We start from the raw sequence: 72,089 nt of genomic DNA, 5'->3' as shown, positions 1-72,089 counted from the left end.
CCCTCGGGCGTCTTGTCGCAGCCGAAGCAACAGGTCGCCCACCTGGAGGTCTCGGGACCGAACCCCTCAGGCTTGGTAGCGTCGCAGGGACTGCTGGTACCGCGCCGAGTGCAGTAAGGCCATGTCCCGAGCCTCTTCCAGCTGGTCCAGTGAGTCTTCTCGATTAGCTCGATTGCTTTGGTCGGCGTAGGCCCTCGTCCTCGGGGAACCGTATTCTAAGTCTGTGGGCAAGATGGCCTCGGCCCCATATACTAGAAAGAACGGTGTGAAGCCCGTGGCTCGGCTCGGTGTTGTCCTTAGACTCCAGACCACCGAAGGGAGCTCCTTCATCCATCGCTTGCCAAACTTGTTGAGGACGTCGTAGATCCGCGGCTTGAGCCCTTGCAGGATCATGCCGTTGGCACGCTCTACTTGCCCATTCGTCATGGGGTGAGCCACGGCGGCCCAGTCCACCCGGATGTGGTGATCCTCGCAGAAGTCCAGGAACTTTCTGCCGGTGAACTGGGTGCCGTTGTCGGTGATGATGGTGTTCGGGACCCCAAAGCGATGGATGATGTTGGTGAAGAACGCCACCGCCTGTTCGGACCTGATGCTGTTTAGGGGTCGGACCTCGATCCACTTGGAGAATTTGTCGATGGCGACCAACAGGTGCGTGTAGCCCCCGGGTGCCTTCTGCAAGGGGCCGACGAGGTCCAGACCCCACACAGCAAACGGCCAGGTGATGGGTATGGTCTGCAGAGCCTGAGCGGGCAGGTGGGTCTGCCTTGCATAGAATTGACACCCTTGGCAGGTGCAGACAATTCTAGTGGTGTCGGCCACCGCGGTCGGCCAGTAGAAGCCTTGTCGAAAGGCGTTTCCAACAAGGGCTCGAGGTGCTGCGTGATGGCTGCAAGCCCCCGAGTGTATCTCTTGTAAGAGCTCCTGACCTTCGGCGATGGAAATGCATCGCTGGAGGATGCCTGAGGGGCTGCGGTGGTAGAGCTCCTTCCCATCTCCCAGCAAGATGAACGACTTGGCGCGCCGCGCCAACCGCCGAGCTTCGGCTCGATCGAGGGGTAGCTCTCCTCGGTGGAGATATTGCAGGTACGGGGTCTGCCAGTTTCGATTAGGCGTGACCCCGCTCCACTCCTCCTCGACGCGCAGTGCCTCACCCTCGGGGGCCGAGGGTGCCTCGGGCTGAGCCGAGGGTGCCTCGGACTGAGCCGAGGGTGCCTCGGGCTGGGCCGAGGCCTTCTCGGGCTCGGGCGTGTCGTCGGTCTTGACGGAGGGTTGATGCAGGTCTCGGGAGAAGACGTCCGGGGGAACCGTTGTTCGCCCCGAGGCTATTTTAGCCAGCTCGTCCGCAGTCTCGTTGTAGCGTCGGGCGATGTGGTTGAGCTCGAGCCCGTAGAACTTGTCTTCGAGGCGCAGAACCTCATCGCAGTAGGCTTCCATCTTCGGGTCGCGGCAGTGGGAGTTCTTCATGACTTGGTCGATGACGAGCTGCGAGTCACCGCGAGCGTCGAGGCGTCGGACCCCTAGCTCGATGGCGATGCGCAACCCGTTGACCAGAGCCTCGTACTCGGCCACATTGTTGGACGCCGGGAAATGGAGGCGTAGCACGTAGCGTAGGTGCTTCCCGAGGGGCGAGATGAAGAGCAGGCCCGCGCCTGCTCCTGTCTTCATCAGCGACCCGTCGAAAAACATGGTCCAGAGTTCTGGTTGGATCAGAGCTATTGGGAGCTGGGTGTCGACCCATTCAGCCACAAAGTCCGCCAAGACCTGGGACTTGGTGGCCTTCCGAGGGGCGAACGAGATCGTCTCGCCCATGATTTCCACCGCCCACTTTGCAATTCTACCCGAGGCCTCTCGGCACTGGATGATCTCCCCCAGGGGGAAGGATGACACCACAGTTACCGGATGAGACTCGAAGTAGTGTCGCAACTTCCGCCGCGTCAGGATCACCGCGTACAACAGCTTCTGAATTTGTGGGTAGCAGATCTTGGTCTCGGACAATACTTCACTGATGAAGTAGACTGGTCTCTGGACGGGCAATGCATGCCCCTCTTCTCGTCTCTCAACCACGATCGTGGCGCTAACCACCTGAGTGGTAGCGGCGACGTAGATCAAGAGGGCTTCTCCGGCAGCGGGGGGCACCAAGATGGGCGCGTTCGTGAGGAGCGCCTTCAGGTTCCCGAGGGCTTCCTTGGCCTCAGGGGTCCAAGTGAAGCACTCGACCTTTCTTAAGAGGCGGTACAGAGGCAGGCCTCTTTCGCCGAGGCGCGAGATGAAACGGCTCAGAGCCGCAAGGCATCCCGTGACCCTCTGTACGCCTTTCAAGTCCTTGATGGGCCCCATGCTGGTGATGGCCGCGATCTTCTCCAGGTTGGCCTCGATGCCCCGCTCGGAGACGATGAACCCCAAGAGCATGCCTCGGGGGACCCCGAAGACACACTGCTCGGGATTGAGCTTTACGCCTTTCGCCTTGAGACATCGGAATGTCGCTCCAAGGTCGGAAAGGAGGTCGGAGGCTTTCCTCGTCTTGACTACGATGTCATCGACGTAGGCCTCGACCGTTCGGCCAATGTGTTCGCCGAACACGTGGTTCATGCACCTTTGGTATGTCGCACCCGCATTCCTCAAACCGAACGGCATGGTAACATAGCAGTACATGCCGAAAGGTGTGATGAAAGAAGTCGCGAGCTGGTCGGACTCTTTCATCCTGATTTGGTGATACCCTGAGTAGGCATCGAGGAAAGACAGGGTTTCGCACCCAGCAGTGGAATCCATGATTTGATCGATGCGAGGCAGAGGATAGGGAACTTTCGGACATGCTTTGTTTAGACCAGTGTAGTCTACACACATCCGCCATTTCCCTCCTTTCTTTCTCACAAGCACAAGGTTGGCAAGCCATTCGGGATGGAATACCTCTTTGACGAACCATGCCGCCATTAGCTTGTGGATCTCCTTGCCTATGGCTCTGTGCTTTTCTTCGTCGAATCGGCGCAGAGGCTGCTTCACGGGTCGGGCTCCAGCTCGGATATCCAGCGAGTGCTCGGCGACATCCCTCGGTATGCCGGGCATGTCCGAGGGACTCCACGCGAAGACGTCGGCGTTTGCGCGGAGAAAGTCGACGAGCACTGCTTCCTATTTGGGATCGAGCTCAGAGTCGATCTGGATCTGCTTGGAGGCGTCGTTGCTCGGGTCGAGAGGGACGGATTTAACCGTCTCCTCTGGCTCGAAGTTGCCGGCGTGGTGCTTCACGTCTGGCGCCTCCTTAGAGAGGCTCTCCAGGTCGGCGATGAGGGCCTCGAATTCGGCGAGGGCCTCGGCGTACTCCACGCACTCCACGTCGCATTCGTACGCGTGTCGGTACGTGGGGCCGACGGTGATGACCCCGTTGGGGCCCGACATCTTGAGCTTGAGGTAGGTGTAGTTGGCGACGGCCATGAACTTGGCGTAGCATGGCCTCCCCAGCACTGCGTGGTAGGTTCCTTGAAACCCGACCACTTCGAACGTGAGGGTCTCCCTTCGGAAGTTGGAGGGTGTCCCGAAGCAGACGGGTAGATCGAGTTGTCCGAGGGGTTGGACGCGCTTCCTGGGGATGATCCCGTGAAAAGGCGCAGCGCCTGCCCGGACCGAGGACAGATCGATCCGCAGGAGCCCGAGGGTCTCGGCGTAGATGATGTTGAGGCTGCTGCCTCCGTCCATGAGGACCTTGGTGAGCCTGACGTTGCCGATGACGGGGTCGACAACGAGCGGGTATTTCCCCGGGCTCGGCACGCGGTCGGGGTGGTCGTCTTGGTCGAAGGTGATGGGCTTGTCGGACCAGTCTAGGTAGACTGGTGTCGCCACCTTTACCGAGCAGACCTCCCGACGCTCTTGCTTGAGGTGCCGAGCTGAGGCGTTCGCCACTCGCCCACCGTAGATCATGTAGCAGTCGTGGACCTCGGGGAACTCTCCTGCCTTGTGATTTTCCTTCTTATCGTCGTCGCGAGCCCTGCCACCCTCCGCGGGTGGCCCGGCCTTGTGAAAGTGGCGCCGAAGCATGGCGCACTCCTCAAGGGTGTGCTTGACGGGCCCCTGATGATAGGGGCACGACTCTTTGAGCATCTTGTCGAAGAGATTGGCACCTCCGGGAGGTTTCCGAGGGTTCTTGTACTCGGCGGCGGCGACAAGGTCCGCGTCGGCGGCGTCGCGTTTCGCTTGCGACTTCTTCTTGCCTTTCTTCTTGGTGCCGCGCTGAGTTGACGCCTTGGGTACATCTTCCGGTAGGCGGCCCTGGGGCTGCTTGTCCTTCCGGAAGATGGCCTCAACCGCCTCCTGGCCAGAGGCAAACTTGGTGGCGATGTCCATCAGCTCGCTCGCCCTGGTGGGGGTCTTGCGACCCAGCTTGCTCACCAGGTCGCGGCAGGTGGTGCCGGCGAGGAACGCGCCGACGACATCCGAATCGGTGACGTTGGGCAGCTCGGTGCGCTGCTTCGAGAATCGCCGGATGTAGTCCCGGAGAGACTCCCCTGGCTGCTGGCGGCAGCTTCGGAGATCCCAGGAGTTCCCTGGGCGCACGTACATGCCCTGGAAATTGTCGGCGAAGGCTTGGACCAGGTCGTCCTAGTTGGAGATCTGCCCCGGAGGCAGGTGCTCCAGCCAGGCTCGAGCGGTGTCGGAGAGGAACAGGGGGAGGTTGCGGATGATGAGGTTGTCATCGTCCGTTCCACCCAGGTGGCAGGCCAGCCGGTAGTCCGCGAGTCACAGTTCCGGTCTCGTCTCCCCCGAGTACTTTGTGATAGTAGTCGGGGTTCGGAACCGGGTCGGGAACGGCGCCCGTCGTATGGCGCGGCTGAAAGCCTGCGGACCGGGTGGTTCGGGCGAGGGACTCCGATCCTCCCCGCTGTCGTAGCGTCCCCCACGCTTGGGGTGGTAGCCTCAGCGCACCCTCTCGTTGAGGTGGGTTCGACGGTTGCAGTGAGGGTGTTCGTTGCCGAGGCGAACCAGGGCCGCAGGCGCTGTGTTGCGCGTGCGCCCGGTGTGGACCGAGGCTTCCCGCATGAATCGGGAAGTCGTGGCGCGATGTTCCGAGGGGTACCCCTGCCTTCGGGAGGCAGAGCTTTTGGCCCGTCGGACCGCGGCATCCTCCAGGAGATTCTTGAGCTCTCCCTAGATACGCCGCCCTTTGGTGGTTGATGGCTCCGGCATCGCGCAGAGAAGTATTGCCGCTGCAACCAGGTTCTGGCCGACCCCACTGGAAACCGGTGGCGGCCTTACCCTGACATCGTCGGTGATGCGGTGCTGGATGCCCTGGGGTAGATGACACACTTCTCCGGCCGGAGGTTGGCCCGCCCATTCCTGCCCAGTGTCCCGGCGGAACGGCTTAAGTGTTCCTGCTCCCTCGTCGAGCCTGGCCTGCATCTCGCGGATTTGCTCGAGCTGTGGGTCCTGACCCCCCGCCGGGACGGGGACCACAGCTAGCTCCCGAAGGATGTCAACGCGAGGCACAGGCCTAGGGGGATCACCGTTCTCCGGTATACCAAGATGGTTGCCTTCGTCGGGACCCCCTAGATCGACGTGGAAACATTCACGACTTGGGCCGCAGTCCTCGTCGCCGAGGCTGCGGCTACCGTCGGAACAGTCGGAAAGGCAGTAGTCGCATGCGGTCATAAAGTCCCGCATGGCACTGGGGTTACCAAGTCCGGAGAAATCCCAACTAAAGTCGGGCTCGTCATCTTCCTTGGAACCCGAGGGCCCGTAGGTCGAGACGGCCGTCAGCCGGTCCCAGGGTGACCACATACGACACCCCAGAGGGTTTGGACTCGCCTCTATGAGAGCGTCCACCAAAGCAAAGTCGCTTGGTGGGTCGAGGCTGAATCCAAAAGGCACGAGATGGGAATCGGTCGGTACCTCTTGGTCGACGGGCGGTGACGAAGTCACGTCAGGGGTAGACTGCACCGTCGTCTCAGGTACGAGGGTGACGCCCAGCAAGTCCTTTGCGAGCGTGATGGCGTCGTCCGTTTGCTTGGGGTTGGCGTGTTGCGGGGAGACGGCGCTCGTCTTCATCTCAGACGCGAGGTCGATGCCCGACGTGCCCCCCATTGGGGCGCCAACGCCGTTGACTCGCTCGACAGCCGACGAGGTGCCGCCTCCTGCTTGGCCTTGGTTGCCTCGCCTCCTCCTCCGTCGACGGGGGAGGGGACGGGACAAGCCCGAATGTTGTTATTCCACCACGTGGGGAAGACGTCGTCGATTCCGCTGCCGGCGGGCGGGTTGTCGGCCGCCATTGTCGCTGTCGCGCGGCGGGGGAAGGAGTATCATGTCGTAGCTGCCGTCGAGGGACATGAACTCAAGACTCCTGAAACGGAGCATCGTCCCGGGTTGGAAAGGTTGCTGGAGACTGCCCATCTAGAGCTTGACGGGAAGCTATTCGTCAACACGCAGCAGGCCCCTACCTGGCGCGCCAACTGTCGGCGTTTCGAACCCAGGGGGTCCCTGGACCGACGAGTAAATTGTCGCCGCGTGCCCCAGCCCAGATGGGTCGGCGCGAGACGGAGCGCGAAGGGGGGAAGAAGCAAGAGGGAGACAGGCGTAAAAGGGGAAACCCGCGGCCTTCGTGTTTGTCCCGCGCCCAGGTCGGGTGCGCTTGCAGTAGGGGGTTACAAGCGTCCACACGGGAGGGAGCGAGCGGCTTACGCGAGCGCGGTCCCGTCCTTCCCCGCGCGGCCAACCCTCTGTAAGAGGGCCCTGGACCTTCCTTTTATAGGCGTAAGGAGAGGGTCCAGGTGTACAATGGGAGGTGTAGTAGTGTGCTAACGTGTCTAGCGGAGAAGAGCTAGTGCCCTAAGTACATGCCATCGTGGCAGCCGGAGAGGTTTTGGCACCCGGTTCGTGTGGTGTCGTGGCCGTCGGAGGAGCGCTGGAGCCTGGCGGAAGGACAGCTGTCGGGGCTGTCGCGTCCTTGCTGACGTCCCCTTGCTTCCGTAAGGGGGCTGAGAGCCGCCGTCGTCATAGAGCATGTGGGGCGCCATCATTACTTGTTTACCGGGGCGAGCCAGATGGGACGCCGGTCTTGTTCCCCATAGCCTGAGTTAGCTTGGGATAGGGTAATGATGGCGCCTCCTGTGACGTGGTCGGTCCGAGCCCTGGGTTGGGCAAGGTGGAGGCTCCTCCGAGGTCGAGGTCGAGTCTGTCTTCCAAGGCCGAGGTCGAGTCCGAGCCCCTGGGTCGGGCGAGGCGGAGACTGTCGGCTGAGGCCAGGGCTGAGTCCAAGCCCTGGGGTCGGGCGAAGCGGAGTTCGTCGTCTTCCGGGGCTGAGCCCGAGTCTGAGCCCTGGGGTCGGGCGATGCGGAGTTCATCGTCTTCCGGGGCTGAGCCCGAGTCCGAGCCCTGGGGTCGGGCGAAGCGGAGTTCGTCGTCTTCCGGGGCTGAGCCCGAGTCCGAGCCCTGGGGTCGGGCGAAGCGGAGTTCGTCGTCTTCCGGGGCTGAGCCCGAGTCCGAGCCCTGGGGTCGGGCGATGCGGAGTTCGTCGTCTTCCGGGGCTGAGCCCGAGTCCGAGCCCTGGGTCGGGCGAGGCGGAGTTCGTCGTCTTCCGGGGTTGAGCCCGAGTCCGAGCCCTGGGTCGGGCGAGGCGGAGCTTCCTATGGCGCTCGAGGCCGGACTTGGCTGCTGTCAGCCGCACTCTGCCGAGTGGCGCAGCAGTCGGAGCGGCGCAGGCAGCGCTGTCCTTTTGTCAGGCCGGTCAGAGGAGCGGCGAAGTGACTGCGGTCACTTCGGCTCTGTTGACTGAAGGGCGCGCGTCAGGATAAAGGTGTCAGGCCACCTTTGCATTAAATGCTCCTGCGATTCGGTCGATCGGCACGGCGATCGTGCCAAGGTTGCTTCTTGGCGAAGACTGGGCCTCGGGCGAGCCGAAGGTGTGTCCGTTGCTTGAGGGGGCCCTCGGGTGAGACGTGAATCCTCCGGGGTCGGCTGCCCTTGCCCGAGGCTGGGCTCGGGCGAGGCGAGATCGTGTCCCTTGAGTGGACTGAGCCTTGACTTAATCGCACCCATCAGGCCTTTGCAGCTTTGTGCTGATGGGGGTTACCAGCTGAGATTAGGAGTCTTGGGGGTACCCCTAATTATGGTCCCCGACACTTTCTTTGATTACAAGTGCTTGAAGAACAATAATGGGGAAGAAGAAAGCGATCTAAGAACAAGAGCTCAAAGAACACGAGCAAAACTCTCTCTTTAGTCACTAGGCGTTTGGAGTGTATTTGGGACTTGGAGAGGCTTTGATTCTTTTGAATTGTGTCTTGTATTGATTGCACTAGCTCTTGTATATTGAATGAGATGTCTGAAAAACTTGGATACTTGGAGTGGTGGTGGTTGGGGGTATTTATAGCCCCAACCACCAATTCAACCGTTGGGAAGGCTGTCTGTCGATGGGCGCATCGGACAGTCCGGTGCGCCACCAGACACTGTCCGGTGCGCCAGCCACATAACCCAACCGTTAGGGTTCTGACGGTTTCGATTGTTGGAGCTCTGACATCTTGGGGCACCGGACAGTCCAGTGCCGCACCGGACAGGCACTGTTCACTGTCCGGTGCGCCTTCTGTGGCTGCTCTGACTCTGCGCGAACTGTCTGTGCACTGTAGCGCTTTTGCAGGTGTCCGTTGGAGTCGACCGTTGCGCTAGAGCCGTTGCTCCGGTGGCACACCGGACAGTCCGGTGAATTATAGCGGAGCGGCTCTCCAGAAACCCGAAGGTGGCAAGTTTGAAGTCGTACGGCCCTGGGCACCGGACACTGTCCGGTGGCACACCGGAAAGTCCAGTGCGCCAGACCAGGGTTCTCTTCGGTTTCTTTTGCTCCTTTCTTTTGAACCCTAACTTGGACCCTTTTATTGGTTTATGTTGAACCTTTAGCACCTGTAGAATATATAATCTAGAGCAAACTAGTTAGTCCAACTATTTGTGTTGGGCATTCAACCACCAAAATCATTTAGGAAAAGGTTTAAGTCATATTTCCCTTTCAATCTCCCCATTTTTGGTGATTGATGCCAACACAAACCAAAGAAAATATATAAGTGCAGAATTGAACTAGTTTGCATAGGGTAAGTGCAAAGGTTGCTTGGAATTAAACTAATTTATACTTACACTAGATATGCATGGATTGTTTTCTTTCTTTTAACATTTTGGACCACATTTGCATCACTTGTTTTGTTTTTGCAAATCTTTTTGGAAAATCTTTTCAAAGTCTTTTTGCAAATAGTTAAAGGTATAGGAATAAGATTTCGAGAAGCATTTTCAAGATTTGAAATTTTCTCCCCCTGTTTCAAATGCTTTTCCTTTGACTTAAACAAAACTCCCCCTGGATGAAATTCTCCTCTTAGTGTTCAAGAGGGTTTTACCAATTGGAAGAAGATAAATATTTTTAGATACCAATTTTGAAAAAAATTATAATCAATTGGAAAACATATCAATTTTGAAATATGTCTATTAAGAGTTTTCATCATAAGATACCAGTTGAGAAGACAAATATAAATCGTTATTTTCAAAAATTGGTGGTGTTGTCCTTTTGCTTTGGGCTAATACTCTCTCCCCCTTTAGCATTAATCGCCAAAAAACGGAGACCTTGTAAGCCCTTTTACTTTCTCCCCCATTGGTACATGTAACTATGAGTGAAGATTATACCAATGTGGTGTGGAGTGACGGCGAAGGGTAAATGATACCGGTAGAGTGGAGTGGAAGCCTTGTCTTCGCCGAAAACTCCATTTCCCTTTCAATCTATGACTTAGTATAGAAATGCACTTGAAAACACATTTGTCGTAGTCATGAAAGAGATATGATCAAGGGTATATAAATGAGCTATGTATGCAAAGTTTCAATCAAAGTTCTGAGAATTAAGAATGTTTAGCTCATTCCTAAGTTTGGTAAAGGTTTTCTCATCTAATGGCTTGGTGAAGATATCGGCTAATTGTTCTTTGGTGCTAACATAAGCTATCTCGATATCCCCCCTTTGTTGGTGATCCCTCAAAAAGTGATACCGAATGGCTATGTGCTTAGTGCGACTGTGTTCAACGGGGTTATCTGCCATGCGGATTGCACTCTCATTGTCACATAGGAGAGGGACTTTGCTCAATTTGTAGCCATAGTCCCTGAGGGTTTGCCTCATCCAAAGCAATTGGGCGCAACAATGGCCTGCGGCAATATACTAGGCTTCGGCGGTAGAAAGAGCTACTGAGTTTTGTTTCTTTGAAGCCCAAGACACCAGGGATCTTCTCAGAAACTGACAAGTCCCTGATGGGCTCTTCCTATCAAATTTACACCCTGCCCAATCAGCATCTGAATAACCTATTAAATCAAAAGTGGATCCCTTGGGGTACCAAAGTCCAAACTTAGGTGTATAGACTAAATATCTCATGATTCTTTTCACGGCCCTAAGGTGAACTTCCTTAGGATCGGCTTGGAACCTTGCACACATGCATACGGAAAGCATAATATCCGGTCGAGATGCACATAAATAAAGTAAAGATCCTATCATCGACCGGTATACCTTTTGATGTACGGATTTACCTCCCGTGTCGAGGTCGAGATGCTCATTTGTTCCCATGGGTGTCTTGATGGGTTTGGCATCCTTCATTCCAAACTTGTTAAGTATGTCTTGAATGTACTTCGTTTGGCTGATGAAGGTGCCCTCTTGGAGTTGCTTGACTTGAAATCCTAGGAAATACTTCAACTCCCCCATCATAAACATCTCGAATTTTTGAATCATGATCCTACTAAACTCTTCACAAGTAGATTTGTTAGTAGACCCAAATATGATATCATCAACATAAATTTGGCATACAAACAAATTATTTGCAATGGTTTTAGTAAAGAGTGTAGGATCGGCTTTTCCGACTTTGAAGCCATTAGTGATAAGGAAATCTCTTAGGCATTCATACCATGCTCTTGGGGCTTGCTTGAGCCCATAAATCGTCTTAGAGAGTTTGTAAACATGGTTAGGGTACTTACTATTGAAAGGAAAATAGGCTTACATATTTCCCTAAATAATTTTGGTGGTTGAATTGCCCAACACAAATAATTGGACTAACTAGTTTGCTATAGATTATGAGTTCTTCACGTGCCAAGGTTCAACACAAACCAATAAAAAGTCCAAGAAAGGGTTCAAATAAAAAGGAGCAAAGACAACCAAAGTCTGCCTTGGTCTGGCGCACCGGACTGTCCGGTGTGCCACCGGACAGTGTCCGGTGCACCAGGGTGGATCAACTCCAACTTGCTAGCTTCGGGTTTTCGGGGAGCCTCTTCGCTATAATTCACCGGACTGTCCGGTGTAGCACCGGACTGTCCGGTGTGCCAAGCGGAGTAATGGCTACAACGCCAACGGTCGACTGCAAAAGTGAATAGTGAACAGTGCGGACTGCGCGCGTAGAGCCAGAGCAGGCGCCAGAAGGCGCACCGGACAGTGTATAGTGCTTGTCCGGTGCACCACTGGACTGTCCGGTGGCCTCACATGTCAGAGCTCCAACGGTCGAACCATAACGGTTGGGTGACGTGGCTGGCGCACCGGACAGTGTCTGGTGGCGTACCGAACTGTCTGGTGCACCCTTCGACAGCAGCCTTCCCCAACGGCCACTTTGGGGGTTGGGGCTATAAATACCCCCCAACCACCACACTTCAAGGAATCCAAGGTTTCAGCCAACACATTCAATACAAGAGCTAGCGCATTCAATACAAGACACAAATAGAGTGAATCAAAATCTCTCCACGGCCCAATTCCACTCAAAGCAATAGTGACTAGAAGAGAGAGCTTTGCCGTGTTCTTTTGAGCTCTTGTGCTTGGATCGCTTTTCTTCTTCCCCATTTCTTGTTCCTAAGATCTTTGTAATCAAAGCAAGAGACACCAATTGTGTGGTGGTCCTTGTGGGGACTAAGTGTCCCAATTGATTGAGAAGAGAAGCTCACTCGGTCTAGGTGACCGTTTGAGAGAGGGAAAGGGTTGAAAGAGACCCGATCTTTGTGACCACCTCAACGGGGAGTAGGTTTGCAAGAACCGAACCTCGATAAAACAAATTATCGTGTCATCCGCTCTTATTTGCTTGTGATTTGTTTTCGCCCTCTCTTTCAGACTCGATTATATTTCTAACGCTAACCCCGACTTGTAGTTGTGCTTAAAGTTTATAAATTTCAGATTTGCCTATTCACCCCCCTCTAGGCGACTTTCAATTGGTATCGGAGCCCGGTACTTCATTAGAGCCTAACCGCTCGAAGTTATGTCGGGAACTCACGGCAAGAAGGAGATGGTGACCGGCGACAAGCCCGCCACAAGCCACGGGAAAGCTCCATCGGGAGAGTCCAGCAACAAGAAGAGGGAGGAATCACCTTCCCGCGTCAAGTCGCACTGGAGTGGCGACAAGAAGAAGAAAATGAAGAAAGTGGTCTACTACGAGACTGATTCTTCGTCGCCTTCCACCTATGGCTCCGACACGCCGACTGTCACTTCTAAGCGCCATGAGCGCAAGAAGTTTAGTAAGATCCCCTTACGCTATCCTCGCATTTCCAAACGCACTCCCTTACTTTCCGTCCCACTAGGCAAACCACCAATTTTTGGCGGTGAAGATTATTGTATGTGGAGTGATAAAATGAGGCACCATCTAACCTCACTCCACGCTAGAATTTGGGACATTGTTGAATTTGGTGCGCAGGAACCATCCGTAGGGGATGAAGGCTATGACTCGGACAAGGTAGCCCAAATCCGACACTTCAACTCCCAAGCCACTACTATACTCCTCGCCTCTCTAAGTCGAGAGGAGTATAATAAGGTGCAAGGGTTGAAGAGTAACAAAGAAATTTGGGACATGCTCAAGACCGCGCATGAAGGAGATGAGGTGACCAAGATCACCAAGCGGGAAACGATCGAGGGGGAGCTCGGTCGCTTCATGCTTCATCAAGGGGAGGAGCCACAAGCGATGTACAACCGGCTCAAGACCTTGGTGAACCAAGTGCGCAACCTCGGGAGCACCAAATGGGATGACCATGAAATGGTCAAGGTTATTCTTAGATCACTCATTTTTCTTAATCCTACTCAAGTTCAATTAATTTGTGGTGATCCTAGATATAAACTAATGTCTCCCGAGGAAGTGATAGGAAAGTTTGTGAGCTTTGAATTAATGATCAAAGGCTCCAAACAAATCATTGAGTGAGGCGCCACCTCCACACCCGATGTGCAACCCGTTGCCTTCAAAGCTACGGAGGAGAAGAAAGAAGAGTATACATCAAGTAGGCTCCCCATCGACGCCTCCAAGCTCGACAATGAGGAGATGGCTTTAATCATCAAAAGCTTTTGCCAAATTCTCAAGCAAAGGAGGGGGAAGGACTACAAGCCCCGCTCCAAGAAAGTTTGCTACAAGTGTGGTAAGCCCGGTCATTTTATTGCTAAATGTCCATTATCTAGTGATAGTGACAGGGGCGACGACAAGAAGGGAAAGAGGAGGGAAAAGAAGAAATACTACAAGAAGAAGGGCGGTGATGCCCATGTTTGCCGGGAGTGGGACTCCGATGAGAGCTCCACCAACTCCTCCTCCGACGAGGACGCCGCAAACATCGTCGTCAACAAAGGACTCCTTTTCCCCAACATCGGCCACAAGTGTCTCATGGCAAGAGACAACAAAAAGAAGGTAAAATCTAGAGCCTCCACTAAATATGCAACATCTAGTGATGAGGAGAACTCTAGTGATGATGAGGATAATTTGCTTGCCCTTTTTGCCAACCTAAACATGCAACAAAAAGAAAAATTAAATGAATTGATAGGAGCCATTCATGAGAAGGATGAACTCTTGGATAGCCAAGAGGACTTCCTAATTAAAGAAAATAAGAAGCATGTTAAGGTTAAAAATGCTTATGCTCAAGAAGTAAAAAAATGTGAAAAACTAACTAGTGAGCTTAGCACTTGCCATGACACTATTTCCAATCTTAGATGTGAAAATGCTAAATTAATTGCTAAGGTTGAGAAATTAGATGTTTGTGATGATTCGATTGTCAGTCTTAGAAATGATAATGCTAGTTTGATTACTAATATTGACAAGTTGAATGCATCACTCTCTAGCCTTAAAATTGAGAATGAAAAATTAATTGCTAGGGCTAAAGATTTAGATGTTTGCAATATTTTTATTTCCAATCTTAAGAATGAGAATGCTATTTTACATGCTAAGATTGATGAATTAAATGTTTGCAAACCCTCTACATCTACCATTGAACATGTTACTATTTGCACTAGATGTAGAGATATTAATGTTGATGCTATTCATGATCACCTAGCTTTAATTAAACAACAAAATGATCACATAGCTCAACTTAGTGCTAAGATTAATGAGCATGACTTAGAAAATGAAAAATTTAAATTTGCTAGAAGCATGCTTTATAGTGGGAGACGTCCTGGCATTAAGGATGTCATTGGTTTCCAAAAGGGAGACAATGTCAAGCTTAATGCCCCTAAGAAATTGTCCAACTCTGTTAAGGGCAAAGCTCCCATGGCTCAGGATAACGAGTGTTATATTTTATATCTTGCTGGTTATCCCGAGCACAAGATTAGGAGAATTCACTCTAGGAAGTCTCACTCTGGCTCTCATCATGCTTTTATGTATAAGAGTGAGGCATCTAGTTCTAGGCAATCCACTCATGTTAAATTGCCTAAAAAGAAATCTCCTATAGCATCAAATAAACCTAATATTTCATTTAAGACTTTTGATGCTTCTTATGTGCTCACTAACAAATCAAGCAAAGTAGTTGCCAAATATGTTGGGGGCAAACACAAGGGGTCAAAGACTTATGTTTGGGTACCCAAGGTGCTTGTTTCTAATGTCAAAGGACCTAAGACCATTTGGGTACCTAAGAACAAGGCCTAAACTTGTTTTGTAGGTTTATGCATCCGGGGGCTCAAGTTGAATCATCGATAGCGGGTGCACAAACCACATGACTGGGGAGAAGAGGATGTTCTCCTCCTATGAGAAAAACCATGATCCCCAAAGAGCTATCACATTCGAGGATGGAAATCAAGGTTTGGTCAAAGGACTTGGTAAAATTGCAATATCACCTGATCATTCTATTTCCAATGTTTTTCGTGTAGATTCTTTAGATTACAACTTGCTTTCGGTTTCTCAATTATGCAAAATGGGCTACAATTGTCTTTTTATGGATATAGGTGTTATTGTCTTTAGAAGAAGTGATGATTCAGTAGCATTTAAGGGAGTGTTAGAGGGTCAACTATACCTGGTTGATTTTAATAGAGCTGAACTCGACACTTGCTTAATTGCTAAGACTAACATGGGTTGGCTCTGGCATCGCCGACTAGCCCACGTTGGGATGAAGAATATTCATAAGCTTCTAAAGGGATAACACATTTTGGGACTAACAAATGTTCATTTTGAGAAAGACAGGATTTTTAGCGCATGTCAAGCAGGGAAGCAAGTTGGTGTTCATCATCCACACAAGAACATCATGACGACTGGCAGGCCGCTAGAGCTACTCCACATGGACTTATTCGGCCCGATAGCTTACATAAGCATCGACGGGAGTAAGTACTGTCTAGTTATTGTGGATGATTATTCTCGCTTCACATGGGTGTTCTTTTTGCAGGAAAAATCACAAACCCAAGAGACCTTAAAGGGATTCTTGAGATGGGCTCAAAATAAGTTCGGCTTAAGGATCAAAAAGATTAGAAGTGACAATGGGACGGAGTTCAAGAACTCTCAAATTGAAGGCTTTCTTGAGAACGAGGGCATCAAGCATGAGTTCTCTTCTCCCTACACACCTCAACAAAATGGTGTAGTGGAGAGGAAGAATAGAACTCTACTTGACATGGCGAGGACCATGCTTGATGAGTACAAGACTTCGGACCGGTTTTGGGCGGAAGCAATCAACACCGCTTGCTACGCCATCAACCGTCTCTACCTTCACCGAATCCTCAAGAAGATATCATATGAACTCCTAACCGGTAAAAAGCCCAATGTTTCATATTTTAGAGTCTTTGGTAGCAAATGCTTTATTCTTGTTAAAAGAGGTAGAAAATCTAAATTTGCTCCAAAGGCTGTAGAAGGTTTTTTACTTGGTTATGACTCAAACACAAGGGCATATAGAGTCTTTAACAAGTCCACTGGACTAGTTGAAGTTTCTTGTGACATTGTGTTTGATGAAACTAACGGCTCTCAAGTAGAGCAAGTTGACCTTGATGAGCTAGATGATGAAGAGGCTTCATGCGTCGCTCTAAGGAACATGTCCATTGGGGATGTGTGTTCTAAGGAATCCGAAGAGCCTCCACATGCACAAGATCAACCATCTTCCTCCGTGCAAGCATCTGCACCAAATCAAGCTCAAGATGATGGAAATGAAGATCAAGAGGAGCCACCTCAAGAGGAGGACAATGATCAAGGGGGAGATGCTAATGATCAAGACAAGGAAGATGATGAGGGTCCAAGGCCACCACACCAAAGAGTCCACCAAGCAATACAACGAGATCACCCCGTGAACTCCATCCTCGGCGATATTCATAAGGGGGTAACCACTCGATCTCGTGTTGCTCATTTTTGTGAACATTACTCCTTTGTGTCTTCTATTTAGCCATAAAGGGTGGAAGACGCATTAAGGGATTCGGACTGGATGTTGGCAATGCAAGAGGAACTCAACAACTTCACGAGGAATGAGGTATGGCATTTAGTTCCACGTCCTAATCAAAATGTTGTAGGAACCAAGTGGGTCTTCCGCAACAAACAAGATGAGCATGGTGTGGTGACAAGGAACAAAGCCCGACTTGTGGCCAAGGGATATTCACAAGTCGAAGGTTTGGATTTCGGTGAAACTATGCACCCGTAGCTAGGCTTGAGTCAATTCGTATATTACTTGCCTATGCTACTTACCATGGCTTCAAGCTTTATCAAATGGACGTGAAGAGTGCCTTCCTTAATGGACCAATCAAGGAGGAGGCCTATGTTGAGCAACCTCCCGGCTTTGAAGATAGTGAGTACCCTAACCATGTTTATAAACTCTCTAAGGTGCTTTATGGGCTCAAGAAAGCCCCAAGAGCATGGTATGAATGCCTAAGAGATTTTCTTATCGCTAATGGCTTCAAAGTCGGAAAAGCCGATCCTACTCTCTTTACTAAGACAATTGCAAATGATTTGTTTGTATGCCAAATTTATGTTGATGATATTATATTTGGGTCTACTAACAAATCTACTTGTGAAGAGTTTAGTAGGATCATGATTCAAAAATTCGAGATGTCTATGATGGGGGAGTTGAAGTATTTCTTAGGATTTCAAGTGAAGCAACTCCAAGAGGGCACCTTCATCAGCCAAATGAAGTACACTCAAGACATACTCACCCAGTTTGGGATGAAGGATGCCAAGCCCATCAAGACACCCATGGGAACCAATGGGCATCTCGACCTCGACGCGGGAGGTAAATCCGTAGATCAAAAGGTATACCGGTCGATGATAGGATCTTTACTCTATTTATGTGCATCTCGACCGGATATTATGCTTTCCGTATGCATGTGTGCAAGATTCCAAGCCGATCCTAAGGAAGTTCACCTTAGGGCTATGAAACGAATCTTGAGATATTTAGTTTATACTCCTAAGTTTGGTCTTTGGTACCCCAAGGGATCCACCTTTGATTTAATAGGTTATTCAGATGCTGATTGGGCAGAGTGTAAGATTGATAAAAAGAGAACATCAGGGACTTGTCAGTTCTTGGGAAGATCCCTGGTGTCTTGGGCTTCAAAGAAACAAAACTCGGTAGCTCTTTCAATCGCCGAAGCCGAGTACATTGCCGCGGGCCATTGTTGCGCACAAATGCTTTGGACGAGGCAAACCCTTAGGGACTATGGTTACAAATTAACCAAAGTTCCTCTCCTATGTGATAATGAGAGTGCAATCGGTATGGCGGATAATCCTGTTGAGCACAGCCGCACTAAGCACATAGCCATTGGTATCACTTTTTGAGGGATCACCAACAAAGGGGGGATATCGAGATTGCATATGTTAGCACCAAAGAACAATTAGCCGATATCTTTATCAAGCCATTAGATGAGAAAACTTTTACCAAACTTAGGCATGAGCTAAACATTCTTGATTCTAGGAATTTTGATTGATGTTTTGCACACATAGCTCATTTATGTACCTATGATCATATCTCATTCACTTGCTATGACTAATGTGTTTTTCAAGTGTATTTTATGCTAAGTCATAGATTGAAAGGGAAAAGGAGTCTTTGGTGAAGACAAGGCTTCCACTCCACTCCATCGTACTATTTATCCTTTGTCGTCACTCCGCATCGCTCTTCAACTTTGGTATAATCCTTCACTCATGTATTATTTGCCAAAGGGGAAGAAAACTTGAAAAGGGCTTATATTTCACTCACAAATATCCGTTTTTGGCGATTCATGCCAAAGGGGGAGAAAGTATTAGCCCAAAGCAAAAGGATCGCACCACCACCAATTTCAAAAATGTAGTCTTTCATTTTGTATTAAAAGAAGTTTTTCAATTGGTACAATTGGTATCTTATTTTTTATATAATTTCAAATTGGTATTACCCCTTTCAAAATTAATATCTAAAACCCTCTTGAACACTAAGAGGATAATCTCATTGAGGGGAGTTTTGTTTAGTCAAAGGAAAAGCATTTGAAACAGGGGGAGAAAATTTCAAATCTTGAAAATGCTTCTCAAAATCTTATTCATATACCTTTGACTATTTGCAAAAGACTTTGAAAAAGAATTTCCAAAACATTTGCAAAAACAAAACAAGTGGTGCAAGCGTGGTCTAAAATGTTAAAATAAATAAAGCAATCCATGCATATCCTATGAATGTATAAATTGGTTTAATTCCAAGTAACATTTGCACCTACCTTATGCAAACTAGTTCAATTCTGCACTTATATATTTTCTTTGGTTTGTGTTGGCATCAATCACCAAAAAGGGGGAGATTGAAAGGGAAATAGGCTTACACATTTCCCTAAATAATTTTGGTGGTTGAATTGCCCAACACAAATAATTGGACTAACTAGTTTGCTCTAGATTATAAGTTCTACAGGTGCCAAAGGTTCAACACAAACCAATAAAAAGTCCTAGAAAGGGTTCAAATAAAAAGGAGCAAAGACAACCAAAGGTTGCCCTGGTCTTGCGCACCGGACTGTCCGGTGTGCCACCGGACAGTGTCCGATGCACCACCGGACTGTGTCCGGTGCACCAGGGTGGATCAACTCCAACTTGCTAGCTTCGGGTTTTCGGGGAGCCTCTCTGCTATAATTCACCGGACTGTCCGGTGTAGCACCGGACTGTCTGGTGTGCCAAGCGGAGTAACGGCTACAGCGCCAACGGTCGACTGCAAAAGTGAACAGTGCGGACTGTGCGCGCAGAGTCAGAGCAGGCGCCAGAAGGCGCACCGAACAGTGTACAGTGCCTGTCCGGTGCACCACCGGACTGTCCGGTGCACCACCGGACTGTCCGGTGGCCCCACATGTCAGAGCTCCAACGGTCGAACCCCAACGGTTGGGTGACGTGGCTGTCCGGTGCGCCCTTCGACAGCAGCCTTCCCCAACGGCCACTTTGGTGGTTAGGGCTATAAATACCCCCCAACCACCACACTTCAAGGAATCCAAGTTTTCAGCCAACACATTCAATACAAGAGCTAGTGCATTCAATACAAGACACAAATAGAGTGAATCAAAATCTCTCCACGTCCCAATTCCACTCAAAGCAATAGTGACTAGAAGAGAGAGTTTTGCCGTGTTCTTTTGAGCTCTTGTGCTTGGATCGCTTTTCTTCTTCCCCATTTCTTGTTCCTAAGATCTTTGTAATCAAAGCAAGAGACATCAATTGTGTGGTGGTCCTTGTGGGGACTAAGTGTCCCAATTGATTGAGAAGAGAAGCTCACTCGGTCTAGGTGACTGTTTGAGAGAGGGAAAGGGTTGAAAGAGACCCGGTCTTTGTGACCACCTTAACGAGGAGTAGGTTTGCAAGAACCGAACCTCGGTAAAACAAATCACTGTGTCATCTGCTCTTATTTGCTTGTGATTTGTTTTCGCCCTTTCTTTCGGACTCGATTATATTTCTAACGCTAACCCCGGCTTGTAGTTGTGCTTAAAGTTTATAAATTCCAGATTTGCCTATTCACCCCCCCTCTAGGCGACTTTCAACTATCTTCAAAGCCGGGAGGTTGCTCAACATAGACCTCTTCCTTGATTGGTCCATTGAGGAAGGCACTTTTCACGTCCATTTGATAGAGCTTAAAGCCATGGTAAGTAGCATAGGCAAGTAATATACGAATTGATTCAAGCCTAGCTATGGGTGCATAGGTTTCACCGAAATCCAAACCTTCTACTTGTGAGTATCCCTTAGCCACAAGTCGGACTCTGTTCCTTGTCACCACTCCATGCTCATCTTGCTGTTGCGCACTTGGTTCCTACAACATTTTGGTTACGACGTGGAACTAAATGCCATACCTCATTCCTCATGAAGTTGTTGAGCTCCTCTTGCATTGCCAACACCCAATCTGAATCTCTTAATGCATCTTCCACCCTGTATGGCTCAATAGAATACACAAAAGAGTAATGTTCACAAAAATGTGCGACTCGAGATCGAGTTGTTACCCCCTTATGAATATCACCGAGGATGGAGTTCACGGGGTGATCTCTTTGAATCGCTTGATGGACTCTTGGGTGTGGCGGTCTTTGACCCTATACTTCTTGCTCATCTTCCTTGTCTTTATCACTGTCATGTCCCCCTTGATCATTGTCCTCCTCTTTAGGTGGCACATCTTCTTGATGTTCATCTTCATTATCTTGAGCTTGATCCTCATCTTGGGTTGGTGGAGATGCTTGCATAGAAGATGATGGTTGATCTTGTGCTTGTGTAGACTCTTTGGATTCCTTAGGACACACATCCCCAATGGACATGTTCCTTAGTGCGACGCATGGAGCCTCTTCATCATCTAGCTCATCAAGATCAACTTGCTCTATTTGATAGCCATTAGTCTCATCAAACACAATGTCACAAGAAACCTCAACTAATCTAGTGGATTTGTTGAAGACTCTATATGCCCTTGTGTTTGAGTCATAACCAAGTAAAAAGCCTTCTACAACCTTAGGAGCAAATTTAGATTTTCTACCTCTTTTAATAAGAATAAAGCATTTGCTGCCAAAGACTCTAAAATATGAAACATTGGGTTTTTTACCGGTGAGGAGTTCATAAGATGTCTTCTTGAGGATTCGGTGAAGGTAGAGTCGGTTGATGGAGTAGCATACGGTGTTAATCGCCTCAGCCCAAAACCGGTCCGAAGTCTTGTACTCATCAAGCATGGTCCTTGCCATGTCCAGTAGAGTTCTATTCTTCCTCTCCACTACACCATTTTGTTGGGGTGTGTAGGGAGAAGAGAACTCATGCTTGATGCCCTCATCCTCAAGAAAACCTTCAATTTGAGAGTTCTTGAACTCCGTCCCGTTGTCGTTTCTTATTTTCTTGATTCTCAATCCAAACTCATTTTGAGCCCGTCTCAAGAATCCCTTTAAAGTCTCTTGGGTTTGAGATTTTTCCTGTAAAAAGAATACCCAAGTGAAGCGAGAATAATCATCCACAATTACAAGACAATACTACTCCCGTCGATGCTTATGTAAGCAATCGGGCCGAATAAATCCATGTGGAGTAACTCAAGCGGCCTGTCGGTCGTCATGATGTTCTTGTGTGTATGATGGGAGCTAACTTGCTTTCCTGCTTGACATGCGCTACAAACACTGTCTTTGTCAAAATGAACATTGTTTAGTCCCAAAATGTGCTCTATCTTTAGAAGCTTGTGAAGATTCTTCATCCCAACATGGGCTAGTCGGCGATGCCAGAGCCAACCCATATTAGTCTTAGCAATTAAGAGGTATCGAGTTCAGCTCTATTAAAATCAACTAAGTATAGCTGACCCTCTAATACTCCCTTAAATGCTACTGAATCATCACTTCTTCTAAAGACAGTAACACCTATATTCGTAAAAAGATAGTTGTAGCCCATTTTGCATAATTGAGAAACTGAAAGAAAATTATAGTCTAAAGAATCTACAAGAAAAACATTGGAAATAGAATGGTCAGGTGATATAGCAATTTTACCGTCCTTTTACCAAACCTTGATTTCCATCCCTGAATGTGATAGCTCTTTGGGGATCTTCGTTTTTCTCGTAGGAGGAGAACATCCTTTTCTCCCCTGTCATGTGGTTTGTGCACCCGCTATCAATTATCCAACTTGAGCCCCCGGATGCATAAACCTACAAAACAAGTTTAGGCCTTGTTCTTAGGTACCCAAACGGTCTTGGGTCCTTTCACATTAGAAACAAGCACCTTGGGTACCCAAACACAAGTCTTGGAACTCTTGTGTTTGCCCCTAACATATTTGGCAACTACTTTACCTTATTTGTTAGTGAGCACATAAGAAGCATCAAAAGTCTTAAATGAAACATTAGACTCGTTTGATGCAATAGGAAATTTATTTTTCAGCATTTTAACATGGGTAGAATGCCTAGAGCTAGATGCCTCATTCTTGTACATAAAAGCATGATGGAAAACAGAATGAGACTTCCTAGCATGAATTCTCCTAATCTTGTGCTCAGGATAACCAGCAGAATATAAAATGTAACCCTCGTTATCCTAAGCCATGGGAGCCTTTCCCTTAACAAAGTTAGATAATCTTTTAGGGGCATTAAGCTTCACATTGCTTCCCTGTTGGAAACCAATGTCATCCTTAATGCCAGGGCGTCTCCCATTATAGAGCATGCTTCTAGCAAATTTAAATTTTTCATTCTCTATCTCATGCTCATTAATTTTAGTAGTAAGTTGAGCTATGTGATCATTTTGTTGTTTAATTAAAGCTAGGTGATCATGAATAGCATGAACATTAATGTCCCTACATCTAGTACAAATAGTGACATGATCAACAGTAGATGTAGAGGGTTTGCAAGCATTTAAGTCATCAATCTTAGCATGTAAGATAACATTCTCATTTCTAAGATTGGAAATAGAAACATTGCAAACGTTTAAATCCTTAGCCTTAGAATTTAACTTTTCATTCTCAGTCTTAAGGCTAGCAATTGATTCATTCAATTTATCAATCTTAGCAATTAAACTAGCATTATCATTTTTAAGATTGGCAATTGAATCATCACATTCATTTGACTTCTCAACCTTAGCAATCAATTTGGCATTTTCAATTCTAAGGTTGGAGATAGTGTCATGACAAATGCTAAGCTCACTAGTCAATTTTTCACATTTCTCTATTTCTTGAGCATAAGCATTTTTCACCTTAACATGTTTCTTGTTTTCCTTAATAAGGAATTCCTCTTGGCTATCCAAGAGTTCGTCCTTCTCATGAATAGCACTTATCAATTCATTTAATTTTTCTTTTTGTTGCATGTTAAGGTTAGCAAAAAGACTAAACAAGTTATCCTCATCATCATTAGAACTATCCTCATCACTAGATGTAGTATACTTGTGGGTGGTTCTAGTTTGTACCTTCTTTTTCTTGTCGTCCTTTGCCATGAGACACTTGTGGCCGACGTTGGGGAAGGGAAGACCCTTGTTGACAGTGATGTTGGCAGAGTCCTCGTCGAAGGAGGAGTCGATGGAGCTCTCATCGGAGTCCCATTCTCGGCATACATGGGCATCACTGCCCTTCTTCTTGTAGTATCTTTTCTTTTCCTATCTCTTTCACTTCTTGTCGTCGCCCCTGTCACTATCACTAGATAATGGACATTTAGCAATAAAATGAACGGACTTACCACACTTGTAGCACACTTTCTTGGAGCGGGGTTTATAATCTGTCCCCCTCCTTTGCTTGAGGATTTGGCGGAAGCTCTTGATGATGAGCGCCATTTCCTCGTTGTCGAGTTTGGAGGCGTCGATGGGGAGCCTACTTGATGTAGACTCTTCTTTCTTTTCTTCCGTCGCTTTGAATGCGACGGGTTGTACCTCGGGCGTGGAGGTGCCGCCTTGCTCGACGATTTGTTTGGAGTCTTTGATCATTAACTCAAAGCTCACAAACTTTCTTATCACTTCCTCGGGAGACATTAGCTTATATCTAGGATCACCACGTATTAATTGAACTTGAGTAGGATTACGAAATATGAGTGATCTAAGAATAACCTTGACCATTTCATGGTCATCCTATTTGGTGCTCCCGAGGTTGCGCACTTGATTGACCAACCGATCTTGAGCCGGTTGTACATGGCTTGTGGCTCCTCTCCTTGGTTGAGGATGAATCGACCGAGCTCCCCCTCGATCGTCTCTCGCTTGGTGATCTTGGTCACCTCATCCCCTTCATGCGCGGTCTTAAGCACGTCCCACATCTCCTTGGCGCTCTTCAACCCTTGCACCTTATTATACTCCTCTCGACATAGAGAGGCGAGGAGTATAGTAGTGGCTTGAGAGTTGAAGTGCCGGATTTGGACGACCTCGTCCGAGTCGTAGCCCACATCCCCACGGATGGTACCACTACAGGAAAACACTTAATTCCCGTCGGTCAGGAACCGACGGGAATAAGCATTAAACCGACGGGAATAAGTAATTCCCGTCGGTTTAGGGATTATTCCCATCGGTTGTCAGCCGCCAGGCGTCCCTTGTCGGGGATAAGGTTATTCCCGTCGGCCGCTGACGAGAATAATTAATCCCCATCGGCCAATAACGAGCCGACGGGAATTACGGCTAATTCCCGTCGGCCACCACAACCGACGGGAGTTATTAATTAATCCCCGTCGGCCAGGTCAGTCGACGGGAATTAACTATTAACTCTAGTCGGCCAGGTCAACTGACAAGAATTAACTATTAACTCCCGTTGGCCAGGTCAGCCGACAGGAATTAACTGGGCCGACGGGAGTTAATAGTTAATTCCCGTCGGCTATGGTCAAACCGACGGGAATTAACTAGGCCGACGGGAGTTAACCTATAATTTTGCAACAGCAACACCAAATTAGATATTTCTCCACAATTGCACACATAACATACACAAAACATACACATCACAAACATATGACAAAATATATCACATGAACATATAAATCACAAACGCATTGACATCACACATCACAAACGCATTGATATAATTCACACATCACAAACATTACAGAGACGAGAGTGTTTACACAAACATAACGTCCACGAGTTAAAATACATAACGAGCATGAGTTCAAGTGTTTAGAGATAACCACCACTTGGGTGGTTAGAGCTTTGACCGCTGCCGCCACCACCACCAGGAGGAGGGAACGCGAAGAGTGAGTCAAAATCCAGTCCCTGCTACGGGATCAGACCCACTACCACCCGCTTCGGGCGTAACCTATGCAAGTTAGCAAATATCAACACATTAAATGCAAATATCAAAAAGTATACAAGTGTAAAAATTAATCGACAGTTATCAAACGTACCCTATCTCCAGGTGCAGGTATATGTGTCGGAGGGGTGTTGAACTGTGGTGGCGGAGTTGGTGTGTTTGCAAACTGGCTCCATTGTGGTGGCGGTGGAAAATTTGTTGTCATGCCCTGTTGCTGCATTAATTGTTAAACATATGTGTTAATATTGAAGATGTTGTATTGAAATATAATAATTTAGAGTTCGGATTATGTATACTCACTTGATACATCGTTTGGTTATGTGCATTGCATGCCTCCATAAATTCTCATTGTTGTCTCAACTCCTCACACATCCTCATAATCTCCAACTCCTGCTCGTTCGGTCGACGAGAGCATGAGCTACGGGAAGACGAACCCGTCCTCTGAGATCTCACCGACGACGAGTCAATGAATCCGTCGAAGAGTGCATATCTATAAGTGATTCAAAAAAATGTGATTACTGCATAATCAATTTAGTGTCAACCATATAATTTCATAAGTTAGAGCTTACCGTCCATGCGCTTTGCCACCACCACTTGCGTACACCACCGAGGGATCCACCGGTTCATGGCGCCAGTCGAAGTCAGGGCCATGGCGACGAACCATCTCCTCCCCATATGCCGCCTATACATCATTCACAACCTTACAAATGCAGGAATTTCTATACTTTGAACGTTTGTACTTTTTGGCCAAAACTCACCAGCCGATCCGTGGTTGTCTGGCTGCAGAGCTGGTCAGGGTTGTTCGAGTCTGGTCCTATGTGGCCCTCCTGGTAGACCTCAATGTCACTAGGCTTTTGGCCACTCGTAGCTTCCTGTATAAACAAAAAATATTCATAAGCAATCGTATTATTTGCTGATCGACATAGATAGATCAAACTTATCATTCTTTTAGCTTTTCGTATCATGTCGTCACCGCCAAACTTGTGGTTAGGATTGGTTCCTCGACATTGTCTGTGATGCGTTGACGCTTTCTGGAAGCCTTCGGAAGCCCAATATCGACACCAAGCATAGTACGCTTCAGGCACGGGCGCCATCCATGGAACCATCACCTGCACACATAATGTTACATATTATATCAATCACAACAATCAATATAAAGGGTAAAACAAATTGAATACTAACCTCACGATATTGATCCTCAGTCAAATATATCTTTGAGGACCCTTCCTTTTTATTCAAGGGGTCTGCTTCTTCCGGATGCTTTTGAAAATACAGGTTTGTAGCCTGAATTCTCGCATAGTATATGGCATCCTTCACTAGCTTCTTTGCATTGTTTTGGAAGACACGTTCAGCGTGCCCCATGTAATCCTCTCCGTCAGGCAACCGATATCGAAGCTACAACATAAAGAATACAAATACAATGGTATAAGTCATAGATTTACAATATTAAGAAACATAACAAAAATAATAAAGAATTCATACCCAAAAGTCATTACGCACAAGTCCCTGTCTGTCGGTGTGGTTTCGTTCCTTTTTAAACTTGTACTCGTCCCAGGTACTGACGAGCACCTCATCCTTGGTATCACCGTTTGACACCTTCACTATACCAGGGTAGTGAAGGTGGCAAAGAGAACCCAACGTAAGGTTAACCTGAGTGTGGTGTCCCTTGCCGTCAAAGGACAGGTCCTCCCAATTCCTGCATTACACAAAAACATTAACAATACACATAATAGTTATATGAGATAAGTTAATATATTACACTCACCGATCTCCATGTGGCATGATTAAAGTCCTATCAGCCTCTCGCTCTATCGCGTGACGAGGCTTTACTGAGTGGCTATTTCTTGAGCGACGTGTGCGTGTCGCTGAAGAGCCTCCCGAGCCATCATCCATCGGGTTGTCAGCCGGTTCGCCCTGTTGGCCCCACTAGTCCCATGCATGTTGCTGCTCTCTCTAGTGGTCCCACTGGTCCCATGGCTAGTGATGCTGTGCGGCCTGGTCCCATGTCACGTGCTCCACCTCATTGTGCTCCACCTCCTCATTGTGCTGCTCAGCCTCATTGTGCTCCTCCTCCTCAATGTGCTGCTCCTCAGTGTGCTGGTCATCCTGGTACATACAACTCAAGATTTATTTTTAATATGTAAACAAATTTATTTGTACAAGATATGTTACCTCATCTCCATGTACCGCGCTCAACAGCTCTCGACGTCTGCTGCTGCTCGAAGAACTGCCCTGAAAAAGGCTCAGGCCCTTGAACGGCCCCTTCACTGACTTCTTTGATTTTGGCGGCATCCTGCATGAAAAATAAGAAATTATTCATTAGTGCATCAAAAATGACATAATACTTAAAAATATAAACAAATGAAATAACAAAACAACTTTACTTGTTAAATATCATCAAAATCAGGATCTATTTGTTCTCTTCTATGCAGAGGTCGCCATGTAACTTTTCTCCTAACAGGTTGTCTTCTCCGTCTCTCGGGAAAAGTTAAGTCGTTAACGTCTGCAACTAGTGAATCTAATGCCGGTGCAGGATCAATATGAAAACTAGTTGGCAACTCTTCTTCTTGAAACACCTCATCAACCTGCTCAAGGTGACCAATTTGATATTCGTCCTCACCAGGAGTGTATAGGCGTTCGCGGGGATTTACATTGTACACAACCCTCCATTTAGACAACTTTTTTCATGGATATGTCAAGAAATAAACTTGGTCTGCTTGATGGGCAAGGATATACATGTCATGTCCTTGAAGCAATTTTTCAGGTTGGATCTATGTCATCCCAAATTCGGTCCTATAATACTTCGGGTCATACCATTTACACTCAAAGAAAACTAGCGCTAAAGGCTTATTTCCAGCAAATGTAATCTCGATTATATTTTTGATTTTCCCGTAATAGCAGGCTTCGTGTCCTTCCATGTCGGTTGCCCTAGTAACGACTCCACTATTTTGAGTGGCGGTCATAGGATGACTTGATTCGAAAATGCTTGAACGAAAGTGATATCCATTGACGTCGTAACGTCCATAGCTTTTGGCAGTTACGCTTCCAATAGATAACTGACGTAAGTCATCATTCAAATTCATTTCCTCCCCAAACTGTCAATTATGCCACAAAGCATTAGCAAATTCTTTAATATTAGTTAACTGAAATTAGCTCTCGGAGCCACATAATTAAGACTTACACGGTCCCGAAGCCACCTAATGAAATTAGGTCGCCCATGCATAACATCGCGTCGCAATTTGTCTATGTCTCTCGCTGTTGGCCTACCAAGACACCTCATGTTTTGTTCATCAAACTCGCTGTCAAATATTATTGTATGACATGAGATATTTGATAACATAAACTAATTCACATATGAACAATTTAAGAAAATAAGTCTTACAGAAAGTATTTCTCCACCTCAGGCATATTCGTGAACATGTATAGTAAAGCAGACTTCCGTTCTTCCATACTAAGGTGATATGCCTTGGGTGGACCAACGACTTTGCCGTTTGTCTGAAAAATCGAAAGATCACTACATGGAGGCATCTCTCGATCATCATCATGGTACCTTTTCTTTCGAGCAAATACATTATGTTCTTCTGCAAAGTAACAACTTGTGAAGTGTGCTACCTCCTTTAGTTTAAATTGTTCCGCAATACATCCTTCAACTCTTGCCTTATTGTCCACCATTGCTCTAAGCTTCTTTAATGCTCTTTCTATATGAAACATCCACCTATACTGAACAGGACCACCGACCTTAACCTCACATGGAAGATGTATAAAGAGATGCTGCATAGGATTGAAGAAACCCGGTGGAAATATTTTTTCCAATTTGCACAAAAGCACCGATGCCTCTTTCTCCAGCTGTTCCATCACATCTCTTCTGATTTCTTTAGCACACAATTGTTTGTAGAAATAGCTAACTTCAGCTAATGTTTTCCACACAGCTTCGGAAATGTACCCACGAAACATTACAGGCATGAGCCTCTCCATAATTATGTGGAAGTCATGGCTCTTCAGTCCATTCATCTTCATTGTCTTCAAGTTCACAGATCTTCTAAAACCAGCGGCATAACCATCGGGGAATTTAATATCCTTCATCCACTTCATCACTTCTTTCCGTTGCTTAGATTTCAGACAATAGTCAGCTTTTGGTTTGCCTCCGTTTTCTCTAAGCACTTGGGTTGGACGATCACATATCACTGCTAAGTCCATGCCTGCCTTGTCATTGTCTTTCGTTTTATCAGGGAAATCCATGCATGTATTTATGAGGGCTTGGCAAAAGTTACTCTCTTGATGCATGACGTTGATGTTGTGCATCAAAATCAATGACTTAGCATAAGGAAGCTCCCACAAGCCACATATGTGAGTCCAGTTATGCTCCTCACCAAAACCTTGATACCTTTTCCCACTCTCGTCTAGGACAAGTTTCATATGCTCTTCTGTAATTTCTATCCCACTACGTCGCTTGGGCGGTCCCTTCGTGACAATGGTGCCCTTCCTAAATTCCTTTCTCTGCCTCCTGATGGGGTGATTGAAGGGTACAAAACATCTATGGCAATCAAAGTAACATATCTTGCCACCAGCACTAAGACAAAAACAATCTGTATCTTTAGCACAATAAGGACACGTCAATCTACCATGCACGCTCCATCCAGAGAAAATAGCATACGCCATAAAATCATGAACCGAGAACAGATATGCAACACGAAGATTGAATTTTTGCTTCTTCAAGCAGTCATAGGCTTCCACACCTTGCCATAGCTTCTTTAACTCTCAATCAGTGGTTGAAGCATCACATTGAGGCGTATGCCAGGATGCTCGGGCCCAGGTATAACAAGACATAGGAACATAAACTCATATTTCATGCAAAGAGCAGGTGGAAGGTTGTACGGTATGGCAATGATAGGCCAACATGAATACGACGCAGCGGTCATATTGAACGGCGTGAAACCATCAGTTGCCAAGCCGATACGAACGTTTCTTGCATCGCTGGCAAAATCTGGATCAAATTTGTCAAGAGCCTTCCATGTATCACCATCTGACGGGTGCACCATTAACCCATCTTGTCTGTCCGTACAATCTTTATGCCACCTCATGTGCATAGCGGTCTTCCTCGAGAGAAACAAACGTTTCACTCTAGGAGTGAGAGGCATGTACCGAAGTTGTTTATGTGCAACCTTTGTCACCACCTTCTCCCCATCTTCATTTACAAGCTCCATGTACCTCGACTTCCCACATTTTAAGCATTTCTGTTCTCCGCCATGTTCCTTCCAAAAAAGCATACAGTTGTCTTGGCAAACATCAATCTTCTCATACTCCATACCAAGACCTTCAAGCAATTTCTTGGATTGGTACATGTCTTTGGGCATCTTGTGGCCCATAGGAAGAACCTCGCTAATCAAATCCACAAGCTCCTTATAACAATTAATTGAGAATGCAAACTTGGACTTGATTGACATCAGCCGGGTCACGAATTCGAGTACGGTCACGTCAGTGTGCCCGTGAAGAGGCTATTCTGACGCTTTGAGTAGGTCGAAGAACTTCTGAACCTCCGGTGTAGGTGAATCATGATGATCTGGTGCCAGTTCAGGCTACAGATCCTCAAGCATCTGGTCCATCCTATCAACATCATCTTCACCATCATCAACTTCTACTTATGTTGCTCGTTCAACATCTTCACCATGGAGATACCAGACCTTATAGCCTGGCACAAAACCATATGAGCACAGGTGTAGTGTGACCTGCCTCTTGGTGTGGCTCGTCATATTTCTACATTTATTGCATGGACACCTAATATTACCTATTTGTGACAAAGCAGCTGCATGGTCCAGAAATATCTGCGTCTTGGCAAACCATTCACTTGTGTGACACCCACCCTTCTTGAAACCTTCATACATACAATCACGTCTATCACCCATTATTGCGGCTGTGTGTACGAGTAAAGAGTGCATGTGAGACAATCACGTTTCTACACGTCACACATACATCTATAGGTAAGTAGTAAAACTATATATATACATAAATAACTATATATATACATAAATAACATTAAATTTATCAATATCGAAACCTTCATACAACCTAATATTATAAGTTAAATCTAATTATTAAATAACATCAAATTCAACAATTCAATAGCATAAGTTAAATCTATTATAATAATAGAATTAATACTTACCTAACATCAAGCCACACATGTGATATTAAACTAACTCTAATCACATGAAAGTTAACTCCCGTCGGCCATAAAAAACCGACGAAAATAAGCATGTATACACAAATTTAACAATCGCACTCGCATTTACATTCAACAATCGCACTCACATTTACATTCAATAATGCATAAAGTCATATGAAAACTAAGAACACTATAAATTAACAATTTTAAACTAACTCTAATCACATGAAAGTTAACTCCCGTCGGCCACAAAAAATCGACGAAAATAATCACATATTTATTTACATATAGATAGGATTATACCTTAGTGGCTGACCGGCGCGTAGGGGCACGAGCAGACGGTGGACGACGGCGGGCTGGGGACGGCGACACTTGGGGTACGAGGAGCTCGGGAGCTTGGGGTGGCACTCGGGCGGCGGCGGTGGCGCTTCGGGGCGGGCCAAGGGCGGCGGCGGCGCTCGGGCGGGGCGGCCTCGGGCAGGGCGGCCTCGGGGGCAGGGCGACGCTCGAGGGCAGGGCGGCACTCAGGCGGCGGCGGCTGCAGCGGCTCTCGGCCAGGGCGGTGGCCTCGACGGCGGCCTCGGGCAGGGCGGCGGTCGGGCAGGAACGGCGGCGCTCGGGGCGGAGGTTTGACCGTTTGTATGAACGGAGAAGGAATGGGCCCGCGCGTCTGCGGCCTGGCTCTAAAAAGATTAATCCCCGTCGGCTAGAATACGGGGCCGACGGGAATTAACTAATTCCCGTCGGCCAGAACACAGGGCCGACGGGGATTAGTTAATCTTCGTGGGCTTGGGACGGGGCCGACGGGAATGAATATAATGCCCGTCGGCTATTTGGTGGCCGACGGGAGTAAGTCTATTCCCGTCGGCTTTCTCTCTTGCCGACGAGAATTACCCTGGCCGACGGGAATCAGTAGAATTCCTGTAGTGTACCTGCGCTCCAAACTCAACAATGTCCTAAATGCTAGCGTGGAGTGAGGTTAGATGATGCCTCATTTTATCACTCCACATGCAATAATCTTCACCGTCAAAAACCGGTGGTTTGCCTAATGGGACAGAAGGTAAAGGAGTGTGTTTGGAAATGCGGGGATAGCGTAAGGGGATCTTACTAAACTTCTTGCGGTCATGGCGCTTAGAAGTGACGGACGGTGCGTCGGAGCCGAAGGTGGATGGCGACGAAGAATCGGTCTCGTAGTAGACCACTTTCTTCATCTTCTTCTTGTCGCCACTTCGGTGCGACTTGACACGGGGAGGTGAGTCCTCCCTTCCTTTGGCGCCGGACTCCTTTGATGGAGCCTTCCCGCGGCTTGTGTCTGTTTCCATCTCCCTCTTGGCGGATCCTCCCGACATCACTTTGAGTGGTTAGATTCTAATGAAGTACCGGACTCTGATACCAATTGAAAGTCGCCTAGAGGGGGGTGGATAGGCAGAAACTGAAATTTACAAACTTGAAGCACAACTACAAGCCGGGGTTAGCGTTAGAATAAAAGTTAGGTCTGGGAGAGAGAGGGAAAACAAATCAACCAAGGAAATAAAGTGGATGACACGGTGATTTGTTTTACCGAGGTTCGGTTCCAAAGAACCTAGTCCCCGTTGAGGTGGTCACAAAGATCGAGTCTCTTTCAACCCTTTCCCTCTCTCAAATGGTCACTTAGACCGAGTGAGTTTTCTCCTTAATCAAACGGGTCACTTAGACCCCACAAGGACCACCACACAATTGGTGTCTCTTGCTTTGATTACAAGTGCTTGAAGAACAAGAATGAGGAAGAAGAAAGCGATCCAAGAACAAGAGCTCAAAGAACACGAGCAAAACTCTCTCTCTAGTCACTAGGCGCTTGGAGTGTATTTGAGACTTGGAGAGGCTTTGATTCTTTTGAATTTGTGTCTTGTATTGATTGCACTAGCTCTTGTATTGAATGAGATGTCTGAAAAACTTGGATACTTGGAGTGGTGGTGGTTGGGGGGTATTTATAGCCCCAATCACCAATTCAACCGTTGGGAAGGTTGTCTGTCGATGGGCGCACCGGACAGTCCGGTGCGCCACCGGACACTGTCCGGTGCGCTAGCCACGTCACCCAACCGTTAGGGTTCTGACGGTTTCGACCGTTGGAGCTCTGACATCTTGGGGCACCGGACAGTCCGGTGCCGCACCGGACAGGCATTGTTCACTGTCCGGTGCGCCTTCTGCGGCTGCTCTGACTCTGCGCGAACTGTCCGCGCACTGTAGCGCTTTTGCAGGTGTCCGTTGGAGTCGACCGTTGCGCTGGAGCCGTTGCTCCACTGGCACACTGGATAGTCTGGTGAATTATAGCGGAGCGACTCTCCAGAAACCCGAAAGTGGCAAGTTTGAAGTCGTACGACCCTGGGCATCGGACACTGTCCGGTGGCACACCGGACAGTCCGGTGCGCCAGACCAGGGTTCTCTTCGGTTTCTTTTGCTTCTTTCTTTTGAACCCTAACTTGGACCTTTTTATTGGTTTATGTTGAACCTTTAGCACCTGTAGAATATATAATCTAGAGCAAACTAATTAGTCCAATTATTTGTGTTGGATATTCAACCAATAAAATCATTTAAGAAAAGGTTTAAGTCCTATTTCCCTTTCAAATATGTTTCATGAAACTACGACGCAGAGGTGCCGATGGCTGTGAGGTGGGAGACAAACCTAGCTAGTTGATACCATATAAAGAATGGAATTCCACACTTCTATTACATAGAGAGGGTTACATATATAGACCCAGGAAACCCTAACCCTAATGGTCGATAGCACATATATATGGATAATATAGAAACACACTCTAACGAGGCATGGGAGTTCGTGTGATACCACCAAAATGCCCACGCAAAGAAAGAGATTGAGAGGCGTTCTAGCCTATTGTGCATGGTACCATCAAAAGCACACTATGTGTGAAAAAAATCTTTTGCAGAGTTGGTTAGATGATCTGAATATATGTGTGAAAAAAAATCTTTGGCTAAGTTGGTTAGGTGATCTGAATAGTACTACTTAGTTCTAAATTTGACTTCCTATTTTTCGACATGTGCGAGTATCTTATAAAAAAATAGTGCTGACATCCGAGTTTGAACCTCTAGAAAAAGAACTCTAGAAAAAAGTGTGACGCCTAGGTTTAAACTCTAGTAAGTAGCATCCCACTGGACTGCCGTACTAGCGGGTCAGAGGCCCTTTTGCTATTAAATATTTTTGCAACATAAGAATTGAGGTCCTTTCTAATGTCTCACATAGAATTATGGGCGGACCCAAGTGCAAGTAATCTCCCAGATTTCTTATGTTTGTGCTAGTAAACATGTAAACATGCACCAAGCATTAAAATATAGTTAAATGTGGATAAAAATTAGGCAAAGTTATATATTTATAATATACATATTGTTTTTTTATCATGCTCTCGAAGATTTCTGTGTCCGATGATGCATAGAATTGACTCCTTTTGAGCCCTGACTCACGTTGATAATGTGCTACGTAAAGAGAAAATGGAATTGCTGTTAATCAACTTGAAGTTTTGAACGATTTGCGGAAATCAGCATGTCGAGTACTCTAAATAAATATTGTAGCCTGGTGAGCAAGATTTTCGTCTCTCTAAGAGCTAATTTGACAACTCCATTTTACCAAAAGATTTTTAATTTTTCAAGAAAAAAAGTAAAGTAATTTTATTTAGAAAAAATAAAAATTTCTTAGAAAAATGAGGTTGCCAAACTATACTTAAATTAGATTCTTTCGCACTCCTATTTTTCTCTATATGTTTTCTCTTATCCAAATTCATACGCATCTATCATCTTAAAAATACATTTATTTTTTGCATGCAAGGCAAAGCTGTAACGAAAGATGTTTCTTGCTCTGTGTATGCCGCTGCCGCGACAGAAGTTTTACCGGAACGATTTGTTTTTCACTATTTCTTTATGCTATCGCCGCGGATAGTAGGGGCAGAAGAACCAGGACTGGTGTACGGTTGCCATATGAGAGCATGATCACGAGGGCTATATGAATCTCTCTTCTCTAGAGTGCTCATCCACCGAAAGTCCGAAAGCAAGAATTATACTTTCCACCAGGCAGACATCTAATCATACTGTCCCTACGTACACATAACATTTTACTATTTGGCTTTATTTTGTAATAAATGACAGAACATGTTTCTTTCTGTAAAACTTGAGTATGGACTTTTACATGTAAGCGGCAGGAAACAGACAATTGGATTGTACTAGTAACATTCCAGGTGACTGGAAGATGATACTAACCGCTAGCCGTTAATGTTGCGATAAAGACAATCTCTCAGTTCCCCGGATCGGGGCAGGACTGGCTAAACATTACAGCAAGGACAAATTAATCTCAGTTAGGGCTTGTTCGTTTGCGTCGGATTGCACCCGGAATCGTTCCGGCTAATCAAAGTTTATATAAATTAGAGAAGCAATCCGGCCGGGAATTGTTCCGACCCACCAATCCGACACAAACGAACAAGGCCTTACCCGGAACGAGGAAGAATTGGCTAAACCCGGAACGAGGACAGGACTGAATGAATTAAAGTTTTCATGACATTCCAACTCTGCTACAACTTGGGGATGTGTCAGGATTGCAATCTTCTGAAACCTTGTTCCCTGCCACCCGGTGTTTTGGACCTTTGGAATTCCCGGGCCATGCTCCAGCGCCATCTGTAATCCATGCGCGTATTCACAAAAACTCTATGGCCTATGCTGCTCATTGGCTCGGTGTTCAGTTGATCTTAGGCTTCGGTCTCCTTGGACGTAGAAGAAACCAAAGCAACAAAAATACAGCTAGAAAAGCAGGAAGTGTTGTCAAGTCTAGCTGCACGTCGACCTTCCTTTCGCGGGTGCATTGGACAGGGTGCAGACTTGAAATGGTGGAGTTCACAGCACTAGAAAACCTGAAAAGAAGTAACACTATAATTCAGTCAAAGAAGTACAATGAATCAGGGGCCCTATTCTAGTCGCAGATATAACTATGTTTTGTTTTCTAAGTCGGACAACTTGCTGGTTGTTATGATTGACCGACTTGGGCGATTAATCACGATTAGTCGGACGACTTGGGCGATTAATCTTACGACTTGAAAACAGTATACTATGTTCACCCGGTAAAAAACCTCATCCCACGACAGGATTATCTCCCCCAAGGCATGCATGTATGAGGAGCGGTAACCAGTGCGGCACAGCCTATGACTGGATCTTAACGGATACAAGCACACAGTGAAGGGTTAGAAATTTATGCAAGACCAGGGGTTCACATCCCAGATCAGTGACCAGTTGGTTCCAATGGCCACCGCACAAGTTTGCTACTCAGCAGAGTAAACAAGCATTAAAAGAGCATGTGCACACAAAGAAAAAACTCCTGTTTTGTTGAAGTATTTTAAGGTTTCCTTCATTCCAAGTTTTGGTGCTCGCTCGGCAGTTTATTTTACAGTTTTATTACTGCATTTCAGAAAAAGGCCAAAAAGTATCAATTCAAGTGGAAAATTTAGCCCATATGTGCATATGCATTGTAAGGTTTTCTTCGGTGGATCGTGCAAAATAGAGGATTTGCATTGTAGATGATACTGTTTGCAGAGTAAAGTTTAAAATAGAGGATGGAATATGAGAGCTGTTGGGGATAGCCCGAGTAAAAGAGCGCAAACAAATAAAAAAATCATAATTTAGTTTAGGTTCCCAGATTGTACCCAATTTAACTATTCAACCAAATAATACAAAAACCTGAGAAGCTTATTTCGTCTAAATGTGGACAGTAACTTCATCTGCGTCCATAAAGCATATAGAAATTTTACTTGACATTTCAGCGGAACTTTGAAACAAAACTCAACATCAAGAAACGCTATAGAAAGGTTTACAATGCACCATTATTTATCCTAGCAAAGTGTGCACCGAACCCAAAATAACCACACTTCCTGTTGCAAAACAAAGTATGTATTATGATTTTAGAAATAATTATGTAAATATTGACCAAAAATATTCAAATTAGATGCATGGCAAGTAGATAGTAGTGTCAATAGATTCACATCCCACATAACTTTCAATATAATTTTTGTAGCAAACTAGCAATTAATGATATATCGTGTCTAACTGACGGTCAACGTACGTTTCAAGAGCCTTTATTATGCACCTGAATTTCAGTTTGCCTATTACATACTTAAGATAGAAAACTCAACATACATACTTTACAAACCAAACAATGCAAGTACTGCATGCATGCAGAAACCAGAAAGCGCAAGGATTACTGACCCATTTGAAGCATCCTCAAGCATTGACATAAGTTTTACTGCATCACCATATCGCAATCCCTTGGACATAGCCGATACCTAAATTGGTATTAATCATTAACCCTGTAATGCAGAACGAAAAGGAAAAAACAGATCTGGAAGCATCTTACTCTTCTCCACAAGCTAACAACGGCATTGTACTTCTCAACCATCTTACTTTCGTGAGCCTTGAAAATTTTGAAGCCTTTTTCAGCTAACTGCTATTAAGGTTTTCCAAAAGGTATTCAAGTATTATTGAGAGTAAATAGTGCAAACATAATAAGAGTTTTTCCCTTTTAATTGAAGGTAAACCCCCAGTTTCCACAAAAGCCTAGCACTCTAGCCAGGATCATATTCACCAAAAGGAGTGCACGCTATGGTTAGAACGACAACCTTAAGGCTTGTTTGGGATCAAAGGTAATGGAGTGGAATGAGGGGGCTAGAATCCCTCACTACTTAATTTTGAATAGTGAGAGATTATAGCCCCCTCAATCCCCTTCATTACCATTTGTCCCAAACAAGCCCTAAGTATATAAACCAAGTGGCAAGTGCCTTACCACCAGTGCCACCAATTGGTCATCACGGATTCTAATGTCAGAAGCTAACTAATGTCTCTATCAGTAAGTATTTTAGATTGTAAAAATTTAACATGTAGTTACATTCCTGCCTCTGTTCTTAAGGCGTCGCCTAGGCGACGCCTAGGCGCCTTGCCCGCCTACCTCGCCTAGGCGTCTAGGCGGTGCTCCAACGCCTTGGACCGCCTTACCGCTTTAAAAACCATGATTCCTGCTATATTTGTAAATCAATACTCTCTGTGTCCAATATATTCAATGATGACACCTGTGGAGTAAAGAAAAGGAAGCGGTCTAAATTCTCCCATCAGAACTGTTAATGACAATTCAAGTTGGACCTAATGTCCAGGACGCGCATCCCCCTTGGAGCCTTATCCAGATCTATAGTTGTTAAGGCGGTAAGGCGAGGTAAGGCGACTGACCCCCTTTTTACCTTTTAAGCTGTAAAGCGTAAGGCGAGGCGACGCCTTAAATATATTTAAAAATAGAAAAATATTGATATTTAAGAAAGTGTTTAGGGCAAAACTATTAATAAAGAAGAGAAAAAGGATAAAGAAAAGAAAAAGGTAACTCAGCCAGCCCAAATTAGTCAACCTGGGGTAAGCCCACTTATTCACCCCCTCCCAACCCTCTCCCATTCTCTTCTCCCAGCCGCACAGCTCCCCCTTCTCCCAGCCACACAGCTCCCTCTCTCTCCAGCACCAGCCGCCTCCGGCCTCCCTCTCTCCCCTCTCCTAGCGCTCTCTCCCAGCACCAGCGCCTCCCTCTCTCCCCCCGCTTCTCCATGTCTCTCTACCAGCAGCAGCCCTCCGCCCTGTCGTCGTGTCGCCCTCTGAAGCAGCCGACGTGCCGCTCTCCGCCGCCCGCTGCGCCGCCCTTTGCCGCATCGCAGCTGCCGCCATGGTGCCGCTTCCACCCGCCTTAGGCTCTAGACTAAGGCGAGGAGGACGCCTTACGATCCCAGCTCGCCTTACCGCCTAGCCAACGCCTTAACAACTATGTCCAGATACAGTGCTTCTTAAATCATTTTTTACAAAGAAGTGTTCAGGAACTTTTCTGCTTAAAATTCTTTTCATAGGAAGATGTTGCATAACCGGGTGTGGGTGGCTGGCGTAATATCTTGGTCTATTTTCTTCTTAATGAAATAACAGTATAACACACAGCTCTTCAGATCCTTTGAGAAGGAAAAAAAATAATAGTGACGAGAAGGAACAAACAATGAACAAGTAGAAAAACTATGTGGCAAATGTATTATGCAATCCAAGTACCTAATATCTTTCCAATACAAGGTTATTCACAAAACAAAACACTAACACACTAAAAGTTGAATAATCAGAAACTATAGAGTATAAACGATTTTAAAGGATACTAGTCCGCTCTATTACCAATTGCTGAATTGCTGAATTGATTACTTGAATGGATTCCTCCACTGAAGTAATAATATAGTTACGAGCAATCACATCTTGCTGGAACTCTGAAAGTTGTGAACCTTCAGAAGTCACAGCTGAGGGATTACAACCCACAGACCAGGTCCAGTCCTACACTTACAAAGAAAAAAGAAGGGTGGCGAGTTAGATTGAACAATTAAATTTCAGTGACCAGGTCATGTAAGGATTAAGGAAAAGGCTAAAATGAAAGTTCTTGTGAATACACTGGCAAGCAAGTAAATTAAACGATAAGAGAATGGAGAATCAATAAAAGAACTGGCAACTACATTATGGAATAATTCAGTATGTTAAAATGAAAATTAAACTACAGAAGGCATAGACACGTACTTATAGACAACTGGATACAGTTTATCCAGTGAAAGAATCTTTGTCTACGACCAATCCTTATGACTCAATTGCAAGGATAAGTAACTTGATCGTATGGAAAATATATCAGACATATCTGATCTGACCTAGATTGTAGCATTTACAAACCTCGTTTGACTGCATATAACATATATAAGTTGTTTTTGAACACATAATAACTTATGAAATAATGAAGAGCATGCCTGGATCCTTCGCCTAACCTTGCCAAGCATTCCTCTTAAAATGCCACCAACAATGCTAAGGAAATATGCACGGTTTCATTTGCGCAGAGTGAGTCAGTGAACAAGAAGTTTTCTTGTTTTTTGGAGGAGTCATGGTTCCCTCCACACAGGAAGGTTTTCCTTGCAAAGTTAAGCAAGGAAATCAAACATGACCCAAAATGACCATGCTTCCTTCAGTGAATCCATCAGTAACTGGCTAATTTATTAATTTTGAGTTACGAATGAAATTAGAGGGAGTGTATTTTTTGATATAGGATGTTTGGATGAGCAGCAAGTGTCACTAAATTGTAAGAATCATGTGGGGATACACAATGGACAATGTGATGTCTGTTCCGCATACTACTACAGACATGTGAGTGTAAGGTGCAATAAATGGTGTTCAGAAGGCAAAAGGAGAAAGAAATTGACATATTAAGAATTCAAATATTTTACAGCAGATAATCTTTGTTTACAGATAATAAAACAAATGTATATAAAGAGGTAACAAACCTCAATTGCAGTTTCATGAGCATGGCTATAAACCAGATGTGGAGGAAGTAGACCAGATACATACTCAGCAGTTGCAGCAATAGCAGCTTTAACCGGTTTCCTGATTGTCAGTAAATAATGTTGCATTAATACAGTTGCAGCAAATGCTAAGTCAGAATCAGCAGAATTCCTTTAGGAAACATTTAAGACTTGCTAAACAAAATTCAGCCACAATCAAGATGCCTTCATTTCTTTGCCTTTCATGTGATTTTCGTTCATAGAATATTCAGAAGCTATTTACTCTCTATTGGAATTTGGAACCACATAAAATATTTTGCTAAACCCAAAGTGATTCTGTCTGCAGAAATTTGATGCATGTAGCTGGTAAACATGATGAAGCTATAAAATAACCACTATTATGATTTTTTAACAATGCATTAGAAGATTGGTAATGATGCCACACTCCTGGCATGCATAGGGCATAGCCAACTCATGAAAACTGCCATTTTTTTCTTGAACACACAGGAGGGCTGTGTATCACTAAATTAAGAAAAGGGTTTAGAACACCTAGAAACACAACACACTGATGCCACACCACGCTTATACATGCACGCCACTAGAAAAACCAACCACCGAAGACGACCTTGACCAACAAATCAACAGTCATCGGCACAAGGACAGTTTCAAGCCGCAGCCAAATAGCAGAGGTGAACTACTTGTTAGATATGTAAATATTTAAGGGTCTAATTGTATATAGCTTACTTGTCCTGGTGCAGCGGTGAGAGCTGTCTCGCTGAGTCACTAGTTTTTTTTCTCGAAAGCGCGGTGAGAGTTGTCTCGCTGAGTTACCAGTCAGGGGTTCGAAACATACTCTCCGCGTTTTCAGGAAGGTCTGCGTCGCATAGTTTTTTGGGCGGTAAGGCGACTGATCCTCTTTTTACCTTTTAAACGGTAAAGCGTAAGGCGAGTCTTTTTAGGCGGTAAGGTGACTGATCCTCTTTTTACCTTTTAAACGGTAAAGAGTAAGGCGAGTCAACGTCTTAAATATATTTAAAATAGAAAAATATTGAAAATACCAATAAAGAAGAGAAAACGACACAAAAAAGAAAAAAGTTACCAGCCCACAAATCAGCCCATCAATATTAGGTTAATGTTCCCCACTCCTCAGGCATTTCAACCAGTTATTCCCTCAGGCTCCCTCTACGCCGTCGGCGACCACTATGCTCGCCATGGAAGACGCCAATCCACCCCCCCCCCTCTTTCCTGTCACCTGCGACGGTGGACTCTGCTCTAGGCGCACCCTCCAGGCCGCCATGGCGCCGCCTGCCACCACAGCCGCCTTCCCCTCCTCGGCGCGGGCGATGCCTTAATCGGTGGGGCCTCCTTCCAATGCCAACGCGGCCATCTTCCCCTCTTTGGCGCAGGCGGCGTGAGCACTCTTCCACCCACCTTAGGTGTCGGAGTAAGGCAAGGGGGCGACGCCTTACCTCGCCGGACCGCCTTACTGTCTAGGCCATGCCTTACAAACTATGTTGCCTAGGTTTATTCCTTCCCATAACCCCATTCATGTGAAAGCCCTCGTGTTATGACCGGTATCTCCTAAAACGGGCCACGCAGGTGTTGGACCCAAATTAGACCTGGTATGAACAGTACTCACGGTACTGCAGCACGAGTCCAGTTCAGGAAGGAATCAAAATAAAGATTGCTTAGGAGCTAAGATCGATTTGGTTTAGGAAAGAATATCAATTTGTTAGCAAAGGAGAGTCCAGATCTATAAGGATTTCTCTAGTTTACTTGGGTACCAAATCCTCTAGGGACTATAAATATAGAGGCAATGTAACCGTTTTAGGGATATCTCCTCTCTCTAATCAAAATAGGGAGCCGAGGGGTAAATAACTCGATCTCCTAACCGCGACTACAATCTTCTTAGTCAGGGCTCACCTCCTGTCCCTCTATCGTTGCCACCTTACCGGTGACAAAATAGCAGCAAACAAGTATCAAGTCCTGATATTATTAATTTATTACTAATGTCATATCACCAGTGTTTTTTCATGAAATTACACATATTAGTATTAGAAATCTAACCTCAAATCCCATAAGATGGGTCTTCCATTGCACTGCAAATGGCTTTCCCAGGAATCATCATCTGACTGAACTACTACGACCATATTTGAGAGAGCCTTGGCTTGATAATGTTTGTCCAATAATATGGGTTCATTATGTATGAACCAGAATATTGGGACCTCTAATGTTGACCTGTGATTTGAATGCCTTCCTGCATATAGAAACAAAATATAGACATTTGAGCTTTAATAAATCACTGGTGCTGCCTATGGCCAAACCACAGCAATTACTCTGCAAGTTTCTTATACAAGAAGTGAGCACACTACACAAACTGAATAACAAGTTATACAAACACACTTGTACGTGTACTGAAACAATTCAGAACCAACAGCCTTCAATCTCTGGTTCATGAAAAACACATAAAGTAGAAAGTAAAATATACCTTTCAGTGAATTGTGCTCATTTAGCTTCTGTAGCTGATGTTGGAGAATAGCAGAATCAAGGTATGTGCTAACAGTTGACTTATAGGTGCCATTGACTAATAGAAGCGGCACCGCAGCTGCACGACGTGCCATTGAAAATGCCATCATCAATGATGGATCCTCTGACAATGACAGCCTACATATCGACACGTATAATTTCAACTTCTTGTTACCGAGAAAAATATTAACAAATTTGCAACAAGTTTTCAGACCTTACAATCTAAAAAAACTCAGCCGAGGAGGGAAAGACCGTCCTCCCGGTATTATATTAAGAAGAAACCGAAACATTGGTCCCGGTCGAGAAAACCCCGAACCCTGGCCCCCATCACTAACGGTCCGAATCAACTGCCCACTCTGCAACGGCCTAGCCGGAGGGTGGCGCGCAGGATATCGATCCCCGAGAGCGGGCAGGACACAGCGAGGGGATTTTTTTAACCAAGCCCGAAATTCGCCCCCAAGAGGGATCAAATCCGGGACTTGGAGGTGCTACTCGGAAGCCTTAACCATTACGCTAGAGGCCCTTTCGCCAGACCTTACAATCTCTTACCATGGTTAGTCTAATAAGTTCAGTAATTCGCTCCAAACGAACTATTAGAATTTAGAAAGTAACATAAAAATTAAAAAGATATCTAGCAAGATGCATAAACTTTGATATATGGATTCCATTTTGATTATTTAAAATCCTCTCATAACTTCATAAGACTACTTCATATTATTATTACTACTATTATTTTAAAAAAAATCATCTCAGCTCATGCTGAGGTACACATGACAAGAAATATGAGTACATATTTAGATTGTAAAATGAAGAAGTGATACATGTTTTGGCTAAACATGGAGTTTTGATGATGTAATAGCACAGAATTCAGGCTCTCCCTGATGGATTTTACATTAACAGGTAACTGCTTTATACTCCTGACTTTCTGTAGAGAAAAAAAACAAACAAAATAAACATAACCAATATAAAGATGTAGGTTTACGAAGTATACAAAATATAAGCAACAGCATATATACCTCTCGTGTCACAAAATACAACTGAAACGATAACTTCTCATAGTAATGGTACACTCTATGAGAGGCAGAAGGAGCAATTACATGCCTCATAGAGCCCCATAACATAGATCCAAGTTGTGCAAGAAATGAATCATGAGCCACTGTGTAACTATGATGTTCCTGGTATTAAAAGATTAACTCTGTCATCAGAATACTAATACATTCAACGAGGTTTTCATTGAACATCTTAGTATTGAAATGTGCTTATTCCAAAATGTGTTTTAAATAGATAAATTTACAAAGCTAACCACTGAAGTATCTCTGAATAAGTTCCAGCTTTCCATTCTCTTCAGTGCATCAAGAGCTTTCTTCTTGTTAGTTTCATCAAAATCTCCAGTATTGTAACCCTCCAGTTCCTTTTTCAGGTCATGCATCCTCTCATCAAGTTCTGTGTAATGAAAAAAAATATAGTTTCCAATTGGAAAAGGTTAAAAAATTATGGAACAAGAAAATATATATGGACTGCAAAAAACTCAAGCTCAAATGTCAGTATGCCACCATGAACTCAAAGCCTCAAGAAATATAACAACAAAAACTATAATACTTGTAAATTTAATACAAAATAAAGGAGTGATTCAGAGGCATTGAAGACAGCTGGAAATAAAGGAGTGATCTATCTGGTATGAGAAAGGAAAAGCTAATGCTGTGGAGAGTGGCCGCCAGGCCAGGTTTTGGGACGATGTGTGGATGGAGTGTCCTCTAAAAACTGCTTTTTCCAAACCCGTGCAGGATATGTATGTAATGAGCTGAGCATCAGAGTGGCTGAAGTAGGAAGGAGTGACTGGAATTTAATCTTTAGAAGAAGATTTGGGACAGTGGAGAGAGATAAATGAATGAGCTCATCAGGAAAGTTCACAAGTAGGTCTCTATACATTGCACAACTAGGACTACTGTGGGGAAATACAGTAGGGGAGGCCCTACTGTGCATTTTATTAAAAAGAAACTATGAAGAGAGGAGGAGGTGCAGGAAAAGAAGACAACTTGTATAGATGGAAGGTCTGGTAGAAAGAAACGGCATGCGACTGGCAGCCAAGAAAGAGTGAAAATAAGCATGCAAGCTAGTTAATCGAGCTTAGTCAAATAGTCATACACAGATTAAAGGTATGAGATTGCGGTGCGGTTGACCCTGTGAAGCTGAAGGTTAACTTCATCCAATCGTCCACAAACTTGTTTTGCCACTTATGTGATACAATACAAGGAGATATATCATTTCATATTGAGTTACATCCTCATCCAATCTCGACTTGGGTGTCATTATTTGTTTTATATAAAATCTTTTATGATGCTAATTGTTAAAAGAACTTCCTTATGAGCAAAATACTACATGAAGATATCTGGTAATATATTGCCCATATCAACCTATGTCAGTCTATGCTAACCACTATGTGCTAGTGCAATATTGAAATGACATGTTGTATCGGTATTGTTTATTGCTAATGGTATTAGGCATTTTCTCTTTCATTCAGACCATATAACACATAGATGAAAACGGATATTTATTCGGATATCAATTTTTTGGTCTTTTTTCTTTGATTGTGAATAAACAATATATAAAATCTGCTATGTAAATTCGTATTCTTATTTTTAGTATTGAGCTTGTAAAGATTCATAAAAGGTAAACCTCAGATTTATCATATATCTTCTCAAATGATAGATACAAAATTTGAATACGAATACAGATATTTTTTTCACCTTTTTTTTGTTGTAGGGAGCAGATAATGTATAAAACAACAACAACAACAACAACAACAAAGCCTTTTGTCCCAAGCACGTTGGGGTAGGCTAGAGATGAAACCCCGTATGAAAACCTCAGAGCTCAACCCCCAAAGAAAACAGGGGAAACAAAGGCAAAGGAGAACCGAAAACGACGAAACGGGGGAACACATAAAAGAGATAAAACCCACAAGAACCAGCAAGGTCTAAATGGGCACAAGAAAAGGTCAAACGATTAAGGAGGAAAAGCGGAACTATAAATCAAGGTTCTGGCACATGAATTGCACACTTCCACCCCTTCCTATCCACGGCGAGCTCTTTATCAATATTCCACTCCTTCAGGTCCCTCTTCACTGCCTCTGTCCACGTCAAGGTTGGTCGACCTCTACCTCTCTTCACATTCTCGGGACGCCTAATTATTCCGATATGCACTGGTGCCTCTTCAGGTCTTCGTTGGATATGTCCAAACCATCTCAAACGATGTTGCATAAGCTTCTCCTCAATTGGCGCCACTCCTACTCTCTCTCGTATGTCATCATTCCGGACTCGGTCTCTCCTTGTGTGGCCACATATCCAGCGCAACATACGCATCTCTGCCACACACAGTTGTTGGACATGTCGTCTTTTAGTGGGCCAACATTCTGCTCCATACAACATAGCCGGCCGGATTGCTGTCCTGTAGAATTTGCCTTTTAGTTTGTGTGGCACCCGGGGGTCGCATAAGACACCCGCCGCTTGCCGCCACTTCAACCATCCAGCTTTAATTCTATGACTGACATCCTCATCGATGTCTCCATCCTTCTGAAGCAAAATTTTATTCTTATTTGTAATAATGTGCTTGATAACATAAGAAAAGATCATCATCAAATTACATACATATCTATTTTGAAATATTAAATTTGTTCTAACAATTCGGATACCCACTTTCATCCCTAATATGACAAAAGGAATAAATAATACAAAACAATACATAATTGTGTACTTCAGAAGGCATGTATAAGCTAACTACAAGTATACCACTATGTAGAATAGTTCCAAAATAACCGAATCTTAGATCACCGTAAAGTACCTTTACAAAGGGCAAGCTGTATCCTTCTTCCCACACAATGCTTGAAAGCAAAAAGTTCATACACATCAATCTCTGCTAATAGAATATCAACAGCATGGTAATCCTGAATCCAAAAAACGGCAATGCACACACAAATCAATTGCTAGTTTAAGGGGTCACAAGAATATATGAGAGGCGAGAATAAGTCATGGATGTGTACAAGAACACAAGAGATGACTTGTCATTTAAGTTCCACTGTCATAGAACATTGCTGCCAATGATGTGGTACTTGAATGACTTTAATGACTTATTGGACCAGCCATAAGTGAACTATCAGCTTTGCTAGAGCAAGAATTGTATGGCACAACCGCACAAAAAAAATCGCAGTCTTCCAAAAAAATGTGTTCCCACACTGCTGTTCAGCCCTAAAGTTTTCACTCAAAAATGTTACAGATGGTCCTAGAAATGCAGCATACCTCACCAAAGGACGAAAACCTCTCCCTTATTGTGTCTTGCAATTTTTCTTCAGCTTCTTCTTCTGTAACTTCTGTATTCAATCAGCAACAATCACTTAATGATGGACAAAAAACCCTGGTTGGGTCTTACTTCTTAGAAAAGAAATAATGAGAACACAAAAAAATGATCATATTTGGGTTATATGTTTACAGCACTTGAATGAGAACAAACCCTTTAAAATTGTGCACCATGAAATCAGTAGAGCACAGAACACACGACAATATTTTGACAGAAAATTGTTTTAATCAGAAGATGGAAATACTACAAGAACAAAAAATGCAAGCACACCATGTTCAGAATTTATGTAAGTTACTATACTCTTCGATGTGGTATAGCATGTTAAGGCCCATTAGGCTCAGGCCTACTACCTATATATATTCTATAGTCCATAGGGACTGGTCATCAGTTGTTTATACCAAGGTTAGTAACATAGTAACAAAGCAAGTTATGGCTTTCTAATCTTTTTAGTCGTCGTTGTGGTGCTTCTTGAAAGGAAAATGGCCTTAAACCATTTCTTATATTGATTTTGGTGCTTGATGACCATCACAACCATTCGTACTAACTAGTTTGCCTAGTCTTTGATTCACATGTTTATAAGTTCAACAGTTTAAGTTTCTAAGTCATAATCAGCTTAGATCCAACAATATAGAGGTAAAACAGAATAGATGAACCACCAAAAATTCTACGCTCTGGATAAATTCTAAATACCCCTAGAAGCCTATTCGATATATTAAGAGAGGTTGGAAAGCTCGGAATCAACATCTCACTATTTTGGAGCTAGTTTGAGCAAAAGAAGAAATATGAGTTAAAGAATTAAAATGTCCAAGATCCATGACTTACACTAGTTGGAAAGCCATTAGAGATATTTGTCTAAGTCATAGGATCTCTCTCAAGTTCAGCCAAAGCAACTTAGAGAAGATAGTTCAAAGATCAACGTTAAGTAAGAAACTCAAGTTCTGAAACCGCAGACCGTCCAGCTATAATTCGCGGACTCATGTTTTGATTTGCTTCAACCCGAAGGTGACAAGTTGAGCAAGAGGATTTGTAAAGCTGGTGTGGACCGTCCGGGACCAAGAGCAGACCATCCGCGAGTCGTCACCAAAGGAAGATAGCCATTGATCTAGTCGTTGGGATACCTGACTTAGCCGTTGGGCTGTCAGATTCGACCGTTAGAAGGTCGCAGACCGTCCGGGCCTAGCCACGGACAGTCCGACCGTGCACAGTTTGGCAGATGCGCCATAACGGCTCTATGAGTGGTTGAGGGCTATAAAAGCAACCCCAACCAGCCCATTCACATTCATTCATTGATCCATATCATGCACAAGAGTTGGGTATTCACTCCTGTCTACTAGAGCAACACTACACATCAAAGCCTCACAAGTGCCACAATAGAGAGATCAAGCAAGAAAGAGCTACTCGTGTGTGTTTAGCGATAGTGTCTTGTGAGAATCATTGAGAGAAAGTGTGTGCTACCTCTTGTGATCATTTGAGCATGGAATTTTGACTCCCATTCATTGTAAAGCTAGCAAGAGCCCCTTATCTTTGTGGTTGGCCTTGCAGAGACCTCAGCCTTTTGTTGACAAAGAAGAAACATTCGCCGGTCTTGGTGACCGTTGGAGAGAAGGAAAGGGTTGAAAAAGACTCGTCCTTTGTGGACTCCTCAACGGAGATTAGGTTCTTCGTGAACCGAACCTCGGTAAAACAAATCATTCGTGTCTTGTGTTTATTGCCTGTGATTTGTTTGTCTTCTCCTCACTAAGTTCTATTGCGCTATTCTTTGTTGATATTATTTTGTGTTGCTTCATGTTAAATTCTCATATCTAGAAGCAACTCCTTGCAAGAAAGAACTTGTGTTGTTTCTTAACTAAGTCTTCTTGCTCTATTCATCATAGATATTTAGATGTGTTGCTTTGAGTTTATTCCGCATTCAGAGGTATTTTGACAATCTTTTCAATGGTGAGAATGAGACTATAGACATCCAATTTTTTTTCTAGAATACGCAGGAGAGCTACGCATCATTGCATTAATAGAAGAATAGGAAAGGGGGATAGAACCCCGGTACAGAACACACACACCACTTAGAGACTAACTAAGGATCACCGACTATCATGGAGGAAACACGACCCACAACGCTGATCTAAGCTAGCAACTCATCAACTTGGAGGAAGGACAGGGCCTTGGCTCCAGTCAAGGACCATAGCACCGCCTCTTCCCTAGCCACTCTAAGGGCTGTGACCAGGCTGGGATTACAACCATCAAAGACGCATCTATTCCTATGCTTCCAAATGGTCCAAGCACCTAGGATCACTAAAGAATTAAAACCTTTTCTCAAAAAATCAGATGCCCGAAAGCTGCTAGACTTCCACCACGACTCAAAGGAATCCTCATGAGCTGGACACAGTTCCTGCAGCCCCACTGAACTAAGGAAATGAAACCAGAACTGTATGGCAAAAACACATTTGACCAGCAAATGATTCATGGTTTCAGCCTCTTGGTCGCACAGGGGGCACTGCTCAGGTCGTTCTAGTCCTCTTTTAATAGACATCCAATTGGATGACTCCTTTGATGATTTAAATAGATGATTTGTACACAGGATCCAAGAATCAGAGGTCAAAGAAGCTTTAAAGAGGATGAAAGGGGGCAAGGCGATGGGCCCGGATGGTATCCCAATAGAGGTGTGGAAATGTCTTGGGGATATTGCTATCTTTTGGCTAACCAAGTTGTTCAACAATATTTTTCGATCAAACAAGATGTCCGATGAGTGGAGGAGTACATTAGTACCAATCTTCAAGAACAAGGGAGATATTTAAAGTTGTACCAACTATCGAGGGATTAAGCTCATGAGCCCCACTATGAAGCTATGGGAGAGTTATTGAGCATCGCCTGAAAGGAATGACGCATATCACCATGAACCAATTTGGATTCATGCCTGGAAGGTCAACCACGGAAGCAATTTTCTTAATAAGGCAGGTCATGGAGCGATATAAGGAGCAGAAGAAGGACTTGCACATGGTTTTTATCGACTTGGAAAAGGCCTATGATAAAATACCTAGGAATCTCATGTGGTGGGCATTGGATAAGCATAAAGTCCCAACAAAGTATGTTACGCTCATCAAGGACATGTATGACAAGATTGTGACTAGCGTCCAAACAACTGATGGTGATACAAATGTTTTTTTCCGATTAACATAGGACTACATCAAGGTTCAACTTTGAGCCCTTATCTATTTTCCTTAGTGATAGATGAGGTCACGAGGGATATACAAGGAGATATCCCTTGGTGTATGCTTTTCGCTGACGATGTAGTTCTAGTAGATGAAAGCTAGGAAGGAGTAAATATAAAGCTAGAGTTATAGCGTCAGACCCTAGAACCTAGAGTCAAAAGGATTTAGAATTAGCAGAACCAAAACCGAGTATATGAGATGTGACTTTGGTACTACAATTAGTGAGGACGGAGATGTAAGCTTGGGAGGCCAGGTAGTACCAAAGGACACCTTCTGTTATTTGGGATCGATGCTACAGAGAGATGGTGATATTGATGAAGATGTTAGCCATAGAATCAAAGCGGGGTGGATGAAATGGCGTCGAGCATCGAGAGTCCTATGCAATAAGAGAGTGCCACGGAAGTTTAAAAGCAAGTTCTACAGGACAGCGATTAGGCCTGCTATGTTATATGGGGTTGAGTGTTGACCTACTAAGAGATGACATATCCAACAACTAAGTGTCGCAGAGATGCGTATGATGTGTTGGATATGTGGCACACAAGATTGGACCGAGTGAGAAACGATGACATACGCGATCGGCTAGGAGTAGCGCCAATTCAAGAAAAGCTTATTCAACACCGGTTGAGATGGTTTGGGCATATCCACCGGAGACCCCCAGAGGCACCGGTGCACAGAGACTTGACATGGGAGGAGGCAATCAGAAGGAACTTGAAGGAATGGAATATCCCAATGGAGTTGTGTTTGGATAGAAGTGCTTAGAAAGAAGGTATCCATGTGCCCGAACTGTGATTAGGCATTTTTCCTTTTAGTGCTCTCAAAAGCTTTTCCTCTCCTCTTTCTCTCTCTTTCACTTTTTGGTGACATCTTGTTGGGTTTCAACTCTAGCCTACCCCAACTTGCTTGAGACTAAAAGGCTAGGTTGATGTTGATGTCTTTGGAAGCAACACTTTTGCAAGAATAGGACTTAGTTCTATACTCTGATTATTGTTCATCTTGTTCTAACCGCTAACTAGGGAAAAGGTGTTGTTTAAAGTTGGAAAATTCAGGTTTCGCCTATTCACCCCCCTCTAGGCGACTATCACTTCTCCCGACCGCCGTCGTGGCCTCCATCTGCCGCCATCGCGACCCTTCTCTTGGCCGCCGTCGCAGCCATCCCCGTCCATCCGCGTGTCCGTCGCCATGGTCATCCATGCCTCTATCCACGAGGCTGTTGTGCCTCTCCGCCCCGCCGTATTGGTCGATGTCGCGGTCGTCCGCGACTCCCTCCGTAGGAACCTCCCTCCGCCACCAAATCCGCGCACCTGCAAGCGGGCCCCTCCATAGCTCGATCAGCACGCGCGACAGCTCGTCCCTTCGCCGCGGCTCCCTCCGCGCCGGCAACGGGCACCTCCGCCTCCAGATTCGCGCCCGCATCAGCTCCCTCCGTTCCGGCAGCAGGCCTCCATCCGTCACGGCTCCCTGAGCGCGTGCCTCAACCTAAGCCGACGGTCAAGTTCTGCGCTCTCAACCGTGGAGGCCATCTTCAACCTCGTCGCCACGGACTGCTTCGATCTTCCACCAGGGACTACAGTGCGGCCTGCTGCTATCGTCCACTGCTCCTCTTCTGCACCAAGATTGGTACCAATACACTACAGATTTACTTGGATTTGTTGTTCTTCAGTGTTCTCTCAAATTTCAATATGTCGGTCACTGCTATTGTTGTCAATATTGTGCTTGATGGTAAGAACTACCCCGAGTAGGCATTTTGTGTTCAGACTGCACTAAGAGGTCACGGTTAAATCTTCCATTTGACTGAAGATTCACCAGTTTTAGCATCTGATAGGAGCAATGTTGTTGCAATCAAGACTTGGCAAACCAATGATGGCAAGGCGATGGCTGCAATGGTCAATAGCACTAAACCATCCTAAGGTTAGTAACATAGCACTTCTATGTTTTGTGATCCCATAACTGTTTGAACCCTCACAATTCACATCAAACCACCAATTATCCAAGATTCAACACAACAAAAGGTTGCCTAAAATAATGTATGAGCAGATACATAGCAAAGATAAGACACATAATTACAACATGAGCTAGGACAACGAATTAACCATATTTGAATATGGAGAACTTCAGGTGACTGATTAATCATAACCACAGATTAAAGGCACATAACTTCTAAGGGAAACTAAGGAGATCAAAATTATTTGTAATACCTAGACATAATAAAGACAAAGTAAGCTATACATAACAAATGCATCTGTATGCAGAGTATAGCAATAAATAATAGCTCAAATAGAATACATATGCAGAAGACTTTGTGGTAAAAGATGACCTGCAACAGCCCCGACAGTCTTTGCAACATTTGGCAGACTAAGTTCTGTACGGACACCATCACCACCAACAGAAGGCCCCCAGGCAAATGGCCCTGCACTCAGATCAACAAAAGCAAACCTGAAAATAAAGATCAGGTTAGAAGAATGACCACTCTAACCTCAATTTAGGAAAGGGATAAGCAAAAACCATATCAGACCTCTCTCTGCCTATCCATATATCTGTAAGACATTGGGCATGGAGACCCTTCAAATCACTGGACTTAAGAGCACTTTGAACAATGTCATGCACCTCATCCTTTGTACCGTGTAATATCTATATAAGAATATTCAATGTTAAATAAACAAAGAAAAGAAGTTTAATTTAGGGGAAATTTGGATTCATACCATTAAAAGATCACCACTTTGTATCCATACCATTACTATCTCACTTACATGTGGGTCCACATGAGTCAATGACATGTGGGGTCCATGGTATATATCTAAAGTTTGGATCTTTTAATGGTATAGATCCAATTGTTCCTTAATTTAGTGTACCAACATAAAAGTGCCACCTGAACAGCCTTTTCATAAACAATGTCCTCTTTACTCTTCCCTTCCTTCAGCAGCTCAAACTTGCTTAATGCTTCCTTGCATTTCTTTGACCAATCCCCCTGCACGATAAGTGTATAGAAATCCGTTAGGTATTTTGATACATTAAAAAACAGTGTCAAGAAGATCTTCATGCATCTGCTTCAGAGGAAAGAGCCAAGTGCTCTTCAATCAAAATCATTCTGACAATCAAGTCATATGATCAAAATGTGAACTTAAGAATAGCTTAAAAATTCATGATCATGAAAAGCGTATCAGCTAAGTTAAATCATTGAGCTGAATGGACCAAGCAAAGAAATAAAGGTTTTCCCGGTACAAATAACGCCAAAGATGATAACAAATAAAACATACCATATCCATACTGTCAGTTCGGGTCCATGAAAATGATGATAGAGGATGACTTTCATATAACGGCCTTCTATTGACTCCCTTCTCGATATCTGCTAAATACAGATGTACACTTAAGTATAACTAGGGGAAAAGGATAGAGCAACTAGCGCCTGTCAGGCTGTTGTTTTCATGGAAGGCCTCATCTGCAAACAGATGTTGTCTTTACTAGTGTTCAATTGTCACTTCACAAAATGTAATTCACACAAAACTCATTACATGTCAATCATATGGCTTCAGAAGATTATTTTATCAATCTCCTACATATCGAAAATAGTAAACGATAGAACAGAAAGCACATAGAAAAGGCTTTTGCTATTGTTCCAGTGATACAGATGTGAAGTATTTTGCTAATGTAGACCGCAGATAGGTAAAACTGTAAATTGTGCTACAGAAAAAAAGCTCAATATCAAATCAGTGCATAAAAATTGAATGGATATTATGTGCCAGACTCACAATAATGTACATGCTTTTAAAATAAATAAAAATATAAACAAAACTGAGAGAAGGAGATGTGCTGTGTAGGCAATTGTATATTGAATGAGACTATGCTAACCCCCCCCCCCCCCCCGTCGGAGCGTCGAAGCCTTAGACCGAGATTCCGTGATGACCAAAGTAGGTAGCACATTGGTGAAGATGTCTGCATGCTGCGAGGAGGTCGGGACGTGAAGAACACGAATGTCACCGAGAGCCACGAGCTCACGAACAAAGTGAAGGTCAATCTCGATATGTTTGGTGCGCTGATGTTGGACGGGGTTGGAAGACATGTAAACAGTACTGATGTTGTCACAATAAACCAAGGCGGTGCGGCGCAGAGGGGCATGAAGTTCCTGTAGTAACTGACGCAGCCATGTGACCTCAGCAACAGCTCGGTATTCAGCCTCAGCGCTGGAGAGGGGGACAATGTTCTGACGCTTGGAGGACCAAGAAATGAGACTATCACCCAAAAACACAACAAAGCCTGAGGTAGACCTGCGGGTATCAGGACAACCAGCCTAATCAGCATCTGAGTAGACCGCCAGCTCAGTCTGTGCAGAAGGCCGAAGTAACAAACCAAGGTGAAGAGTGTCGTGCACGTAACGAACAATGCGCTTTAGAGAGGCAAGATGAGGCTCGCGGGGGGTCGTGCATATGAAGGCAGATCTGGTGGACTACATAAGAGATGCCAGGCCTGGTGAATGTGAGATACTGAAGAGCCCCTGCAAGGCTTCGGAAATCTGTAGGATCAGACACTGGATTACCAATAGTGCCAGAAAGCATGGGATTGACATCGACTGGGGTGGAGCAGGGCTTGCACTCAGCCATGCTAGCGGTCATGAATGTCAATCATGTATTGTCGTTGCGATAGAAATAGTCCGGTTGCCGTGTGTTGGACCTGCATCCCCAAGAAATGGTAAAATTTGCCAAGATCCTTCATAGAGAATTCCTGCTGAAACAAGGTGATGATGCAGCAAAGAACCTCGGTGGAAGCTGTCAGAACAATGTCATCAACATATAGCAGTAGGTACACCATATCATCTCTGTGGCGATAAACAAATAATGAGGTGTCAGACTTAGCTTCAACAAATCCAATAGAGAGCAGAAACGAGGCAAACTGACTATACCAAGCTCGAGGTGCTTGCTTAAGACCATATAAGGAATGGTTCAGACGGCAAAAAAAATCCGAAAGCCCAACAAGGCACGGCTGGTCATACGATGATGATTGACAAAGCTGCTGCATGGAACAAGGCGGGCTGGCGGAAGCCCAACTTGGCACGGGTAGTCATACGATGATGATTGACCACCGGGGATACCGGAAATGCCCCACGGGGGAGGTGAGCTGGAGGAGCTGGCGACGCAGAACCAACTACAGGGGTAACAAGTGCAGCCGGTGTAGTCTGTCGGGAGTAGACGAAGCCGTCGAAATGCCGATGAGACGGACCGGCAAGAACATGGTCATCGGTCGGCGTAGCAGGGGCGGTGGAGCTTGTACAGGCATGACTTGCCTGGGTCATGTGCGCAGGTGGCGAAGAGGTCGCAGAGCGTCGGTGCACATGGCAGTGTGGTGGTCTCCGAAGTTCCTTCAGGTATAGAAAAATGTGCTAGTCCAATTGGAGTAGGCACGGTAGGGTCAGTGTCAAGTAAAAACTTGAAATCCTCGGCAGAAGGTGGTGATGGGTGAGTGGCAAAGGGGAAGGAAGTCTCATCGAAAATGACATGGCGGGAGATGATGATCTTATTGGAATAAAGATCGAGTCAACGGTACCCTTTGTGATGATCAGAATAGCCAAGGAAGACACACAAAGTGGAGCGAGGGGAGAGTTTGTGGGGAGCTGTGGCCGATATGTTGGGATAACATAGGCAACCAAAATCTCGTAAATAGTCGTAGGTGGGTGGAGAACCAAAAAGGGGGAAATGAGGAGTGGAAAAATTTCGAGTTTTGGTTGGTAGATTGTTAAGGAGACGAGTGGTGGTGTTGAGAGCCTCTGCCCAGTATAAAGGAGGAACACTTGCCTAAAACAGAAGCGAGTGCACGGTGTCATTGATGGTACGAATGATGCTTCAGCTTTACCGTTTTGAGGCGAGGTGTAAGGACAGGACATCCGAAGGTGAACACGATCTATGGATATATCTTTGATAGAAAGGAATCACCATTCAAGCGTTGTGTAAGAAAGAAAGTGCGGGCACTGGAGTTATCAAACTCGCGGCCATTGTCGCACTGGATTCCTTGGATAGTGGTGCCAAACTGAGTGTGCAAGGAGAAAAAGTTAATGAGGGTAGAAAAGGTGTCAGATTTAAGTTGCAAAGGGAACGTCCACAAATAATGTGAGCAATCATTGAGAATGACCAAGTAATATTTGAACCTAGAAATGCTAGGGACGGGTGAGGTCCAAAGATCACAATGAATTATCTGAAAGTTTCGTGTGGCACGTGATGAAAACACATGAAAGGGTAGACGAGTGTGGCAACCTAACTGACAAGCATGACATAGAGGAACACTAACAGTTTTATTACATGAAATCCCGGAATATGCTAGTTTGGACAAGGCTTCACGACCGGGGTGCCCAAGGCTCTGATGCCAAAGTGACAAGGAGGTGGCAGCATGGAAGGTGGGGGCCGGCAGCCATAGAGGGTAGAGTGGGCCGGAGCTGTCACAGCAGACACTCGCTCCGAGAGTGAAGATCCTTCACAGAGCAGCCAAGGGCGTCAAATTCCACAGAACAATTGTTGTCAGAAATAAACTAGCGCACAGAAATTAGGTTCTTGATGAGACTTGGTGAAACAAGAACATTATTAAGACGAAGGGAATCAAAAAGAGCGGTGGAACCAGTGCAGGTAACGGGAATAGAGTTCCCGTTACCGACAATAATTGAAGAGGGAAAATGATGTCTTAAAGGAAAGGAATGGGATAGAGTATCGGCATCAGAAGACATATGGGTGGTGGCGCCGGAGTCAAAGAACCACTCGTTCTGGCGAGGTGGCTGAAGCATCATGGTGCTGAAGTTGGAGAGGAGTGCTTGCTAATCCCAAGATGGTAGGGAATTGGTAGGAGGCAGAAATCCCGACGGCGGCGGTGGTGCATACCATGGTTGCTGTGACCATGGCTGTTGTGGCGTCCATGACCAGGGACTTTGGAAGCCTGCGATCAGGGACTGAGGCAGTGGAGTGGTTGACTGTTGGTGTGGCGCCGAGGAGACAGATGAAGGTTGTCCGGCAGCCGGCATCCGTGGTCTGGGCCACATCTGAATAGACCCAGACCAAGGATTGTAGAAGTTGAGCCAGGTGTTAGTCGATGTAGACACCGGCCCATGTTGTTTGGCGGCAGGACCAAAGCGACGACCGCCTCTCTTCCCACCACGCATCTCGTGCTTGGGGTTGCTAGGAGCAATGATTTCAAGTCGTCAGACTAATCGCGATTAATCGCGATTAGTCGAGCACTCGAGCTGGTCGCCTGTTAACAGCCGATTAGTCGGACGACTCGATTAGGGAGCCTGGTCGTCTTGATCGTCCGATTAGTCGACGATAAGGGCGATTAGTCGTCCGTTTTTTCAGTTTCTGGTCTTTGGTGCTAGGATTTTTGTGTTGGGTTACAGGACCAATGTTTTCGCTCATCTACAAGAACATTAAGTTCTGCCTCTCCTCTCCTCTGCTAAAACCCTAACGCTGCCTAAACCTTGCATGTATCCCTCTGTCGGCGGCTGCTCCAGAGGTCCAGATCACCGGCGTCTCCACTCTCCAGCACTAGTGATCCCCTCTGCCCGAACTCCCGATCACCGGCAGGTGCTCGCCTGCTCCAGTCACATGTGCCCCTCTGCCTGCTAGCCTGCTCCACAGCTACAGTTCAGAACTCTAGAGTCCAGATCACCGGTGGGTGACGGCTACTCCAGATCACCAGCGTCTCTAGCATCAGTGACGAGATGAGCTTGTCATCTCAAGGTTCCCCCTGCTCCCTCTCCCCCATCTCTATAGTTATGTTCTAGTTCTGTTCTGTCTGTGTCTCCCACCAGTGATCAAACACTAACGGTTGTTGCTGCTCTAATCCTAAGCCGACTGTTGATTAGTGACTTGTACCTCTGCCTGTTATTTTGTATATCCTGTTGTTTATACCTATATAACTACCAGTCTAAAAGGTCTAGGACGACCAAGGACCGACTAGGGGTCGACTAATCGCCCTGGTCGTCGCCTAATCGCGACTAGTCGCTTGTTCGGCCCCAGTGTTCGACCAGGCGACTTGAAATCATTGGCTAGGAGGATGATGTGGTGGCGGTGGCTCTGGCTTGTTGGTTAGAGGTTTGATGACGCTAGTGGCGAGAAGAGCAAAGGTCGGTACTGTGGAGTGATGCGCAAGGGTGAGCTCCTCAAGTAACAAGTCATTCCGTACCTCCAAGAAGGTAGGGAGGGGCTACTCGCGCCGAAGATGAAGGTCGATGCTAGCGAAGCGCTCATTTAGACCACGGATGATGTTGAGTACAAGAGTGCGATCATGGACCGGCTCGCCAAGGTGGCCGAGGGCGTCAGCTATCCCTTTGAACTTGCGGCAGTAGTCGATAATGGAGAGGTCGCCTTGGCGGAAGTTGCGAAACTTCGCATCGAGGATGAGCGCCCAGGTCTCACGGTTCCCGAGGAACTGAGACTCAATGGCGAGCTAGGCACCACGAGCAGGGACGTCACGGATGAGCACGGCATCGACAAGTTCAGTGGTGATGGTGCCGACGATCCATGACTTGACGCAGTCCATCCGCACCCAATCGAGAGAAGAGAGTGCGAATGTGTCGGTGAGCACTTGATCCGTCAACGTGTACTTGCCGACAACAAGTAGGAAGGAGTCGCGTCATCTAGTGTAGAAGGGGAGGACATGTTAAGAACAACCGGGACAAGAGCTCGGATGTTCTGGACTGCCATAGCCTGCACATGGAGGTTGAGAAGAACAGCAGCTTCGTAGTGAGGAGGACAGCGGGAGCATCTCCTAGATCAGACTGGATGGACGCAGCATCACCATTGGGTACGTCGTCTTCGGGAAGAGGACCAGCTGCAGCGCGAGCCTGGGCGGCGCGGATGCGGGCGTCGACGGTGTCGCGCTCCCTGGTTGCTTCGATGGCTTCGCGCTCAGCCTCACGAGCGCGCGCCAGAGCCGCGTCGCGAGCCAGCTGGCCTGCGTGGAGACGCAGATTGTCATCGAGGGCGTCAGTGGGTTCCGGAGCAGGGATGCTGCCAGCGACGTCAAGGAGGGTGGCAGCTGCACACCGACCGTGGCAGCAGATAAGAGGTGCAGCGCCGGTGAGGGCGCTAGAAAGCAAAAGAGTGAACGGGAAGAACCCGAACTCGTGATATCATGAGAGAAGGAGATGTGTTGTGCAGGCAATTGTATATTGAATGAGACTAGAACCAACCAGTTACAGTATATATAGGGGAGGAGATCATGTGGCTTATAGAAATAGTGCCAGAGTGATCTCCTCAATCAATCAGGATCATATATTCCTAATAAAGTAATAAGTCTGATACAGATTGATCCCTACATCAATCAGGACATCTCCTACCATAACAAGCCTGTATTCTATCTATGCCAAGCACACGCCATTACAGGAAAGGGAAAATGCACTGCTAACAAAAACATATTGAGGCAAAAATTGCCCATATAAGATTTATTTACTTAGGTGCGAGATAAATACCAGGAGTCCAAAAAAATCTTGACACTTTATAGTACAGTCAACAGTCATTATAAAGGGAATAAGCATACAATCCTTAGTCATCAAACCTATTTCTTTATTTCGTAGCTGCATCCACCAACTTATAGTGAAATATCTTAATCCACCAAAGATATTTTTCCTTATTGGTCCACATATGAACATAGCAGTGGCATCCATATACATTTCCAACATTTGTGTCACTGAAATTCATAAATAAGAATATAAAGAGGAAATACAATATTTACCAAGGAAGAGTTTGTTGTCACTTTTAGACTGGAGTATCCGAGCTTGCAGGGTCTTGTTCTGAAAAAATTATAACTAGCTTATCATGATCCAAAACTGTAGTTTTAAGTTAGACTAAATAAAACCAAGATTAATTGGAGAACGACAACAAAACAAATTTTGTTTGCGCGGTAGCTCTGTATAGAAGGAAATGGTGTCCATTCGAATTGACAACAAAAAGGTATTGGTATTACATGAGAAGCAACAGTTAAGCATATGTAACAATGCCTGGGGTCCCAGAGAAAATTTGCACAATAAGCAAGTTTCAGACAATAACTCAGATTAAGAACCAACAAGACATCCCCGATGTTGTAAAGATGTATCCTTCTCTTCCTAGGAATAGCACTGGCTCAGGAAACAAATATCAGTGACTGAGCAACCTGCTTTTCCTCTTCACTTCCTGCAGAGAGCTGCAAACCTAACCGCTTAGATATTCTTTTTCCATTTCCCAAATCTTCTCTCCCTTACCATACTCTACCTCTTCCGAAGGACAGCAGTAGCGCTAGTACACAGACTAGAATACTAAAAACCCACCTTGTGGAATAGCAATAGGAGCTACGTTGACAGAGACAATAAGGAGGGGCCAGTACCCAGGTAGCCTCCACCACAGTAGGTATATTATATTCTTTTTCCTCTACATATTATCATAGATCTTGTGTAAAAAACATTTTCATCCAGCTCCCATCTGTCTGAAACTACAGCTTACTGATTTAACACCTCCAAAAACAAATCAAACAGAATCATGTGAAGATCCCCATGGAATTTTTTCTTCTTTGCTGTAACTACTTTAAGTTCTCTGGTGATACAATTGTTCCCTCAATCCAAATATTGGTGAACTCATTGCAATTTAATAGCTTCTAAGGAAAATTGACATTGTGAGGTAACTTTAAGGTAGTTTAGTCGAAACTCTCTTCTACAAGTCAAATGTGTATTGTTCAATTCTGCATACTGAAGCTAGAGCTTGAATAGAATAATTCTTATAACAAGACATAAGTATAAAGAAATATCATACACACAAGATATTATAAAACCAAGACGATAGTGACAATGATATTCATCAAACCATAATAGGAAGTCTGATATGGAATCCAGCTTACCTCCCTGAGCAAATTGATCTCAGACTCAGAGAAGCCTTTCCTGCGATAATAGACAGCACATAAAAATAAGAAAATAAACATAGAAACAGTTAATACCCCGTTTGGATGTAGATATTGGAGCACAGAATTGGGAATTGGAATCAGCTTTCCTAAATTTTGTTGTTTGGTTGCACGTGGAATTGAGATTTGGAATCAGAGGCTCAATTCCTCCAATACAAAGCCTCACCCCTCGGTATTGCGCGGAATTAGACCGCACAATTCCAAACTCCAATTCAGTGACATCCAAACAGTAGAATTGGAATTACATCTCATTTCAATACCATGCCTGATTTGGTATTCAACCCAATTCAATTACATCCTATCCAATATCGACATCCAAACGGAGCATAAGCAATCCTGAAATCTATGATAATAAATCATATAGAAAGAAGATATCGTGGTTGCATGATATGGTAGCATACAAAAATCAAAAGATGAGCCTTTATTGTTTTCATACTGTTCTGAATATCTAAGTCACATTTCACATCAGTTTAAAAAAAATTGGGGCAAGGTAAACTAGAGACAGTGTAGATTGAATTCCAAACATATTTTAAACATTTAAGTAAAATTACAGGCAGTGTAGATTGGATTCAAATATATTTGTAGTAGGTTGCGGCACGACAAGATACTTGTTCATAAGATCTAAAGTTAGAAGAAAATGAAAATCTTCTTTGTTTTTATGAGATAGTGCCATGTTAATATAAAAAATGCTTTTTTGCAGCGTCATGTTGCATCAGTTAGATCAGCGGTGAGAGCTGTTTCAGGTTTCACTGAGTCACCAGGTCGCGGGTTCGAAGGAGCTTCTCCGCATTTGAGGGGGAAAGTTTGCCTCGGTTTATCCCTTCCCCAAACCCCATTGATGTTCGGCATTGGGTCTGCCCCTTAGTGACAGGGAACGAGGAACGATGGCGCGTTCCGCGTTCCGGGAACTTCGTCCCGAAACGAGGAACGGGAACGAACGGGAACAATCCAAGAAACGCTCGTGGAACGTCGTCTATTGTAGATAGGAACGATGGACACCTTGAGGAAGCCGCGCTGCCGTCGACCGGCCGCCGCGCTTGGACGCCGCAACGTCCGTCCGCGATTTCGCGTTGGGACGCTGCGTCGTTCGGCCGCCGCGCTGCGACGTCCGTCCGCGCTGGGACGCTGCGCAGAGCCACTGTCGACGGCAAGCTCTTCCAATCGTCCGTGGAAGAGGAAGGGGAAGAGGAATTAGCTGACCACCCGTGGAAGAGGAAGGGGAAGAGGAATCGATCGACCGCTCGTGGAAGAGGAAGCGGAAGAGTAATCGACTGGCCGCGTGAACGGCGCTGAACCGGTGCTGGTTGAAGCTGAATCGACTGGCCGCGTAGGAAGCTGAGGGATTAGGAGAAGAGGAAGGGATTAGGAAGGAAGCGGCATAGGAATCTGAGTACTGGCTGCCATTTAAATAGACCTCAATCCACAGAGCCAATATACTCCATATTGAGGTTTAGTGATGACAATAAAGGATGACAACTTTTGGATGGAGGCTGAAAATATAATTGCTATCACAGAGCCAATATACTCATCGTTCCCTGTTCCATTACAATCGTTCCCTAACTACGTTCCTAAATCGTTGGGAACATGTTCCACTTATCGAATGAACGTGGATCAGCTGTATACCCATCTCCGTTCCATGTTGCTTTAACAGACATACCGTGTTCCTCGTTCCCGTTCCTCATTCCCAACGTTCCGGGAACCTTGTGACTAAGGTCTGCCCTTTCTGCCATGTTGCATCAGTTACACATGGTTCATTGTAACAGAAGTGTTCAAACTCACCGATAACCATAATTAATCCTCTTGCCAATAGGCTTGGGGTTCAGAACAAAGATATTGTAAGCCTCTTGTATCTGAAGGTGATCAACAAGAGTTGAAAATATATGTTCCATTTGAGCACTATCCACTTGCAAAAAAATCTCTTCATTTTCTCTGCAACAAAGAAAAAATGGATATATTTTATCAGTGGTAGTGAAAGTTATGGGAAATGCAAAAGGTACCAAGTACCATCATAGAAGTATAGACAAATGTCACTGGAATTCTGGAAACTGAGTTCTCTGTGAACTGCATTGTCTATAACGCATCAAAGGTTAACATGACTACAGTCAAAGGTAAACATGAAAGGTACCATCAAAGATTAACATCAAAGGTTAACATGACTAGTTGACTACAGTCTAGACATAGCAGAATCGTCTATAATTCTATAACGTGCTCCCTCATTTTGTAAATATGTTACATTCTGGACACTAGCACGGCCTCTTATACGCAACTTTGAACACTACTTTTTATATGGAACTGATAGTAAAAAAATTTATAATACTCTACAAATCTTCTATCGTGAACTCAATGATGCTATTTCCATATGACCAAACGAAACAGTAAATTTTTCCTTTCTGGTGAACAAGCAGGGAAGCTGCATATCATTTATATTAAGACAAGAAAGGATTAAACAGTCAGTTTTAGATTATTTTTCCATAAATGTATAGGTTTGACTGCATGCTTTCTTTATACATGCACAAATAACACATGATAAGGTTATATGAAGACAGAAAAAATTACAAATTTAAACCTTTCATATACTCATTTTAAATTGCCAATCAACAGCAAGAGCAAGACCATACTAAGATTCCTTTTAATGCAGATATATGTTACACTATCAGTCTATCATAATAATTGAACTAAACCTGCTTTATGGTTGAAATTTTACCGAACCAGAGGATGAACAGAATGGAAACAATGGGTATTCAGAAACAACATACCTGGAATCCACGAGATCATCTTTACAGGATAGAACTTTTATAGCATGCTCAAAAACAGATAAGACATCTTCTCCCATGTGTATGGCATGCACAGAGAAACTGCATCAAAAGAAAATGAGCCGGAACATCAGGAATCCATTCGCATGGAAGCATGTCAAGGCTTAACTACAGAAATTAGATTGAATATACAGACCCTAAGTTGGATCATAAATGTACATATTGCTTACTTGTGGTTCACATGGCTGACTAAAGGAAGATCATAATGCTGAAGTTTCTTAACAGTAGTCTTATAGAACGGGGTAAGAACTTCACCAACTGGAGGGATTCTTGTGTGCTCAAATATGTGATCTATTTTTGTAAACCAGCGCTCCAGTTCTTCAGGCCCCAACTTAAACTCTAACAAAACCAAGGAACAGTTAATGCTTAGTATAAACAAACTGACTACAAACTTTGTGATTTGATATAGATGATTTACCATGCCGTCCATTTCCATCAAATCCAATAAAGATGAAGTTCACAGGGATCGGAAGATATATGGAATCAACCTCTGCCAGGCTCAAATAGTTTGCAATATTACCTTGGTATAAGAAAAGACGAAATTTAGTAGTGAAAAGAACTCTGCTTCTTAAATAAGTACACACAACAATAGCACCTAGACTATCCATACTTCATGTGTGATTCCTGATTGTCTGAGATGGATGTGCATAATATAATTAGTCAAGGCTGCAACTACAATCACTTCTCAAAATACAAGATCAAACAAAAAAGGCAGGTAGCAAGTGCTTAAAACTCCCGCACAGGTGGATCTAGGAAACGGAATCCCTAGGCAACCTTACCCTTGTTTATTTGAGGCTGATTCAAACCCAGGACCTTAAGGAGGCTGATAACAAACCTGCTACTCCACAGCAATAGCATATTATTGAAATTTTAGACATAACCGGCATGCTGATATACTACACTAATGTAGCTAAGCTTATCAGTTGGTCATATATCCGGCAAACTAATATTTGTGGTTTTTTGTCTAAACTGCAAGCTAAACTCCACATGCAGTCATATGGACTTGATTTTTATCTCCAGTTGGCCACACCACTTAATCAACAAAGTACATGCATATCTGGACAGAAAGGTTGCTAATCTGGAATTATGTAGTCTCTCCCTGCTCTAGTTCACCTGTTGCAACATTGTGGCCTTTCTAGGGGCACCTAAACATAATTATCTTCACCCACGACATTCATATTCACATATCCATAAGAAAAAAGGAGCTGATGATATGAATAACAACTCACAAGGTACAAATGACCCAGAAATTATTATGTGCTCGCTTGTGCTAGCTGCGGCTGAAGTGCAGCTAGTCACTGCTACAGTAATTTGCTGCAGCAGTGGCTGGCTGCTGCCACAGTCAGTGGTAAATATTAGGCTACTCAGTAAATGGCATTATGTATTGATACAGTACACTGGGAAATTTGGATCCATACCATTAAAAGATCACCACTTTGGATCCATACCATTACTATCTCACTTACATGTGGGTCCACATGAGTCAATGACATGTGGGGTCCATGGTATATATCTAAAGTTTGGATCTTTTAATGGTATAGATCCAATTGTTCCTTACGCATATCATTGTAGAGGCTTTGGCAGAGCAGAAAGTATCGAGTACCAAGAATCCAAGATTTATTCAAAAAATTCAGTTAGCCTGTTTGAAATGTGCCCTGTGTTATATAATTGTAGAGGCTTTGGCAGAGCAGAAAGTACCGAGTACCAAGAATCCAAGATTTATTCAAAATAATCAGTTAGCCTGTTTGAAATGTGTATGTGCCCTGTGTTATATAACCCCAGGAGTGCCAACAGACGCAAGGAGCCTACCAGCTCTTGTGAAGTTGAGCAGGCCGTTTTTGCTAGAGTCCCGCGACGCAGAACCTTCCAAGTCATCGAACTCTACAAAATCAAATGAGCACAAGCCGTCAATGTGGTATCAAGCATAAGCACAGCATGCAACAAGCAAACAGAAATCCATAAAAAACGATTAAAAGAGAAAATCAAAGGATCCGGACCTTTACGGATGATCGACTCAGTCCAGAACTTGCTCTTGTCCTTGAGGTTAAAGAGCGAGAACACCGAGGACGCCCCCGAGCTGCCGATCTTGCGCGTCCGGGTCCCCGGCGTAGACTCGGCCGCCTCCGGGGACGGCGCCTGCCGCGTCCAGAGGACAAGAGGAAGGGAAATTCAAATCCATAAGGGACCTCAACATGGTCAGATCCAGTCAGTGGATCGGGGGTTTGGGCGGAGATCAGGTTACCTGGAGGAGCAGCAAGAGTAGGAGCGGAAGCGCGAGGAAGTGGGAAGGCATTCGGAAGGGGGGCATCTTGCCGGCTGTGGTGCCGACTGCCGAGGCGCCGCAGCAGTACGGAAAACGGGGAGTTAGTGAAGACCGGAAACTGGAGGGCGTCCGCCGGCGGCACTGGGGGTTTTGGTGTGTGCTCCGGTTCCCGAGTCCCCGACTCACGAAGTCCCGAGTCCCAAGATAACTCAAGTCCTCGTATGAAAATAATAAAGTGAAGTACTGATTATGTTGAAACTTGGATACTTACACTAATTTCACATGTAACTCATACAAATAAGTGAAAGTGAAAGGAAAGAAATGTGGGCATCTTATAGATCTTATGATCCAAACATTTTTTATGGTTACATATGGACATATGTTGTATCTCCGTAAAATTTCACGATTTTTTAAGACTATTTATGTATTATTAATTTCTTGTCATAGAAAATCATCAAAATACAATTAAATTATTAAAATATTGTTTAAACAAAAATTTGATGTATTACAAAGTCATAGATCTCTTCAAGCTCTACAATTTTCATATAAACTTTATCTTCATCCGATTTCATATGTAAAAGTTATGATTTTATAACTATATTATGCAGAAAAAGAAAAAACGGGTACCCGAATTCCAGGTACCCGTATCCGATCCGGGATTTTCGGGTACTGACCGGGTATTAGTGATTCCGTATCCTACCCGTATCCGAGGTTCAATATCCGGGTAATACCCGTATCCGTCCCGACAAACAAAATACCCGTATCCGTATTCGAAATTACGTCCCGTTTTGGTACCCGTATCCGATACCCGTTCCGGGTACCCGTCCCGTTTTCATCCCTAGGTTCGGTTCGGCTGGAGCTGGGCGTTCTTCGGTTTCTTCTTCCAGATCGGGAGCTCTCCACTCCTCCAATCGGCAATGAACGGCCACGATGACGTGTTACCGAAATGGACATAAATTTTACGTATCGAATCGGGATAGAATCAAGATCTATTCCTATTTAGTTTTAAAACTAAAATTAATCAAGTGCTCTAACTTAGAGCCTATTTGGAACCATCCAGTTTTTTAAAAAAGTTTATAAAAACTGATGTGATTCCAAACATAACAATTTATGCATCAGGTTTAGATTAAAAGAAAATGTGGTATTGGACCATTTCTAATTGTTTTGATAATTAAATGTATAACACATCATTTTGATCTGACACTTTAGATATGAGCATGAGCACAGGTTCAAAAAAAAAGCAAATTGAATACAAGAAGTCTAAATAAGTTGAATTGGAAGGCCAAGAGTGCAACTTTAGGTAAACCTATAAAAATATGAGGTTTAAGTATTTGAATAAGTTGCAGTTACATTATACTATGTTTCTTGCACTTTTGTTTGGTTACTAACTCACTTGTGCAAGAAAAATGGCTTTTGGACTTAGTAATAAGCACATTGAAAATCATAGAAAAAGGAATGAAAATATATAATTCCAACACTTAGTTAATTATTTTAGGTACCAATTATGTTTGTCTAAATGCTATAGAACCTCTCAAGTCAAGTCAAAAGAAGCCAAAGAAGTTTGGCACAGAAGAGAAGAAATTGGGCTAGTCTGGGCAGCACATGACAGGCCGGTGGCCTCTACGGCGAACTGGCCATCCTCGGCCTCTACTCGGCTCGGCCAATGCCTACATTGGCCATGTCAGCAGCGCCAACGGTTAAATGGGTCAACTGATAGTCCGGTGCCCCCCCCCATGAACAAGAAACCAGCAATCAGAGGATTTAGGATCGTTCCATTATGCACTGTTCGGTGTGCACTGGACAGTCCGATGCATCTACGGATTGAGAAAGTTTTGGAGCTTCCAAATGAAGCTCCAACGGCTCTTATGCCCCTTAGGGCTATAAAAGGGACCCCTATGCTCCATGGAGAAGTACCCGAGCATACCAAGAGCACACCAACACTCTGATTCATTGCATCCACGCAGTTCTGTGATTGTAGAGATCCGAGCACTTGTTTCGAGTTGTTCTACTGACATGGAGTTGCGCTGGTTTCTTTGGCTTTTCTTGTGTGTGTTGCGCTTTTGTGTGTGTTCTTCTCCCTCCCTTACTCTGATTTTGGATTGTGGTCATCTTGTGTAAGGCGTAGGATATTCCAACTTGTGGAGATTCCTCGCAAACGGGTTGAGATATAAGGAAGAATATTGTGGCACTTAAGTTAGATCTTTGGATCACTTGAGAGGGGTTGGGTGTAACCCTTGACCGAAGGAGGTTACCACAACGTGGAGTAGGCTTTGGCCGAACCACGGAGAAAAATCGTTGTGTCCCTTGTCCACTTTACTTTACTGTGATTTTTGTCTTCCTTAGTACTTATACTTCACTTACATATTGCTCCTAGTTTAATACACATCTCAAGAGAGCAATCAAGTGAAGAGTCAATTTTTCTCTCCCCTTCTCATACGAACTTGGTTTTATTTTACACTAACACCTTTTATAGACCAAGTTTGTGTTGTTTTAATTTACACTAACATGATCATAATACAAATGTAACATTAATCCTAAAGCCAGGTAGAGCAATAGCAAGTCTACCCAGTAATTCATTTGTCTGCAAGAGGTGGGGTAAACAAATCTAGGGAAACCTATTAGGTCCCATCAAATTAACCTGAGCATGTCACAGTGGTTAACAAAGAACATTATTAAGTAAAGAAGAGTGATCAAGGACACAACTTGCCTTAGACTCGAGATTCCAGGTACTTCACCAATTTGTCTTCGGGTTTCTCGTGACCTCACTGAAAGGGAATTAGGCTTACACCTATTTTCCTAATTGATTTTGGTGGTTGAATTGCCCAACACAAATAAGTGGACTAACTAGTTGACTCTAGTCTATAAGTTATACAGGTGCCAAGGGTTCACACTTAGCCAATAAAAAGACCAAAAAATGGGTTCAACAAAGAGAGCAAGGGATAACCGAAGGTTGCCCTGGTCTGGCGCACCGGACAGTCCGGTGTGCCACCGGACAGTGTCCGGTGCACCAGGGGACTCCAAGCCAAACTTTGCACCTTCGGGAAGTCTCAGAGGCGTTTCGCTATAATTCACCGGACTGTCCGGTGCACCACCGGACAGTGTCCGGTGCTCCAGAGGAGAGCGACTCTGAACTCGCCAGCTTCGGGAATCCGCTCCGCTATAATTCACCGGACATGTTCGGTGCACACCGGACTGTCCGGTGAGCCAGCGGAGCAACGGCTACTTCGCGCCAACGGTCGACTGCAACGCATTAAATGCGCGCCAGCGTGCGCAGAGGAGCAGAGCACGCGCGGGTGGCACACCAGACAGTCTACAGGACTTGTCCGGTGCGCCACCGGACAGCCAGGCGAGCCCACACGTCAGAGCTCCAACGGTCGGAACCCAACGGCCTAGTGACGTGGCTGGCGCACCGGACTGTCCGGTGCACCTTGCGACAGCAGCCTCCACCAAACGGCTAGTTTGGTGGTTGGGGTTATAAATACCCCCAACCACCCCACATTCAAGTCATCCAAGTTTCTCAACTTCCAACCACTTACAAGAGCTCTAGCATTCAATTCTAGACACACCTAAGTGATCAAATCCTCTCCCAATTCCACAAAAGCTTTAGTGTTAAGTGAGAGAGATTTGTTGTGTTCTTTTGAGCTCTTGTGCTTGGATTGCTTTCTTTCTCATTCTTTCTTGATATCAAACTCACTTGTAATTGAGGCAAGAGACATCAATCGTGTGGTGATCCTTGTGGGAACTTTGTGTTCCAAGTGATTGAGAAGAAAAGCTCACTCGGTCCGAGGGACCGTTTGAGAGAGGGAAAGGGTTGAAAGAGACCCGGTCTTTGTGACCACCTCAACGGGGAGTAGGTTTACAAGAACCGAACCTCGGTAAAACAAATCCGCGTGTCAAACTCTTTATTCGCTTGCGATTTGTTTTACGCCCTCTCTCTCGGACTCGTTTCTATTTCTAACGCTAACCCGGCTTGTAGTTGTGATTAAGTTTGTAAATTTCAGATTCGCCCTATTCACCCCCCCCCCCCTCTAGGCGACTTTCAATTGGTATCAAAGCCTGGTGCTTCATTAGAGCCTAACCGCTCGAAGTGATGTCGGGAGAACACACCAAGAAGGAGATGGAGACCGGCGACAAGCCCACTACAAGCCACGGGAAGGCTTCATCGAAAGAGTCCCGCAAAAAGGAGAAGAAAGCCTCTTCCCACAAGTTGCATTGGAGTAGCGACAAGAAAAAGAAGATGAGGAAGGTGGTCTACTACGAGACTGACACTTCATCACCTTCCACCTCCGGCTCCGACGCGCCATCCATTACTTCTAAGCGCCATGAGCGCAAGAAGTTTAGTAAGATCCCCTTACGCTATCCTCGCACTCCTAGACATACACCTTTACTTTCCATCACATTAGGCAAACCACCAACATTTGATGGTGAAGATTATGCTAGGTGGAGTGATTTAATGTGATTTCATCTAACCTCACTCCACAAAAGTATATGGGATGTTGTTGAGTTTGGTGTATAGGTACCATCCGTAGGGGATGAAGATTATGATGTGGATGAAGTGGCCCAAATCGAGCACTTCAACTCCCAAGCCACAACTATACTCCTCGCCTCTCTAAGTCGAGAGGAGTATAACAAGGTGCAATGATTAAAGAGCGCCAAGGAAGTTTGGGACGTGCTCAAGACCGCACACGTGGGAGATGAGCTAACCAAGATCACCAAGCGGGAAACGATCGAGGGGGAGCTCGGTCGCTTCCGGCTTCGCAAAGGGGAAGAGCCACAAGACATGTACAACCGGCTCAAAACCTTGGTGAACCAAGTGCGCAACCTCGGGAGCAAAAAGTGGGATGACCACGAGATGGTTAAGGTTATTCTTAGATCACTTATTTTCCTTAACCCTACTCAAGTTCAATTAATTCGTGGTAATCCTAGATATACACTAATGACTCCCGAGGAAGTAATCAGGAATTTTGTGAGCTTTGAGTATATGATCAAGGGCTCAAAGAAAATCAATGAGCTAGATGATCCCTCCACATCCGAAGCTCAACCGGTTGCATTCAAGGCAACGGAGGAGAAGAAGGAGGAGTCTACATCAAGTAGACAACCAATCGACGCCTCAAATCTCGACAATGAGGAAATGGCGCTCGTCATCAAGAGCTTCCGCCAAATCCTAAAGCAAAGGAGGGGGAAAGATTACAAGCCTCGCTCCAAGAAGGTTTGCTACAAGTGTGGTAAGCCCGGT

General features: G+C 45.2%; 1 protein-coding gene across 2 annotated transcripts; it reads right to left on the bottom strand.

Annotated features, from left to right (window-relative positions):
* Positions 1-35,553: 35,553 nt before the first annotated feature.
* Positions 35,554-67,148, bottom strand: LOC103627145 (uncharacterized). 2 transcript variants are annotated; one of them, XM_008647453.3, is made up of 25 exons: positions 66,833-67,148; positions 66,588-66,726; positions 66,400-66,471; positions 65,009-65,110; positions 64,761-64,929; positions 64,534-64,632; positions 63,557-63,706; positions 61,718-61,757; positions 60,584-60,641; positions 54,136-54,224; positions 53,748-53,846; positions 53,394-53,509; positions 53,196-53,314; positions 47,618-47,688; positions 47,163-47,265; positions 44,629-44,768; positions 44,342-44,500; positions 44,147-44,250; positions 43,288-43,463; positions 42,867-43,056; positions 40,803-40,902; positions 39,648-39,816; positions 37,838-37,920; positions 37,690-37,766; positions 35,554-36,344 (listed from the first exon to the last, which is right to left on the bottom strand). In XM_008647453.3, exons 1-25 carry the CDS (start codon positions 66,896-66,898, stop codon positions 36,173-36,175), a joined length of 2,862 nt encoding a protein of 953 aa, XP_008645675.1. In that variant the 5' UTR covers positions 66,899-67,148; the 3' UTR covers positions 35,554-36,172. The 2 variants fall into 2 exon arrangements, with proteins under 2 accessions (XP_008645675.1, XP_008645674.1); XM_008647452.4 differs by having other exon boundaries at positions 54,136-54,227; positions 66,833-67,116.
* Between the last annotated feature and the right edge of the window lie 4,941 nt (positions 67,149-72,089).

This window comes from Zea mays, chromosome 5, assembly GCF_902167145.1.
Source record: "Zea mays cultivar B73 chromosome 5, Zm-B73-REFERENCE-NAM-5.0, whole genome shotgun sequence".
Classification (NCBI taxonomy): domain Eukaryota; kingdom Viridiplantae; phylum Streptophyta; class Magnoliopsida; order Poales; family Poaceae; genus Zea; species Zea mays.
This window is presented reverse-complemented; position numbering and strand designations above follow the sequence as displayed.

What these genes read in the sequence shown, in the direction of transcription:
- LOC103627145 (XM_008647452.4), bottom strand. Translation starts at nt 66,898, where the DNA reads ATGCCCCCCTTCCGAATGCCTTCCCACTTCCTCGCGCTTCCGCTCCTA. An exon ending in TGTATTTTGTGACACGAGAG is followed by an intron (nt 44,251 to 44,341) that starts GTATATATGCTG and finishes TTTTCTCTACAG; the next exon opens with AAAGTCAGGAGTATAAAGCA. An exon ending in CCCATCTTATGGGATTTGAG is followed by an intron (nt 40,903 to 42,866) that starts GTTAGATTTCTA and finishes ACTGACAATCAG; the next exon opens with GAAACCGGTTAAAGCTGCTA.